We start from the raw sequence: 72089 nt of genomic DNA, 5'->3' as shown, positions 1-72089 counted from the left end.
TGAATAACTGGTTTGCCACAATGTTTATTCATTCGTTCGTTTGTTCTTTCGAGGCTTGGGACAGCTGCTGGAAGGCATTACGCAAAGGTCTGGGTTTGTGAACGCACTTTCATACAGTATATCTAGTCGTTTGGTACTCACCTTGATTGGTATGCAGCTACTGTTCCACCTCCGCACCTCCAACTGGTGGAACCATGGTTCCACGTGCAGGGCTGTGTGTCTCGGCCCTGGGCAGGAAGATTGTGGCAACGCTCTCAAACTTTCTGGAGTTCCTGGTCATTGCTATCCACCTAGCGAGGACTCAAACTGGCACTTGTCTCGGATGTCAAATGTGACTATTTTCCTTTGGGGGGTGGAAAGGGGAGTTAAGGTGAACGTGGCTTGGTTACAGGCACGGGAGGGACTCTTCCCACTTGGCTCCTGTTGACTCTACAAGACAAAGTCGCTGGAAGGCGGGGTGTGTAATTATAACTTAGTCCAAGACACAGGTGTGTTAGTATCTTCTTTATTTTGTCTTTCCCAACTCTCAATAAACCCCCGAAACTACACCCCCCCCTTTGTCACACTCCCGGTGTCCTTTTATACTGCCTCTGATTGGCTCCTCGTCAATTGTCTAATTAATCCCAATTGAGTATTCAGCACAGTGGGCCCAGCCGGACAAGCAACTATTTTGAAGACCTTCCACCAAAGATTTTAAGCATAATTTTTATGCATATTATACTCACACACTCACATCGACCAAAGTCCAGATTTACTATCTGGAAAGCTCACCTGGTCTAACCTAACTAACCAGCCCAATTTGCCTGAGTGAGACTTTGTACAAACTGGTTTGACATTAACAGTGCCTGTTGCCAAGATGTCACAATGACAGTGCAGGATCATTGAGAATTGAATTTCTGCAGTACAAGAAAATACTCAGTAACTCTCTGTCACACAAAACGGTTTGGTATTACTTTACACCTGAAGTTTGAATTTCCTGTTTTGATCACACGGATATTTCCCCCGTTGAGGCCGATTAAAGGTGCCACTGTTCTCACTCACACCTCAGCTCAGACCTCGATCGAACATTATCAGCTACCTGAACACCTGTGTGACCTGTCAGCTCGGCTATTACTGCCCTGTCAATGCGTTTTAACTCTACATCTACCTGCTGGTGACAGCCGAGCCCAGTGTGGCTCATCGGCAGGACCTGGAAGGGCAGACCTGTCACTGGGGGCAGGGAATCCTCCTACTGAGCTCCTGTTAACCCTGTAAGCCAAAGTCCTAACGAGTAGGGTGGTCCTAGCTGGACAAGCAGCGGGAAAGCTTGTCAGATAGCAATACCAATGGCAAGCTATGTGGTTTTAGCTGGTTAGCTTGGCTCCCCCTCAAGCCTTGGCTCTTGCCAACCTGCACCTAATACTTGACGGAATTAGGTAAGCAGGAGGTGTCCCTCCAGGGAGAGAGAGAGTGAGAATGAAAGTAAATAATGAATCTTTACAGAGGGGGAATTAAAGACATTTCACGTACTAGATTTAATATCGTAACACAATGGTAATGTGCAGCGTATGCAATAAATGTGATCACGAGGAGATTGTAGCATAATCATAAAGCAGATTCTATCAGTAATGAAGTTCAAACATTGAAAGAGTAAGATGAGGGGAGCCATCAACATCTACAAACATTTAATTGGATCGTAAGTCATGCGTTCTGAAATCCACCATTTTTATGTTGCCTTTTTTCTTCCATGAGAGCTTCAAGTTAACAATAGGTTCCCAAAAAGTAAGTCAACCTGTGAAAATTTTCCTTTTACATGATATGAAATCTTCATCTCTTTAAGCGCAGATATGAAGCGAATTAACTGTATATTTTATGGGCGAAACACGGCAGCCAATTGTGAACAGCAGACTGCCACAAACAGTCGTGGATTGAGTGACCAATTATTATTATATAAAAATAGTTTTTTTTTGAACGGGTTATTGCCCCCGGAAAAGTGATCCGACAATCAACTAAGAACCAGGTTCCTACTTCCTGCTGGATAAACAGAGGCATGTGTGTGGAGTTAGGAAACTTGCCCAACGTTTCACCCTGTGGGGGAATCGAACCCAGGTCCTCTCGCTTGCGAGGCGAGTGCTCTAACCATTGAGCTACAGGACTCCACATAGTCTTTGATCTGCTCCTCAATCGCACATTATGTGATCCTTCATCGGGGCTTTTAAAGCCTCTCAAAACATCAGCACAACGAGCCATAAAACATTTATTTGTTCAAAAAAAGAGAGAAATTCCACAACACTGTTGTCCCGAAGCAGTGAATTACACAATTTCCATCTTTTTGTTCCACTCGTACATGAAAGGGGGATGGTGGTGAAAGAAAATGAAATGGAGACTGAAAACATAGAGCGTTGCTCAAAAACATTGTGTTAAAACATCAAATGAATACAGAATGAAATCAATATGGAAATACATTGAATGAACAGGAGGAAAAAAAATGTATAAGCTCACTGTCTCAAGGGTGAACTAGTCTCCAGGTGTCTCCCAGCTCCACTTCCTCCTCAAGCCATAACACTATATTGCGCTGTTTTGCATAATACACAGACTCGCTCATGAAAGAATCCAGAATGGTATTTAAATAACCATTGACTGTTCGTGGGAGTCAGCAACAGGAACAGAAGGAGAATCAATCCTTCTCAAAGCAAGTCACTGCAAGACACTGTAATACCATTTGGAGCTTGCACACGCACACATAATTGTAAAATCATCTCTTCCCAAGCCGTAGTCTTCCATTAACCATCATAAATCTGCCTGGGAGGGCAGGGTGCCACCTGATGCTGTAATTGAACAGATTTTTTTTTATTGAAGGGGATTGCAGTGCCCCTGTATCAACCGAGAGGCAAAAACTGGCCTGTGTCAAACAATCTCATTGACTTTGGAGATTCAGCTCAATGAAAAGGATCCCTTGCAGCATTTTTCATTTCCACTTTGGAAAGTAGCAAAGCAGTGGAGAGATATATATATATATATCCATACATACATATATATATTTAAAAGGTCTACATGCATTGACGCCTCGTTTTAATGAACCAACGCCTCTCAACTTGAATTAAACTATCATCGAGCAGATAATCAGCGGAGAAAAGGCACTGTTGCTTTTTTATATTTCGCCCACAAAACACACAGTCCCTCCACTTTACTGTGTATCCTGTGAAGCGCTTTGAGACGTCTCGAAGACGTGATGAGGCGCTATATCAAATGCAAGGATTATTATTTATTACTATTACTACTTGTAATTCCAGTCAAATAAAGCTTGACTTGTAACCGCAGAGGGGAATGAATATTGAAATTGTCAGATCAGATGTTCCCCATTTCTCTCTCCGGAAGAAAAGCACCATCTCCAAATCATCCAAAATAAACAGCAATATCACTCCCCTCAACCACAAGTTAAGGCGTATCAAAACGCATTATGTTGGGGAGCAGAACAGTGGAAGCTTTACTCTACATCTGGCCCTGTGATAGCAAATAGTGAGGAGATACTGGGCACCAAATAGGGACAAATGTCTCTTCATTCTCTGGGATAAAATCCCTTGAAGGACATACCAATTGACCATTGAAACGTTTTTTTTAAAAAATCGTTCACAAAGCTGATAGGGGAAGGTCTCGATGACAGACAGTGTTCGTTGAGTTCACATTTAAAAAAAAAAGCCGGCAGATGTTCATCAGTAATCTATCTCAACAAAGGGCATCCACATGTCGTGCATCCGTTATCCTACACTGACACATGTGGAGATGGTCTGGCTCCAGATTGATCAGGAACCATCTTCTGCTTTTCAACTCTGTCCCTCTCTAACTGGAAACGTCCCTGAAGTTTCTTCTCGTTTGGGTTTCCTCTCTTTCATCCATTCCTTTCTGCGATTGCCTGGCAAGACCCCGGCTCAGCTGAGTCATTGCTTTTCGTTTCTGTCATTTTTTTTTGTTTCTTTCCTGCGATGCAACACATACAGTATGTCTGGCCTTAATCCAGGTCCAGCTTGTTTGGGAAGCGAGTTAATTACCCCTCAAATGACCACGCTTGCTAATAGTAATAATATTAATAATACCAATAATCCTTGTATTTGATACAGCGCCTTATCACATCTTCGAGACTTCGCAAAGCGCTTCGCAGAATATATTGTAAAGTGCAGTGACTGCGTAGTTTGTGGGTGAAACACGGCAGCCAATTGCTCACAGCAGCGTCAATCGACTAAAAACACCATCAGGCCTTGCATGTATGTATATCTCATCCCCCCACCCCCACCACCCCCCTCCCCCCCCCCTCTCTCTCTCTCTCTCTCTCTCTCTCTCCTCTCGCCCGGGGCAGGTTTCCGTGCTGCTCTGTGCAAGGTCAGGCAGTCGGTAACCTTGTCACTTTCTGAGCGGAAGTTCATGTCTGTGGAAGGTCTGTGTGGGCTTGAAGCCAGCTCTGTAACTGGGATCCTCAAGCCCTCGTACCAATTGTCTCTGCTTGGAAAAACAATCCCCTCCCCCTCACGTGCCATGTGGCACGTTCCATACCATCAATAAATAGGCTTTGAAACACGGATTCGGGGAGATTTCAACCTGAATCAGGTACTTTCATTGCATGAAACTTGAAAGTCTCTCCAGTGTTTCTGTTTTGCTGGCTGGAAACTGCTGCCGGCAGAGAAAAAAACACACAGTGAGATGTTACCACATTAATGTCACCAGATGGTCATCTGGTTGATATTGATGCTTGGGGAACAGATGCTTTTTTTATGGTCAAAATATTGCTGAAGAGTCTGCGTTTGTTACAGCAGCTTCCAGTATGAAATCATCCTGCACCAGGTTACTAAAATAACCCACGTACGGTTTATAATCATAATAGAAATACTAATAATATTATCAGGAGGACTTGGAGGAGACACGTAATAATCCTTGCGTTTGATACAGCTCCTTATCACGTCTTCGAGACGTCTCAAAGCGCTTCGCAGAACATACTGTGAAGTGGATTGACTGTGTATCTTGTGGGCGAACCGCGGGGGCCAATTGCGCACGGCAGCGTCCCACAAACAGTCATGGGGGATTTTTAAAATCACAAATTGTCTTTAAATTCATAAACCTATTGAAAAGGGAATTAATTGGGTAAGGGCGGCTGGAAGAAAAACAATATGAAGGGTAGTAGCAGTAAAGAGAAGATAATTGGAATAAGGGTATCTAACTCCAGTGGTGAAGTCAGCATCCTTATTAGTTCAATGGACCAAAAGGTTGCAATTTCTCTCCATGTCCACACGTGCGTGCGTGTGTGTGTGTGCGTGTGTGTGTGTGCGTGTGTGTGGGTGGGGGGGAGGGGGGGGCACTTTGTGAACACAGGTTTCAATTAGTGACATGACTTCCTACCACAATCACATCAGATCACCACCGCGGGAGAATTAATTAGTTGCTTCAAAATAATTTAATTCCCATGGTTTCGGATTACCGTTAAGTGTGGGGACTTCGTAATTTTACAAGTTCCGCATTGAACCACAGGGTAAAATGTACTCTGCACTTTTCATTACCATAAAGGTGGATTGTACCATTTGGATAGAAAGGCCAAGAACTGATAATAATAATGGCGCTGTTGAGACGTCTCAAAGCGCTTCACAGAACATAACGTAAAGCGAATTCACTTCAATCGATTTCTATTTTTTCTTAAATAAAATTTTGATCAGCCCATGTGTCTGCCAATGAACCAGACCTGCATCGAAGAGAGATCTTGATTTTGTTTGGAACATTATTTTTCAATTGAAGATCCTCATGCCGTGTACGCACGAACGGTGCATCGGCTCACACAACCAATGGCATTAGGAACATGATATTGGGAGTCAGCAATGATCATAATAATCCTTGCATTTCATATAACACCTTCACATTGCGAGGGGTCTGTGAGTCTGACTGAGCCAGGAGGTCACCTAAGACCATAGAAACAGGCGCTTATTATATTATTATGTCACCATTGTAGCCGGTGTGACGATCGAACCTTGACACTGCGCTCTTGGCAACTGAGCTAACCAGCCTCATAGTCAACATATAAGCACAAGAGAATACTTAGTGCGGTGGAGAATTGAGGAATTGAAGATAAAGTCAACGGTTCACTCACATCATGGATTCCCATTTGCCTCGAAGAGTAATAGTTAGAGCCTGGTTTACGTTTACATTTGTTTCTTTATTCTTTATTTCTTTATTTTTTTGTTTCATGGTTTGTTTGTTTGTTTGTTTGTTTATTTATTAATAATCCTGGCATTTGATATAGCGCCTCATCACATCTTCGAGACGTCTCAAAGCGCTTCACAGGATATACTGTCAAGTGAATTGACTGTAAATTGTACGGATTTAAATGTATGTTTACTTGTTCAATGTTATTTGTGCTTCAACCCCACTCAGCACTTTCTGCACTCATTTGCTTTGAAACTCTACTCTTAAGTGATTTGCTAATGAATGGCCTCCCTTGTTGAGGCCTCACAGACATACCAGGAAGAACGACGGGAAGAATTTCCGTAAGTGGTTGCGTGCGGAGGGATTGGGAATGATGGAAACATGGAGCGGAGTGAAAAAAATAAAAATATTTGGATATATGCAAGCGGATTATGTAAATATTAGCCAGACAGTTTACCAGGCTCTGCACCTATGCACTTTGAGACGCTGCTCTTTTAAATAATATTATTTTTAATAAAAGCCGAAGTGTAAAACTGCCTGACTTGTACATTGCCATTCACATAAAACCAAAGAGAAAAAGCAATCCAAAGTCATCCTTATGTACCAGCTTTGCATTCGCCAAATCCAACACTAACTGAACCAACTTCGGAATCAGTTGGATTTATGAACTAGCATTGGGTTTACAGAATATAAATTTACTTTTATATAGCGCCTTTCAAGTCAGGACGACCCAAGATGCTGCCCGTAATCTATCATAATACTGTATCTAGCAAGAAGTTAAATGCCTGTAAAGCACTGTCCAAAAGAATCTTGTTACATTGCCTCATTACTCACAATACATATGCAGATGATTCACTTTACAGTGTATCCTGTGAAGCGCTTTGAGACGTCTCGAAAACGTGATAAGGCGCTATATCAGAAGCAAGGGTTATTATTATTATTATTATATCAGAAGCAAGGGTTATTATCATTTTACCATTGGTAATGGTATTGTCCCCTTCAAGAAAAGAACTACACAAAGCGTTCCTCTAAGAGTTTGGTGTTGCATGAGCTGCAGCAGCTGTGGGGACATTAATAATAATAATTATAATATAACGAAAATCCTTGCATTTGCACACAGCGCCTTATCACGTCGTTGAAACGTCTCAAAGCGCTTCACAGGATATACTGCAAAATGAATTGATTGTGTATTTTGCGGGCGAAACGTGGCGTTTTTTTTAACTTACAGAGGCGCGTGTGTGTGTGTGTGTGTGTGTGTGTGTGTGTGTGTGGAGTAAGAAACTTGCCTGAGGTTTCACCCTGCCCGGGAATCAAACCCGGGTCTCTCGCTTGCGAGGCGAGTGCTCTAGACACTGAGCTACCGGACTCCACAGTTGGAGAAAATACTACTCAACAGCGGACAGTGGGCTGGCTACCTCTGGCCTTTCTCCCCACCAATATTTTTTCCTTCCCCGCCACCTCCCCCCTTTTCTTTCTGCAGCAGTTTTGACTGTGATCAGGCCGCAGTGATTTACTGTCCAGTCAGTGGCTGTTGCTTGTGGCTGTTGGATCCTATTATCTCTGTGCTGTGACTTTCCCTACGCGGAGATGTCAAGCAGACAAAGACGGGCACACAGTGAATTTCACTTGGGGACATTTTGCCTGTGCTTTTGTACAGTTCAGTGAATCCTGGTTGCAAGCCCTGCTGCAAATACCCTCACAAATTGATTTTTTAGATATCAACATCCATTGCACTGTCAGAAAGGATTTCTTGCTTGGGATGGTTATTCTGTTAGGCTACATTACCTAACGTTAGCTAGGGCGGCATGGCCCAGCCTTTCACTGTCACTTCCCACACTGCGCGCGGATGACAGAATCGAAACGACAAACCTGCCCGCTTCATTCTCTCCACATCTACCGCCTCGCAGTTAGTTCCGGGCCAAAAATAACCAGGGAGAAGGAGGTGGAAAAGCAGGTCAGGTCAGTCAGAAATCTCGTCCTTGTTAACGCTGTAAGGGATCGAACCCAGGTCCTCTCGCTTACCAGGGGAGTGCTCTCACCAATACACGACAGGACTCTCTACATTACTATTCACAGAGGATAACATGGACAAGCCGTCAGTTGGGTCACACTCAAGATACAATGTAAATTACTATAATATTACTAGAGCTTTTTTTAGCCTGGTTTAATGTTATGCATCGATTACGAGGACTAAAATGGCGAAAACAAAATAAATACAAGAAAAAAAACCCACAGGAAGAAAATCAAGGCCGATAGAATACAGTATCGGCTTTTAACCCTCTCATTTCCCATAATTCGAGGTCCACTGTTGAGCGTGCAGAATGTAGCGCAAGTGAATACATCGTCGAACCTTTAAGTAGACTGTCGTGTTATTTCGGTGGAAAATCAGACAATATGCCACTGACAACGGCCTTGTGGTAGATCCCATTCAAAAATAAGACCATAGAAAATCCAATTTAACAGTGAGATTTGCTGTATCAAGCCTTTGAGGGATACATGCTCTTGTGTTTATTTCATCCAAGTGGAAAACCCGGTAAACAGAACAGAACGCTGGATCTTCAGGGGAGAATTAACAGTGAGGGGCCTGGGTGCGTTCAACACCACACAACAATAAGCAGATACACAATGTACAAAACTAGTGAGACTGATAATGGAGTGGAACTCACTGCCTGAAAGGGCGGTGGAAGCAGATTCGATAATCAGCTTTCGAAAGGGAATTGGATCAGTACTTAAAAAGGAAAGCAGAGCTATTAGGTAAGAGCGAGGGAGTGGGACTAGTTGGGAGCTTTTTCATAGAGCCGGCACAGGCACGATGGGCTGAATGGCCTCCTTCTGTGCTGTAAGATTCTACGAGAAGGCAGCCCACACAGTTTGGGCAACACCACTCCCTCCACTTACTTGCAGCTTCATTGTTTTAATCAACGCTAAAGTAATAAAGAAAAGCAATCCACCGCAGTCGGACACGTCTATGTAATAATAATAATAATAATAATCCTTGGCGTTTGATAACCCACGGCCTCCTCTCTGGCTTTGCGTACAACTCCCCCACCGTACTGTGCTCTGAGACGCTGAGTGAAGACCGCTGTACAAATGCAAGTTGTTTGGTACGAGTGTGCTAGCGCATTATGAACAGAGAGATGTCTATTTTATTTTATTTTATTTTATTTTATTTTATTTTATTTTATTTTATTTTATTTTATTTTATTTTATTTTATTTTATTTTATTTTACCCAGCCTTACGCTGGGTAAAATAATTATCAGTCGTTGGTTGGTCTGCACACTTAGGCAGAGATGCAAATATTCCCACAGTCAAACCAGGTGTATTGCACACACACCAATCCACACGTGGGGTTATCAGATTGGAAGCTAACAACACCTTATTCACTTCCACCTCATCGTTTGCAGCTCGACAACCTGATGTGCGTGTGTGGCCAATGGCTGGTTTTATCTGTAATACAAACATTCCTTGTGGAACGCAAAGTAAATACTACAGCGCTGCAATGAACGGATTGTGGCACAGCGCTTCCAGGGGTCTTGAAAGCGTGATAAGGCGCTGTATCGAATGCAAAATTATTATTATTATTATTACAAATGAGCAAAGGCTGAATAACTTTCTTGGCTTTCATGGATTATTATTATTATGAACATGCACTGTAAGGGCTGGAAAGCCCACATGGGAGCGAGCGGGATAGATTTTTACTTCCATTTAATCCAAAATCAACACATTATACTGTCTGTATACACGTTGGGAGAGTTTCCACAATCGGCTGGTTGGAAGGGGGAGCGCTCTAACTTAATGATACCCAACCAAACAGTGTCTTAGTCTGTCTTTAAAGGTCTAGATTAGAGTTTGTTGTGGTTTTCGTTCAGAGACGGAAACCAGACCACATCTAAAAGTTCGCTGCGGATATTAATTACCCAGCGTTCGCTGCTGCTTCCTTCAGTAACGGTCTGGCCAGCATCAGGAGCTTTAAGGCCACAGCCATTATCGCAATGTCTTTCAGACTTTTCTTTAACTCTCTGGGCACTGGCTTGTCCAAGGACGTCAGCATTGCAGAAGATCTAACATGGGGAATGCATCGGCTTCAGTTCATTTAGTTAACATAAATAAATAAATAAATAAATTGGTCACTCAAACCACGGCTCTTGGGGCTGCCGAGTTACGCCCACAAGATACACAATCAATTCACTTTACAGTGTGTCCCGTGAAGCGCTTTGAGACGTCTCAATGATGTGTTAAGGCGCTATGTCAAATGCAAGGATAACCCCACGTGTGGATTGGTGTGTGTGCAATACACCTGGTTTGACTGTGGGGATATTTGCATCTCTGCTTAAGCGTGCAGACCGACCAACGGCTGGTAATTATTTTACCCAGAGTAAGGCTAGTGATTAGACATCTCTCTTGTTCATAATGCGCTAGCACACTCGTACCAAACAACTTGCGCTATTATTATTATTATTATTTTATTATTATCAATACATCCTGGTGTCTGTCCCACAGTCCCTTCACCATGAAGCAGCAAAGCGAAGTGACTGTGGGCTCCAAATCAACGATTGTTCCTCCGTATAAACGAACGTGTGGCCACATGTGATAGTCCCCAAAATGAATTCCAGATGTGTTGGGGGGCGGCTCGAGCAGAGGTTGTGCTCACTGCCCATGGAACAAAACAGCTGGCTGCGTTTTATTTGTGCCAAGGCAGCTCAGAGCGTACTTTGATAGACCACAGCATCGAGCAGCAATTTTATCTTGGCTGGCAGCTCTCGGTACACGTTCCTGACTATTACTCGTATTAACAGCGCATTTCAAATGCGTTTCTGCCGTTGGTGGCGTGAGACCTGACAGGGGTGGAAAATTGCTCTGCATGGCAGAGAATGTTTTAGAGTGCCACTTCCTTCCCAATCACAGTTCATAAACAAAAACACAAAATAAAATCATGCAGCGCCAATGATATGCCACCTGGGGCTCAGCGGAAATGATTTACCCAGGGAAAGAAAAAGAATAAAAAGTAATGTGATCTGCCGTTTACTCTGGTACGCTGATACCATTCACTCACTGTCTTGTCTCTTCAATACAACGGGGCCTAGAAGATAATCCGGGCGTCTGATCCAGATAATAGGGGCATAACACTGACCCCACTTTGCAGTGAATCCTGTGAAGTGTTCCCCCTGAGCTGAGCCGACCTGATGCGGACTGTATCAATTGCAAGGATTACTATTATTTTTAGCATCAGCTTCAGCCTCGATTTTCCCGCTCTTGACTCTTTTGCGTCGGATTTTTTGTTCCGAGGCCGGGTAGGTGTCTCGAGGCGCTTCGCGGGGCTTTACTGGAAAGCGGAGTTGACTGCGTATTTTCATGGCCAAACACGACGGCCGATTTGTGCGCGAACAGACACGGGTAAGCGATTATACTGGAAGCCAAGAAAACACCTGGAGAAACTCCCTTCCCTTTTTGAACAGAATTTTAAGTCGCTAGCAAAGCTTTACATGTCTTTCCTGGGTGTGTGTGTGTGTGTGTATGTGTGTGTGTGTGCGTGTGGTGGTGGGGGGGAATATCATTAAGCACCAGCGTATCTGTGCCTTTGGATCTGGCGTGATGTCAGGCCAACAAGCACATCTGCAAATTATTTTAATTTGTTTTCCAAAGTTGTTTTTGTTTGCCTCTGCCAGATTGTGTTGAGGGATTCCCGATCTGCAAATGCAGTTTGTCTGCACAACTGGATAGGAGGCGTTCCCATGAAACTTCCAGGTCTGTCGGCGACGCAAGGTTATTTCCTCGCTCGCATCCAGCAGTCACTCGGGGAATTTTGACACCATGACATTAAAGCCACATTCACACTTGAGAATGACACTGTCATTATACATCAGGTCACCGAGTTGACTTAGTTTCCTTTTGCACCATGGCGCTAAGATTCACACTTTGCAAAATCTGCAGCGTGCGACTTAAAATGAAACCTTCAGCCCTGCTTAAACGCACGTAATGTTTCTTGTTTGTTGGCGGGACGTCACTCTCCCAGTGTGCTGGACAATAATTCCCCCAAATAAAATTGGCCGTTGGTTTCCTGGCTGTTTGTGGGGCATTGCTGCGTGCAATTGCGCTGCCGCATTGCCTACAAATACACAGTCACTCCACTTTCACAGTAAATCCTCCCACAAAACACACAGGCGATTCACTTTACTGTCTATCCTGTGAAGCACTCTGAGAAGTCTTGGACGACATGATCAGCTGCTACAATAAATGCAAGAATTATTATGATGATGATGATGATGATGATGATGATGATGATGAGGCAGGGCCTATCAGGAGGCAGGGATGTGCGGTGGGAAACGGATCTCGCTCCATTCGAGTCTCCGGGTTCAAACGCAGTCCAGACAGACGGGATGAAAGGTCACCACTATCTGATGGCTCCATAAAAAAGAGGGTTAGAAAGGGAATCTGCACATCAGTAGTCTTTAAACCCACAGAGAGAGAGACACAGAGAGAGAGAAAACAGCTCAAAACTTAACAATGAACTTGTAGCATCCTTTTGTTTTGATGCTTTATTTATAGAATAGAATATAAACTATGTGGAAGTGGTTAGGGGGAGTGACTGTGTCTTATAGTGGGAGGGAGTGGAATGTGCAGAGAACTGGGGGGCTCCCCGGGTTAAGGACCATTTCTAAGATGTTAATTTAGTGCCCCCCCCCCCCCCTCCCCTCCCCCCGGCTTCACTCAGCAATCCACCCCTTCCCTCCCAACCAATTCTTCTTATTTCTCCATCTTCAGTCAGGAGTGAAATCAGAAGCAGTTTTTCATCCAAAAGGGGAGTTAGTGGAAATCTGGGGCTCTCTCTCTCTCTCCCCCCCCCCCCCCAAAAGGCTGTGGATTACGGCTGGATCCATTCACATCTTCACGACCGAGGTGGATAGACATTTGTTAGGTCAGGGTACTGCCACCCTTTGCAGGACCCGGTTACAAGTGGGGTCTTGTACCCCCACCCCCCCTCCTTATCCCCCCCTTTATAGGCGGTGCAGACAGATTAACAGCACGCAGGAGGTCTTTTTCTTTAAACTGCCCCAATCGATGATGCTCCAACAGCCACTCCTGGCCTATCATTCTGTGCCCTGGCGTCCTTCTGGAAATGGAAAGCGCAAGGGAGGAGCGGGCCAGCGAGCGAGCAAACGAACAATCGAGCTGACTCCGCGGCGGTTTCAGACAGACGGTTGCAGACATCAAAGAGTTACACTGAAGATTAGGATCAGACAAAGGAAATGAATAAATGCATTTGGCAGAAGGACAGGAGCAGAGATCCGATCTAATGTTACAGTAACATTACAGTCAATGGGTTTTGGGGGGGACTTTGATATTTTCTCCTGTGTCTGGGTCTCTCTCACACACGCAGGCGCACACACACGCACACACACACACACACGCACCATTGCTTTCCATCACCAACCGGTCATTAGGACCGGATACTCTGTGCGGTTGATGTATCCATTACTCTGTGCTTCTCCATTGGGAGGAGTCTTCTCTAAGCTTAGCCAAGTTTCCTTACTCCACAGACACGCCTCTGTTTACCTAGCAGTAAGTAGGCACTCAGTTGTTAAATCAGTTGGCGGATTGGTTTTCCGGGGGTAATAATCCCTTAAAAATAATATTTGTTTTAAGTAGTGATTCGGTCACTCAATCCACGGCTGTTTGAGGGGACGCTGCTGTGCGCAATTGGCTGCCCACAAAATATACACTCAATTCGCTTTACAGTCTGTCCTGTGAGGAGTTTTGAGAGATGTCTTGAAGACGTGATAAGTCTCTACGTCAAATGCAAGGATTATGATTGTTATGATATGATGCTGCTTTTATGCAATCCCAAATAACAGGCGTTGTACCTCTCACACGTATTTCTGGGTCTGTTAGGGCCACAGGTCAGGGAACCTTTATGGTGACCTCTCCCAAGTCTGTTTGGAGGGGGTCAGCATTGAGTTGGTGGCTCTAAGAAATTTCCTGCTCCATGTTTAACGATCCCCCTGTAGTAATCTCAGTTATCTGTAGAACGTCAAGGCAACCTTCAACCACCAAAACCACACTGCTGTTGTCTCCACGTAAGTTATCCATCCAATGGTGTCCCACTAAGTGGCAGCCAGGGTTTACCAGGATGGTCGTCAAGATGCTGAACACATTTAATAGACACCTTGATCGTTTAATGGGAAGATGGGAGGATGGATGGATGAGTATTCTGGAAGGATGAGATCAAATGGATTCTTCCTCGTTCTTCTTCATTCAAAACCACTCTTGTGATCTTGTGGTCTCTCTCTCTCTCTCTCGTGTTGCATTTGCTTTTATAACTCAGGCCAAATCTGCTATTGAGAGGTTAGGGTTGATCTTGCCCTGGACCCTGTTACTGTGGTGAGGATTTTTTTATTTGCTGCTGTTGCAGCTGTTAGGGTCCTGATAGATAGCTGGTGGTGAAGATTTGCAAATAACCTACTTCTGAAGACAGCTTGTCTGAAAGTGTGTTTATTGGTCCCTGTTCTGCCAGACTAGAAGCCAAAGACACTTCACACTGTTGTAATGTGTTACAGCAGTGGTTTTTAATCTGTGGAAAAACTGCAGGGGATCCTCAAGGTGCCATTATATTTTATGTAGGATTATAACATCTTGTTAAATTATGCTCGAGGGAGTCCCTGTCTTAATGTTTATAGCCAGAAGGGATCTGAGACTTAGAAAAGGTTCCCTCCTCTTTGATTTGTATTGTATTCTATTGTATTGTGTTGTATTGTATTGAATTGTTGGGAGACCTGTAGTGTAGTTGTTGGAGCACTCGCCTCGCAAGCGAGAGGACCTGGGTTTGATTCCCGGGCACAGGGTGAAAAGTTACTCCACACACACGCCTCTGTTTACTTAGTAGTAAGTAGGAACTCAGTTGTTAGTTGATTGGCGGAACACCTTTCCGGGAGTAATGACCTCTTAAAAAAAATTATTTGGTCACTCAATCTACGACTGTTTGTGGGACGCTGCTGTGCACAATTGGCTGTCGTGTTTCGCCCACAAAATATACAGTCAATTCACTTTATTATTAGGTGTGTGGAGTAAGGAAACTTGCCCAAGGTTTCGCCCTGCCGGGAATCGAACCCAGGTCTCTCTCTTGAGGTGAGTGCTCTAACCACTGAGATATAGGACTCCGAATGGATTATATCAAATGCAAGGATTATTATTATTATTATTATTATTATTATTATTATTATTATTATTATTATTATTATTATTATTATTATTATACGTCCAGTGAACCATTCCCTCAGTGCTGTAGTGCTCATATCCTGTTCCTTCCGGCCTTTGCAATGCTTTATATAGGTGCTGAAACATTATGAGTCCTTCTAGCAGATTTATTGCGTTTGTACTTCACAACTAGAAAGGAAACTTAAAGCCCATGAAGTACTTGAAGACCCATGCTTAAAATGAAAAGATTTCTATTTCCTTCCCTCTCAGTTGGTTCCCGAGTCACAGCAGCTGTAATTTGGCAGAGATCCAACAAACATCTGATTTTTTTTATTGAGTCTTTTTTTTTCAGTGGAATAAAAGTCTGCCCCTTGGAACGTAGACTTCATGTTTGGCATCTCTCAATGTCCTGACATTATCTAGTTAGATTTAAGCTCGATCTGGAACCCCCTTTCCTCCCTTTTCTCACCTGATAAAAGTGACTTCTGTGGTCTGAAAAGTCAACAGAACTGGCACGACATTAAACAAAATTACTCTAACATGCTTGGGTAATGTTTTTGGTCGCGGAGTAACTCTCTAACATCTCGTTATTCATTCGAGAAATTCAGTAGCATTCTCTGCACCGTGAAATTTTGTAAAAAAAAAAATTCATGACAATAATATGAAGGCTACGAATCGAGTGACTTTACTCAGCGCGTTAATTATATCCATGATTTTTTTTAAAAAAATCATTTTACACACCGAGCTATTTCTAGAGCCCGAATACGATCGAAAGTGCGTGTAATTTGAAATCGACAAAGGAGCAATGGCGCATTGAAAGGATTCAATTCCGCCGCCTGTACTGAGAGACGAAAGATCATTTTTTATGAATTACGCTGTTTTGCGAGGCAGCTTTGTTACGCCGTTCACCTCTGGCTAAACAGAAATTAGAATTATGCAAAGGTGAGGTGTGTCGCTGGCTGTTTGATAGCACACTTTATTCGGAAAATGTCACCTAAAGCACTTTCACATTGGATGTCCAGAGGGACATTAAATGACATCATTAGACTCCGTGCATTTGAAAATGTGATATTTTGGGATTATCCACTTTTGCTTTTCTCCCATTTACATACGTTAAAGGTTTTTTTGCGCTGAGACACTCGTACATTGGGTTGAGTTTGATTTCATTCCTTAAGGGTGCTTGGGCAATAAGTGTGGGCACAGGTTCCTTCTGCTGTTCAGTGGGGCTTTTTTTTGTTCGCTGTTGCATAAATAAATATTGAAAAGGTTAGTTTAAGTGGATTTCGCCTGAGCGTTCTTGTCACAGCTTGAAGTTAAGGAACAACACTGGACAGTGCTGCAGCGCTTTTCCCCAGTGACTGAAATGGAGAATTGTACGTCGGCCGATGATAATAATCCTCGCATCATCTGAAACAGCGCCTTATCATGTCGTTGGGACATCTCAAAGCACTTCACAGGATATACTGTAAAGTGAATATTTTGTGGGCGAAATTTGCCATTATTATCATTATTCTTATTCTTATTTGAGAGCTGCACTATCATAGAATCATAGGATTATACGGCACAGAAGGTTGGCCATTCGACCCAGCAAGTCTGTGCCGACTCTTTGAAAGAGCTATCCAAATTAATCCCATTCCCCCACAGCCCTGAAAAATCTCTCCACTAAACTGTTACAGTCACAGTTTTCAGGCGATTGCTATGAATGCCTTTGATGGTTCATATTTGATGTGGGAATTTGTGCATTTGTCAAAATCCAAACACTTGTCGATTCCTTGCCCGCGCCATGTTATTCAATCGTTTTACATATGTTGAAGGGTGAGAAGAAAACCCACACAAATTATTTATTAGAAACAACAAATAGCTGGCAGTGAGTATAACACAGTAACTCGCTGCTGATTGAATTACTGCCGTGTTGCCCGCTGCCAGACATTTATCTTCTTAGATGTGTTTTGCGACGAGTCTTTAAATTGTGCTTTTTGCATTCTGTTTCGCACAAACTTGTATTACTTGGTGGCAAACAAATGAAAGGAGGCTGAAATTCAGTTACCGTTGTTTATCTTTCTCGTGGACGTTAAATGATTTATGTCGGGCGACAGACATCCACAGAGCCAAGCCGTTCTTCCCGCTATGCTTTGTCACGTCACTTTTGGGCACGTTTCTCCCGCACAATGCACGGTCCCAACACTTTACAGCATATCCTGTGAAGCGCTTTGAGACGTCTTGACGACGTGATGAGGCGCTGGGGGCAGTTGCACTCGGAGGCAGCTTCAGTAAACGAGCAGCAAACATATGGAGCAGGCTCCAGTATCGCCACGGGAATTATACCAGCTCTTAATTTGAAGAGGAAATTGTTCCTTTACTACGTGTCGTTACAAGAACAGGAGCAAAGCCTCACAGACTGAAGACTGTCCAGTGAACAGGATATAAAACAAAGGGTAAGTGCTGGTAACTGTACAGAATAATGCGACACCAAATAATATCTGAGAAAGAACGTTTCCTGAGCTTTCATCATCCGCGTTCCCCCTCAGGAAGAAAGTGATCAATTTTTTCTAACCTTCGTGTCCGGGGGAGTTTGCGAGACGGAGTTTGTGAAGCGAGTGCTTTAGTCATTCTCATGTTTGTCCCGTGTTGTTTGGTTGGATCATTAGAATGTACCTTTGACTTCGGGGTGTTGATGCCGTGCCGTTCGCTGTGGCCCCACAGCTAACCCATTGGTGGGCTTTTCGGGAAGAACGCACTTTAAGAGCGCTTTATTTGATCATTTGAGGTTTGAGGAAGAATGCATGAACTGACCCCTTTGTGACCTGGTTCAGGAATCAGTGACTGACTGTCCGCTCACTTCAATGACCAAGTCGTGAATATGACTTGACAGCCACAATAATATAATAACATAAATAATCCCTCGCATTCCATATATGTCGCCTTATCGTGTCATCAAAGCATCTCAAAGGGTTTCGGCAGGATTTACTGTCAAGTATAGTGACTGTGTGTTTGTAGGCGAATGTGGCAGACAATTTACGCGCAGCAAAAGTTCTTTTTTCTTTCACTTGAACTCAAACTGTTATTCCTTTGGAATTCAAGGTGAGGAAATGGCAGATCAACGGTACAAATCACCTCCACCGAAACGTCAACATAAAAATCAATCAATTAATCAGTCAATCAATCAGCAAATAAATAAATAATTCTTTTGTCACCGCTGTGCACAATCTTCTGTCGCGTTTGACCCACAAAATAGACAGTCAACTCGCTTTACGGTGTATGCTTTGAAGCACTTTGCAACGCCTCAACGAGGTGATAAGGCGCTGTGACAAATGCAAGGATTCTTCTTTGTACTATTATTAATATTATTACATCCGTCTTTTTACTATCGGTAATAACTTCCGCGCAGATGAGCACATGTTTGTGGGTGCTGAATGTGCAGCATGCAGCCGGCGGCAATTTTTTTGGAGCATTGAATGAGTTAAATATGATTGTTCCCAGTCTGTTTTGAAGGCTGGGTTCTGCATGATACAGCTTGAACCCAAGGCTATTCCAGCTCAGTAGATGAGACTTTTCTGGCTTTGCTGATAGTTGCAGATAGTTTTCATATGCAGAGACACTGACTGGACAGTTAAACACCAGGAAACAGGAGTTTCTGCTGGTCACCGAATATCTGTGCCAGGAAACACGGTAGTACAGCTATCTTTCCCTGGAGCAGGTGTGCTTAGGCAATTGCTCACTAGACATTGAAAGGTTGTCCTAGCTGGACAAGCAGCAGGAAAGCTTGCCAGACAGCAATATCGATGGCAAGCTATGTGTGTGTGTGTTTTTTTTTTGCCGGTTAGACTCCAGCAGTTACCACCGCCGCCGCCACAACCAACAACTTGCATTTATATAGCCCAGTTCGCTCCAGGACTGTATTGCGTTGAAAGTGATGCCTTTTCCAGGTGAAGGTTGCGAAATCACGGAGGCAACGAAACAGTCCGTGGCCAGCAGTGAGAGGGTTAAGATGAGGTTTAAGGGGTTGGTTGGTTGATTACACAGCCCTGTGCCCATTCTATACAGCAGATATTTACTAATGCTCTCTGATACAGAAAATATTATCTGGCAGGAAGATCAGATAGCAGATACTCACCGGAACAAAAGCTTAATGCAGCCGTGCCTGCAGGCATTATTAGGCAGGAGATTTATGAACAAAAATATAGGAGCTAATGGTCGACAGCATTCGAATACAGCCAATAATCCTGTCGCATTAAACATTAGTGAATTACACGGGATAACTAAAGAGGCTGCCTTCTCCCTTCACTCATGCTATGTATATAGAATCTCCAGCACAGTATTGTTGGTGTTCAGTTCAACACAAACAGTATTTTTCCCTCTGCAGTCCAGCTGAACACTGATAAACACACAGCGGAGTCCTATAGCTCAGTGGTTAGAGTGCTCGCCTCTCAAGCGAGAGGACCTGGGTTTGATTCCATTGCAGGGTGAAATCTTAGGCAAGTTTCCTGACTCCACACGCTTTCGATTACCTAGCAGTAAGTAGGAACCTGGTTGTTGGTCGATTGGCGGATCGCTGTTCCAGGCTAATAATCCCTTAAAAAAATAATAACTTTGTCACTCAATCCACAACTGTTTGTGGGACGCTGCTGTGTGCAATTCGCCCACAAAATATACGGTTATTCACATTACAGTGTATATAATAATAATAATAATAATAATAATAATTCTGTTGAAAGCGCTTTTCACGTCGGGAGGACGTCCGCGCTTCACAGAAACATGTAAAGGCGCAATGTAAACTACAAGAGGATTGGTTATATCAACTACAAGGATTGTTATAAATTATAAATAGAAAGTCAAGAAATGTTGCACTTGTTTCTTGCTATTGCGATTAGATCAGGGTTTCCCATCAACTGCAAATAAAGAATAAGCTCACAAATCTTTTGTAAGAGAAATCCCTTTAATGGCTCAGTCAGTGATTCAGACCAGCGACCATTTCACACGGCTGTTCTCAAACAAAAGTGATTAACCTTTTGAGGACGACAGTAATATTTTTGGCTACAGGAATCTTGGATTTGGATTTGGAACGGTGTGATATTTCAAAGGAAATATTCAATGATTTCTTAATTTCTAGTTTATGGTGTTGAGTCATTTAAAATTCGCAAAGGTAGAAGCCAGGTGTCTTAAAGCGCTTCACAGAATAATAATACTAATCCTTGCATTTGATACAGCACCTTATCACGTCGTTGAGACGTCTCAAAGTGCTTCACAGAATATATTGTAAAGCGAATTGACTGTATATTTTGTGGGCGAAACACGGCAGCCAATTGCGCACAGCAGCGTCCCACAAATAGCCGTTGATTGAGTACCAAATTATTATTATTTGGATGGATTATTAGCTCCGGAGAAGCAATCCGCCAGTCGACTAACTTACTGCTAGGTAAACAGGCGTTATGTGTGTGGAGTAAGGAAACTTGCCCAACGTTTCACCCCCCGCACCCGGGAATTGAACCCAGGTCCTCTCGCTTGCGAGGTGAGTGCTGTGAATATCCTAAAATGTAGTGACTGTGTGGTTTGTCAGTGGGTACGGTAGCTAATTTGTGTCCAGCAGAATCCCATTGATGCGTTACAAGTCGAGCTCCATGCATTTGCACCGACTGAAGGGAGTAAAGTTTCTGGGTGAAAATAAAAAAAAGACATAAAAACACTCAAAAGAGTCAAAACTCCCCAAACTGGGCTGCTGTGTCTTGTTGACATTTGCCAGTGAGACTGACCACAGAGAGAGAGAGAGAGGAGAGTGTGCTGCCCTTTGGAGGAACGCAATTAAGATAATTGCAGAACATTGTGTGCTCGGATCAGGAATTTTACCTAACTGGAAGGAATGAAAAGTAATCTGATAGAATGGCCTTCTCTGCCTGGGTCAGCAAGTGCTTACACCCAGATTGATGTGGAGTGGACTGTATTATAATAATAATAATCCTTGCATTTGCTACAGCGCTTTTCACGTCTTCCAGACGTGCTCAAAGTGCTTCACAGTATATACTGTAAAGTGTAGTGACTGTGTATTTTGTGGGTGAAACTTAGCAGCCAAATGTGCACAGCAGCGTCCCCACAAACAGTCGTGGGCTGAGTGAGTACATTTTTGGGGGAGAAGGTATTAACCACTGGGGTTCATGAGAAGCTCATAAAAAAAACGTTCATCTCTTCACACCAGCCTCCGCCAGAAAAGCTTCAGAATCCGTTCAAAATAAAACAAAACAGAACAAAACAAAACAAAATGAAATAAAATGAAATAAAATAAAACGTTCCATTTCCCCCAGACCTTGTACAGCAGAGCTCGCGGAGTCTGCTGTTGTTTTGAGACAGGATTTTTATTGATAATACGCTCAGTACTTTCGGCTTTGATAGCTCCTGTGAGGAACGCAATCAATCTCAGATCTGTTGTGGGTCTTGTAAGAAGAACCTTCGTTTTCAATAAGAAATGCCGGGAGGGTTTCAGGGATGGCTGCCTAATGCGTAGGGAAGGTTCTGAGGCTGTTAACCTCTTCGCCAGCAGAAACATACTGTAGATGGAAGTCTGCACAAAATGCCTGCTGGATGGAATTAACCTATATTTCTGTTCACATCGCTGTCTTCTCTGGGGTTTTTTTGTGCAGCAATAAAAAAATAACAAACCGAAATACTCGTTCACGTGGTTCGGGGACTCTGGGAAAGAAAATCATGTCAAACGGTTGATTTGCCCCCAGAATACACAGCCGCTACATTTTACGGTATATTCTGTGAAGCGCTTTGAGACGTCTGTTGTAGATGTGATAAGGCGCTGTATCAAATGCAAGGATTATTATTATTTCCTGGGGCTGTTTTTACACTGAACAAGATAGAAGTATCAGCACTAATACTAATCCCCCCTATTTTTATTTGCTCCTGTTTAAACCCTGCGTAAATTAAAATCCTGATGCTGCTTTTGATGTGCACAGATATCTGCTAATTCAATGCATGATGTGTTTCGTTGAAATATAATAATAATAATCCTTGCATTTGATATACTTATCACGTCTTCGAGACATCTCAAAGCGCTTCACAACAAAGTGACTGTATATTTTGTGGGCGAAACTTGCGTGAAACATTATTAAGTACTTGAGGCTTCTTGGATGAGACATCAAAACAGATAGAAACAAGTCAGAACTCGACGAACAAACTGCAGAAGGGAGACTTGTGTTCAGCAACACATCAGTCATGTTGGCAATGAACATATACAGGCAAATATAATGCTGCCAAACCGAAGCCTCGAAATTCCACATAATCGTGGGACGACTGACTATTTGTGGGGACGCTGCTGTGCGCAATTGGCTGCCGCGTTTCACCCGCAAAATACACAGTCACTACAATTTGCAGTATATTCTGTGAAGCGCTTTGAGACGTCTCAACGAGATGAGATGGTGCTATATCAAATGCAAGGATTATTATTAGTAGTAGTAGTATTATTCATCGTAACCAACTTGTCTTAATATTCAAGATCACACTGCATTGTGGACGTGTGTTCAATTCAGTCTTAGTCTGAAAGCTGGTTCTTTAAAATAACTGATAATAAACAATAATAATAGCAATAATAATAATAATGATGAATCTTGCATTCGGTGTAACATCTTATCATGTTGTGGAAACGCAAGACTGAATTGAAGGATTTTGCACAAGTCTGTGCAGACAAAATGGGCTCACATTTTAAGGCTGAGAGTAAGTGGAATTTGAGGCTGTACAATTTAACAAATGGACGTATTTAAAACAGGGGCTTCGCTGAATGGTTAAGGACATTAGAGATGAGTAAAGTGGATTGACAGATGCTTACTCACTGTAATGGTTATAGAGCCAGCCCTGATGGTCAGTGAAGTGGATTGAGAGACATTATTGTTTATGAGTGCTGTGTGTGTGATGGAAGATTTTGAATCAGTGTAAAGCCAGGTAAAGCTTGCCAACGAAAGGAGTAAGGAACTGAAGGTTGCTGCCCCGATCAGGGAGTGTGTAGCTGAGAAACAAAGAGTCAGCTCTGGATCCAACGTGAAACAAAGCAGTTCAATGAATGCTTTGAATTCTATAAGGTATGTATTGACCTTAGTTAGCCCTTAGTCCCCAGTGATGGGAGCTCAGAAATTGATTGACGTTTCTTTGTTGACACTTGATTAAGAGTGTATCACTGATTAATCAGCATGTTGTTACCAATACTGTTGAACCAAAGGCATTGGTGACGGGTCTGGGCAAGAGAGTGTGGCAGGAGCTGGAAGATAGGTTATTAATCATTCAATCACTCGCACGTAATAGCACATCATCCCATTCCCGCCCCATTCCACTGCACAAAGATCCAGGCCCAGCTGAGTGAGATGATGCCACAACCAAAAGTTATAGGTTTAAATCAAACTGACAGAATCAAACTAAATGTGGATCCATAAATCCATGGATAGCGGCAAGATTTCAGCCCAAGCCCCAACGAAAAGACATTTTTGAGTAAAAACGAAATGTGCTCCTGAACTGATTACCATTTAATAATAATAATAATAATAATAATAATCCTTGCATTTGTTATTGGTCTTTCTCTGTCTATCCAATTTGATCATCTGACCAGATAACGTCAAATCCAAAACACTTTACAGTATATTCTGGGATGTCTTGAAGACGTGATAATGCACTATGTCAAATGCAAGGATGATTATTATTATTATTATTATTATTGCAGACGGGGATCAGAACCTACCATGTCTGTTTGTGGTGCTCAGTGGCTTTCCCACTATAGTATAACATCATCGGGGAGAGGGAATGCTCTCTAGCCTTCTCCATGTGACAGCACGGCTCAATGTGTCAGCCTTTTCCCTGCAAGACAAACCATCTCCTTGTGCGGATGCCAGTTTCTCTAATTCTGTCCTAATTCTGCTTTAGAATTACAAACTAATTCCCTTATTATTCCCTCCCATACAGTGTGCAAGAGCATTATTCCACAGTGAGTTCCTCACAATAGCCCCTCACAAGTCTCAGTCACCGTCACTTCAGTTTTTGCTTACAATAGTTGTCATTTAGCATCGTTTCTGTTTTATTGACTATATAATGTATGTTCCAGAGGAGTTATTGATAGCAGCCAGGAATTGTACAGGTTATTTAATGGTGGTGGTTGGGGTGGGGAGAGGAACAGACAATATCCATCAACTAACAAGCTTCTTTCTTCCGCTGGTGACTTTGATTGTCCTCTGAATGGCTCAAGGAATCCCGTGTAGCTCACAGGTTACAGCTCTCGCCTCGCAAAGCAAGAGGACCTGGGTTTGATTCCCGGGCAGGAGAGGGCGAAAACTTAGGCAAGTTTCCTTACTCCACACACACACACGGCTCTGTTTACCTCGCAGTAAGTAGGAACTCGTTTGTTAGTCGATTGGCGGATCGCTTTTCCGGGGCTAATAAACCCTTAAAAATAGTAAATAAATACTAATTTGGTCACTCAATCCACGGCTGCTTGTGGGACACTGCTGTGTGTAATTGGCTGCCACGTTTTGCCCACAAAACAAATACAATCAATTCACTTTACAGTATATTCTGTGAAGCGCTTTGAGACGTCTCGAAGAGGTGATTAGACGCAATATCAAATGCAAGGATTACTATTATTATAAGGAAGTTGCTGTGATTAGCTTCTTCTCTGTAACTCTCACGGTTTTTACACCAGGATCTCTTTAGGGGGTGAGATTCTCACCGTGCCTCCCTCCTCTGTGGGTCAGAACAATACAAAAGTCTTTCTAATCAGTGGACATTATTGGGGCTTTGTTCCCCGGCAGCTCCTGCAAAGGCAGCGAGATGTCCGATTAGCATCTCCCCTCTCTCAGTCGGTGAGGACTGCTAACGTTCAGAGGAGAGAGGGTCTGAGACAAAAAAAAAAAAGAAAAACCTTCCTCGGATCCCACAATAAATTATTATCCTCATTTTCCCCATCTCTAGCTGTCTCCAAGGTCCTGCTTGTGTGAGGGATGGTATTAGCTGTATTCGCCTCCCAGGCTTGCAGCTTTGGCTCGGTTGCTATCAGCAGGCCTGATGCAGGCTGGAGTGCCTGAGGTAAAGCAGACACAATCCTCCTGAGAAGGTTATCAAACCAGGTTTTTGTGCCTCTGAGCGGCAAGTGCTTACTCTATTGGGAACCTCCTTTGCCTAAACCACAGCTTAGAACAGTCAGATTAACTCTCTTCGGTATCAACACCAAACATACTAACTCATCCCCTTCAGCAAAAGCACTGCCTTTTTTTTTCTCTTTGTGAATTTTAAAAAATAAAAAGTTTTTTTTCCTCCCTCCCCCCTCCCCACCCCCCAACACAACCCTCCCCCCTTCCCCCCGCCTCCCCTCCCCTCTCCCTCTCTCCTCCCTCCCTTCCCTACTATTAATGCTGTAGATAACCAGAGCTTTGCTTGGAGTAGACCATTGGTTAGCAAACAATGGTTGTTTTAAGTGAAAACCGAGCCTCGGTGTGGCATTGATATGACGGATCAAACTTTAAATCACTCGGTCCATCCAAACTCAATAATAATAATAATAATAATCCTGGTATTCGATACAGCTCCTCATCACGTCTTCGAGACGTCTCAAAGAGCTTCACAGAATATACTGTAAAATGGAGTGACTGTATGTTTTGCGGGCGAAAGACGGCAGCTAATTGTGCACAGCAGCGTCCCCACAAACAGCCATGAATTGAGTGACCAAATTATTATCATTTTTTTAAAGGGATTATTAATCCCGGAAAAGCGATCCGCCAATCGACTAACAACCGGGTTCCTACTTACTGCTGGGTAACCAGAGGCACGTGTGTGTGTGTGTGTGTGTTTGTGAAGTAAGGAAACTTGCCTAAGGTTTCGCCCTGACCCGGCCGGGAATCAAACCTGGGTCCCCTTATTTGTGAGGCGAGCGCTCTGACCACTGAGCTACAGGGTTCCCACTTTAAATCCGTCCTTCTAAATCCGATGGGCGATTCAAACGGTTTACAACCTCTGACAGACGGAGCATCGCGGGGACGGATTCTTTCTCAGCCTAACCCTCTCTCACTCTCTCTCTCTCTGTGTCTCTCCCTCTCCCTGACCTGAGGCTGGTAACCTTGTCCCCGAGGGGGAAGCTCGCTGCAGCTGTCAGTCAGACGGAGACATGAACTCAGGTTACGATTAGTACTTCAAACCTGAGAGCTACCAAGTCACCACTGCCCACCCACCAGCCTCCCCCCCCCCCCCCACCACCACTGAGAGCGAGACCTTAGCGAGTTCCCGATCCAACAATGATAATTTGATAATAATAATAATCCTTACATTTGATATAGCGTCTTCCTCCCGACGTGAAAGGTGCTATAAAATGTAATGTTGTCATTTTCGTTATCATGTCTTTGAGAACAACTCAAAAGTGCTTCACAGGATATAGTGTGAAGTTTGACGGTGTATTTTGTGAGTGAAACGCAGCAGCCAATTGAGCACAACCCACGAAAACTCGTGGTTTGAGTGACCAAATTCTTCTTATTTTTTTGAAGGGATTATTACCCCCCGGAAAGTGATCTGCCAATCGACTAACAACCAACCGGGTTCCTACTGACTGCTGGTAAACAGAGGCGCGCGTGTGTGGAGTAAGGAAACTTGCCTAAGGTTTTGCTCTGCCTGGGAATCGAACCCGGGTCCACTCGCTTGCGAGGCGAGCGCTCTAACCACTGCGGGTAAGTCTTGACGTGGGGCCTAAACTCTCAATCTTCTGACCCAGAGGCGAGAGTGCTGCAAACTGTGGCAAACTGACAATGAAATCTTTAGGTTATTATCATTTTTGACATTACTGAGATTAATTCTGAGGGGTTTGTCATTACATTGATATATGTAATGGTAATATGCCAATGATAGCATGTAATTAAGATTGAGCAATTATGTAAATAAGCCATTATGTGTTTAATGAATAATATTCGGTGCATAGCAGGCAATAGTGAAAATTATAGGGCCAGCGATTTGAATAATAAGGTGCATTTGTTATTCAACGTTTACCTTTAGTATATTGACAGGCTGTATCCTTGGACACCTTTCGACAGAACCTAATTAGTATGGTAAAGGTCTGTCTGTCAATGGCGTGTGCGGCTTGAAGTCTGCACTGCAGTTATAAGGTCCGCCTCACAAAACCCCGAAGGAAACAAATCCGTCGCTTTCACTGCTCCGACCGGGGAAAGATGACGCTACACAGGGCCACCTCCATACAACCCAGCGGGTCTGGCTCCACGCACTCCAAGCCCTGCCCTCCTCGAACGGAGCGCGGGGAAATCGCCGCCGATGCCATTTCCCGCGCATTGTGTCCGTACGAAAGCACGCAGGAAGTGACATCGGAGGTTTGATCGGGTTTGAGCCCGACTTGCAAGAAACGCCCTCGGCCGCGACCTGTCCAGAAGGCGGCCATTCTCGTTTTTGTGCGCGAGACCCGGGGATTGCGTTTGCGAGGACGCTGCTCTTGCGCAATCGGCTGCCGCGTTTCGTCCGCAAAGTACACAGTCGATCCACTTTACAGTCTATTCCCGTGAAGCGCTCTGAGACGTGTCGACGACGCTGTATATCAACTGCAAGGACTATTACTGTCGTCGATATTACGAACAGCCGTAAAGTGAATGACCAATTTCGTCTGGAGGACGGTTGGCCGGGGCGACACTAATTGACAGCGGGCACGAGAGAGAGATACAAAGGATCTCTGAAACAGACGCACAAACTCGAGCCGATGCGAGAGAGAAACTTAATTCCGTCCACGTAACTGACATCCGGATTCCACACCACAAGCGCGAGCATTGTATAAGGAGCTCAGAGTTACAGGCGCTCGCAAGTTCACAACGGGATATTTACTGCTAGGTTTTGTGCTGGAATCGATTAGCCCGATCGTGACTACGACAAGTATACACACTTCCTACTCTCCTTTGTGTCGGCGGGAATTTCTTCCCCCATGACACAGGAAATTCCCGATGGATATAGATGGATTTTAGTCAGGTTTCCCTGTAAGGACAGTTCGATGAACTCCCATGAACTGCTCCGAGGGTTGCTTTAGGTGGCAACGCCACTAGATGGTGTAAGAGGCACAGCCTGAGGGTTTATCACCAAGAGGCCGATGGACCTGCAAGTGTTTCAGATTCTCACCCTTGTGACTGGAGGAGAGCATCCTTTGAGCATCCTTTGAGCATCAAGATCAGCTTTGCGTAGGGAACTCTTAACGACCGCGAATTTTTTTTTTTTTTTTCTTAATGCAATTATCCCTACCTTCCAATACCTTCCAAGCCCTGTGTGAAATCAGGAATTTCCCACTTGTAAGCCAGAAATTATAAAACCTGTTAAACGGTGGTGATTTATCGTGCCGCTGCTGGTGGTGGTCAGGTCAGGTCAGGTCAGGTCAGTCGGGGATACGGAAGGTTTGTGGAAGCACAGAGGTCTCAAATCTGTCCCCAAATGGCCTTTACCTGTGACTTGTATCCGACAACGACAAACAACAACTTGCATTTATCTAGCGCCCTTCACGCGGGTTAGTGTCCTGGCGCGATTCGCGGTAGCGGAGTCTGACAGGGGGAGAGGGAAGGGGGTCCTTAACTGGTCCTGTGTTTGAAGCTGTCCCAATTACAAAGTGCGCCAAATGGAATTTTTCTCCCCAGATCAGGTTGAGCGATGGAAACTGCTCCCCAAAGCACACACGCACTTTGACCATGTGGTTTGCGCGCGGCTTCTGGCATTACATCCACGGATACAACTAGTTTGTGGCCTTTGAAAGAGCTCGTGAAAGTTGGGATACCTGGAATGGACAAATGGCACTTGTGTTAACTGTGTCATTTTGGATTGTCTCAGGGAAAAGGAGCTTTATCTTATCTGTGTCTCAAGACCCTCCTCTTCAACTGCACCTTCGGTCACCCTCCTACCCCCACCCTCCCTGGCCTCTACCCCTCCTGATCCCAAACCCCAATCGTAAGTCCAAATCCCTGACTGTCCAGCGCCTTGGGACGTTCTCCTAACCTGAAAGGCGCTGAGTAAATGTAATGCGTTTTTTTTGTTGTTGTTGTTGTTGTGTTGGCTTGTGTACTTTTGTTTCTTGTTATCATCTCATGTCAGTGAGTTATAAAGCTGCTCAAATACGAGGATGCATCTCAAGGCTATTTGTTTAGCTACAAAGTCAACTCAAGTTATTCTAACCTTGTGTGAGTTATTTGTGAGACCACATCTGCAATTTCATCTGGAGTTTTCAATAATGCCCATTTCAGAAAAGGCCACTGATGCGTTGGAGGGTTTTCAGTGCGAGAGAGATGAAGGGTGATTCCATTACTTAGGACTCGTACATTGTGAGGAGAGGCTGCAGAGTACTTTGGGGGAAAAGAAGATAGGAAGATTAAAGTTTTTAACATGTTAGGAGGAATAGATAATGCCGACATGACCCACTTATCTTACTTACTGCAAACACAACTGAGTGACCCGTGGGTTACAGCTGTAGATAAAATAATGAAATGCCTCTATTAGTATTCATATCAATATTAATAATCAATAATATTATTAATACGATTAGTTAATATTCTTAATTATTATAATAATCGTACATTTGGTATAACATCTTTCAAGTTGGAAGGACATCCCAAAGTGCTTCACGGCATATACTGTAAAGTACAGCGACTGTGTGTTTTGTGGGCAAAATGTGAAATGTTTAGAACAGATGAACAAACTGGACAGACATGTGGTCGGGAACACAATAAAGGTTGGTAAAGAGATATTCAAGTACCTCGTGGAAAACGGTCCCGGAGTTATTGGAACCATGGGAACGTCATGCAAAGGACAACAACAAACGGGACTTGATGGGGAAATGGATCGGCATTAACCCAAATGGCAGAGTTAATTGCATTCCAGGGTTGATTATTTTCTGTAAGTCACGTTTTCCAGCCTCACTCCCCCTCACTCACCAGCTCAGTGGAAAATGTGCTGTATGTAACATAGACAAAAACAAAAAATAATAATATGGTCACTTCAATCCACGGCTGTTTGTGGGGACGCTGCTGTGCGCAATTGGCTGCCACGTTTCGTACACAAAATACACAACCAACTCAGTGTGGAACGATGAGCCATCACTTTGGGGTAAATCTACAGAAAACATCTATTCCCTGCGCCGGACATGCAAAGAATTAGCTCAGCTGGCAATGATCCCCAATGTCAAACCAGCTCAGCCAGGCTTACACATTCGTAATAAGGGACATTTTGGTGAAGCAACAAAATATGTGTTAGGTTGAAACTCAGGGGGAGAGAGAGAGACAGAGAGAGAGGGGGGGAGCGCAGAAACCACACATAGAAGCTGTGATATCTACCCACAATGGCACCCACCGGTTCTAGCTCATGTTTTATCTCGTCTGAATCCAGCGAGTTGAGTGTCTGAGCGACTCCCTGTATAATCATCTTCGAAAAAACACAGACCCAGAGTCTTGAGATCACTTTCTCTTCTCTTCGCAGTTTAAAAACAAAAGAGGGCGAAAGGGCCCATTTTCAAAACATTTGACAGATTTCAGCCGCGTTCAGTTAATCTCTCTGTGACCTGAGGCAAAGTCACCTTTGGGTCAGTGCTCAGGTGTCTGTCCCTAATGCCCCATCTGCCTAAATCAAGGGTTCAAACCCACTCTTATTTCCAATGCCCGCAGGAGACTGTGGAAAGGCAACCAAGTTAGTGCTCTAACCTGGGACAAATGGCTATTATTCTGACTTGCTGAGCTAAATCATACTTCAACCCCGACACAAAATCCTCTCCGAGGACTCTTTAGTTATTACGCCTTCAAATCAAAATGCCATATATGTGACTATTTACTGCGCTTAGTGAAGAACGCTCTATTACTCAGGGAGGCAGGGGTTGTTTAACCCTATAAAGACCGCAAACCACATCTACCTGACCCGGCCTTTTAGTTAATGAACTTTCCAACAAATACTGAAAGCTGACAGAAAGGCACGCTTGTCTCAGTGAGAGCCGTTATTTATTTCTCTCCAACTGGATTGGATTGAATTGAATTGAATGATACAGAGTGCTGTGGAGATGCTGCATCTCCTGGGAACAATAACAGTCGCTGCTAATTGCTGGTACAAATGAAGAGATGAAGTTCTGCAGCTTTTAATGATCGGACACAAGGCCTTCTGTGTATGTATGCATGTGCGTGTGTGTGTGTGTATGCGTGTGTGTACATGTGTATGTCAGCCTGACCACATCCAACTTCCGAGACCGTCAGTTATTGTCGGGTTGCGAGAGAGAGACAGATTGGGGGTTTATTATATACACCTGGTTCTTAATGCCAGCAAACTGCTCTACGTCCTCAAAGGCATTGCCCCAAATACGATAAAATAGGTTTCCTCACATCCCAATAGGGCATGTTTGAAGCACTCTGGGACGCTATCCTGCAGGAGGAGCGCTGTATGAATGCAAGCTGTGCGCAATTAGCTGCTGCGTTTCGCCCACAAAATATACAGTCAATTGACTTTGCAATATATTCTGGGAAGCGCTTTGAGGCATCTCAACAATGTGATGAGGCACTGTATCAAATGCAAGGACTATTATTATTGTTATTATTATTATTATTATTATTACATTATTGTCGGTACGAAACTCCCGAGATTATACAGTGAACGGAAATGCTGAAAGTTGCAATTCAAATATATTTATTTCTGCTTCACCTTGAGTTTTAAATAAAATATATAAATAATAATGTGACTCTTGTAGTATTGGACCACATAGCGTGTCTGAACATTACATTGATGGTACATCCACCTCCGTGACCTGCTGATGGACAGCCTGACTATTGTAATTGAGTAGAGGTTCCTACCCTAAGGCTGTGTCTCTTACACCATCTAGTGGCACTAGTGCCTCAGGAACCCACCCCCCCCCAACCACCGCCGCGCAAAGCCAGCGGTCTGGCTTATGTTTATCAGCGACAATGCTTCACAAAGATCCTCAGGTGAACTTTCCCCCATCGCACATTAAGCTACGCAGAAATGTTCAATTCTTCCCGTTTGAGTCAAAGTCTGGACGTTTCCAAAATGCAGCAAATTCGTGATTTCAACGGCCAGAAAAAAAGTCTGCGTGTCCACAGGTCGAACTGTTAAATAATAATAATATTACTGTTAAATGATAATAAATAATCCTTGCATTTGGTATAGCGCTATATATGTATCTGTGTATACTGTATATATATCACACACAAAATACATAGTCAATTCACTTTACAGTATATTATGTGAAGCGCTTTAAGACGTCTCGAAGACATGATAAGGCGCTATATCAAATGCAAGGATTATTATTGTTATTATCACTGAGATATTCAGTCCTGCTCTGACCCTACACCGCATGAGACTCTGAATACGACTCCCATCTGTTTAACAAAAGAGGCAAAGACTGGATTCGGGAATGCTCTGTCTCTCTCTAAGTGCTTTAGAGAGCCACGGGCAGAAAGTGCAGACGCTGTGAAGAGAAGGGAAGAGAAAAAAAACAAAGGTCTTTGAACGATTTAGAGATATCGTCCCCAAAGCTCAAAAATGCTGTTCCCCAGACGTTCAAAATATCAGCCCCGTCTGCACCTCTCTCAGACAGAAGACGTCCACAGGACTGACTGGTGGGAATGACAATGGGTCTGACCTGGAGCACTAACCGATGTGACCCTTCATTGCTCTGTGTAATCGCAGCCCACCTGCCCACAGATACCATCAGTCATTGGCCCCCATTGTCACCAGAAAAGAGGCCTTTGAAATGCTAGAAGGTGAGGAAAGGCGATTGCTTGTTTTTCTCTCCACCCTCTGCTATTTTTCTCACTTACTTCCCCCTCTCACTTCCCTCCTCATCCCGAAGGCATTCCGCTCCTTGTGTTTAAACACCTTTTATTGTCCTGACGTGCTCCGTTGTTCCCGTGTGAGCTTCGGCGCTGAGTGTTTGCCGGCTATTTTGACCACACGTGGTGTTACCAGCGCAGACCGTCCCGATTCTCTCACCTGACGCCCACACTCGGCTGTCTTCCAGCGGAACCGCTAGATAGCAACGTGGAGCGGGACCCACCGGCTCATTTTCCCTTCATACCAAAGCCAAAGCCCTAACGGGGTCTTAGCTGGACAAGGACAAGCGGCGGGAAAGCTGGCCAGACAGCCAGTGCTATCGGTGTGTGGTTTTAGCTGGTTAGAATCCAGCGGTTAGCCCCACCTCCCCCCCCAATGACGGAGCGAGCAGGAAGAGTGGGGTAGGAGAAGGTCAGAGAGATAGGCAGGTGCCCGGGTGAGGAGGGATTAATGGGTGAGCTGGGGCTTGTGAATTCCATTGGGGATTATAGAAGACCCCAGTGAAATGCGAATCACTCTGACTAGCAGGTCAGGCTCATTAGCTACGTGCAGAGCGACAAAGTTACAAGTCACTGCACAACATGAGTTATTGGCTTTGATTTCTCTCTGGAGGTGCATTGCCTGGGACACTGGTCAGACAGCTGCATCGCCTTAAAACACATCACAAATGGTACCGAGTTAACACCGAGTTGGTAGAGATTCTGGCCTCTCGACTCTCCCCTCTGCTCCGACTGTACGTCACTACTTCACAGAAGGACCTTCACAGCTGACAAGACACCGACATTCCCTTCGCCTCGCTCCTTCCCTTGCCTCCTTGAAGGCACGTGCCAAGATCCTCATCTTCAACCGTGCCTTTGACCACCCTCTTACTCCTACCCTCCCTGATTCCCAACACACCCCGCCCTCCCCCCGCCACTTCCCTGCTCGGGTCCAAATCCCTGACTGTCCAGCACCTTGGGATGTCCTCCTGATGTGAAAGGCGCCGGGGTAAATGTCATTTTGTGTTTGTATTTTGGAATTCATCCCCTCAGCCTGAGCTGATTGTGAGCGGGTCTCAGAGGTGAAAGGACATTTGGCTGTTTCACCCACAAAATATACAGTCGATTCACTTTACAGTGTATCCTGTGAAGCGCTTTGAGATGTGTCGACGACATGATAAAGGATTATTATTATTATAATTATTATTAAGGGTATCGAGCTCCTATGCAGTGCTGAGGCCACACTGCACCCACTGACCATCTCACCATATCCTCTTCAGACCACATTTGCATGTAGGAGTAGTTTGGGTGAATTCTCCAGACGATTGCGGATATGAAGGGATTAAGGAGACTGTCTCTGTTAAAGGGCAGGACGGAAATACTTGGGAAAGGAAGGAATAATATCAAATACAGGCAGCTGGACAAAGAATGTCTTGGCAGATCCTAAGAGTAAATTCTTTCGCCAAACAGCAACACATGCTGAATGTGAGTGTGGGCACAGCGTTTACAAAGAATGTGGTTATTTTTCCCCTTTTGATCTCTTACCTGCTCTTACGGATTGGATTGCTGAAGGTTTTTGAGGGTCCCAACAATTCCTATTCATATTTCACCACAAAATATACAGTCAATTCACTTTACGTTGTATTCTGTGAAGCACTTTGAGACAACGCACTCAAAGATGTAATAAGGCGCTGTATTAAATGCAAAGATTATTATTATTAGATTAGATACGTGTTACACGGATTTAAGAGAGAAGACCTGGGTTTGATTCCCGGGCAGAGCAAAACCTTAGGCAAGTTCCTTTCCTCCACACACCTCTGTTTACCGAGCAGTAAGCAGGAACCCGGTTGTTAGTCGATTGGCAGATTGTTTTCTGGTGGTAATAAATCCCTTAAAAAACATTTTAAAAAATTAATAATTTGCTCACTCAATCCATGACTGTTTGTGGGGACGCTGCTGTGCGCAATTGGCTGCCGCGTTTCGCCCAGAAAAATATACAGTCAATTCGCTTTACAGTATATTTTGTGAAATGCTTTGAGACGTCTCAACAATGTGAAAAGGCGCTGTATCAAATACAAGGATTATTATTATTATTATCAATAAGGATCGGGTTGTCTCCCTTTAGCATTGCTGGTGGGTGCCAATGACAATATTGGTCCCTCCACTAAATATCAACCCTGCCCCGAAGGAGCTTGCCTTCACAGTCGTTCTCCTTCAGTCTTTGGCCTGGGAGGGGGGCACTGTCTGTGACAGATTGTCACCGAGACCCACGTCTGTCATGTCAGAAGGGATTTGTCTTCGTTCATCGCTGCCAGGAGAGATCGCAGAAGTTGCACGTAAACAATGACCGACTGAAGTTGAATAACTATTGATTGGCGAGCGAGAGTTATTATTGAGATCCACGTCCTGGGGGAATCATTCCATTCATTTCTCCCATAAAATACACAGTCAGTTCACTTTACAGTATATCCTGTGAAGCGCTTTGAGACGTCTCGAAGATGTGATCAGTCGCTGTATCAAATGCCAGGTTTATTATTATTATTATTATTATTATTATTATTATTAGTTGCAGATTTCTGTTATTTGTAAACTACTTGGTATCTGCAGCTGGTGCTCAGTGCATATTGTCTCTGCTGAAGCAACAACTTTCTCAACGTTAGTTATTCCTGAGAGGGTTGCGGATTCTCGTGTGATTGTGCCTGTATGTAATTATTTGGATAACTGCGCAGTGTTGTTGATGTACCCAGCTTTCTCCCCCTCGATCTGGTCTGGGAGGAAACCTGCTTTGCCTGGTTGCAACCGGGAGGGATTTAATTACCTCTGAATCCTGAACACAGCAAATTGGTTAAGTGAGTAACAGCAGACTGCCTCCTGGAAACGCAGAGCTGAGCTCCAGTGCACAATGATGCGCAGCTACAGTTGTGACATCTTGTCGTATCACAATCATTTCCACGTTGTCAGCTCTTACAGACCATATTCTGTTCAGGCAAATATTTGGACATCTCCGGCTTGCTGAGGTGTGTGTGTGTGTGCGTGTGTGTACACTCGAGTGCACATAATCCAGCACGTGGGAATTTAGCTGATTCTCTGACAAATGTGATCAAATGGCTTTCGGGCACTTCAACGCGACCTGATTGATCACCAAATGTTGTGCGCAATTGGCTGCCGCGTTTCGCCCACAAAATACAGTCAATCCCACTTTACAGGGTATTCTGTGAAGTGCTTTGAGATGCCTCGACGACGTGATAAGGCGCTTTATTAAATCAGGATTATTATTATTTTTTACTCTAATGTAGATTTTGATTGTGCTTTCATATTGATGATGATTGCTAATACCAGCTCCCTTGATGGCCTTCCTACTTACTGCTTGGTAAACAGAGGCACGCGCGTGTGTGTGTGTGTGTGTGTGTGTGTGTGTGTGTGTGTGTGTGTGGAGTCAGGAAACTTGCCAAAGGTTTCGCCCGGCCTGAGAATCAAACCCGGTTGACTCCACTTGTCTCTGACAGTTAAAGCCTATCTCTAGCTCCCCTTTCCCTGAACGTGCCAGTGTCTGGAAGGTCTAGTGGTCCGTGGGGAGGAGGTTAGGACCTTTGCGATGAGAATCATGACTTGCCATTTATTCTCAAGCTTCCCGAAGAGGCCACATGGTTGCCGAGCAACTGTGCTCCTGCTGCCGTCAAGCCTTCCACTTACTTACCCGTCACGTGTTCTCCAGATGAAAGCCACTCTATACATCAGACAGTCAATAGGAGGTCAGAATCCATGGCTACATCCTCAACACTGGCTCCCCTCGTGTGCGAGTTGCGATGGCACCCAATCCCCTAGCGGAGAACCGGCTTCACAAGGTGACCTGGGCAGGTCAAGGGGTACCTGCGTTCACATATGCTTTGATCAGTCCTGGTTACCCTCCCTTCCCTAGTGCCACCACCCTCCACCAAGGAGCTTTGGCCATTCTGGGGAACACTTGACATCTACTAATAATAATAATAAGGATTGCATTTGATACAGCGCCTTATTATGTATTCGAGATGTCTCAAAGAGCTTCACAGAATATACCGTATACTGTGTATCTCGTGGGCAGCCAATTGCGCACAGCAACATCCCACAAACAGTCGTGGATTGAGTAACCAAATTATTATTATTATTTTGAAAACTTTTTTTATTTTTGAAGGGATTATTACCGCGGGAAAAGCAATCCGCCAATCGACTAACAACTGGGCTTCTACTCACTGCTCGGTAAACAGAGGCATGTGAAGTAAGGAAAACTGCTCAACGTTTCGCCCCTTCCGGGAATCGAACCCGGGTCTTCCGGCTTGCGAGGCGAGCGCATTAAGCACTACGCTACAGGACTCCACAAATTCTTACTCTGTTTCAAAGAAAAGCCCAACAGTGTAGAAAGCTCCTCAGCTGAATTGCCAATGACAGCATTCGGCGTCTGTAGCCAAAATCTCTACTGCTGTGTCCATTATTCCCAAATGGACCTTTATTGCTTGACAGGAATTAGACAGCGGCTGGAACTCTGTCCTGCAATAAAACGTTGTGTGTAAAACCTCTTTAACCACAGGCGGTTCAAACTTAATTCACGGAGAATTGATTCTTTTTGGTTTCAGATCAAAACCTCAGCTATTATTCCATCTGAGATTTGCTTATCTTTATGATATTCTGGGTTTATGATATTCCACACTGTGATTTTACTATATTTATATATGTGATTTTATTTTAACAGCTCTTACATAATAATCCGTATATTTTCAATCCTGTGAGGCGCATTCTCTGTTGTAAGATTGCCACTGTGATACAAGGCGCGAGCTCTCTATCACAGGAAGACTCACAAATAACCTATCGTAGAGTTTAACAGCAAGAGACGGTAGCATGATAGGTTAAAGGACATTTTCCCTTACGTGAGTTTACTTGTTGCAGTTTTTGTCCTTGATTTCAAGTTCATATTTAATTTTAAGGTAAATTAATTAGTTGCATTGGCCATATAATATTAGATGTGGTCCACTGCATTATCTATATTATTGCCCTGAACTCTAATGTCTTCCCTGTCGTATCAGCACGTTTTTTTTTCTAACAGTATGGGCTTCTCAACTCGTTAGCCACATAACCCCAACGTGTGATCCCCAGAGATAGATTGTTGGAATGGAATGCGTTCGTTCTCTCTCCCTGGAGAGTCACATCCTGTTTACCTAATTCCAGAAAGTATGAGGCGCAGGTTGTGCAAGATCCAAAGCTTGGGGGGAGCCCAGAGTGTGCGTTGGGGTAACTATTGGAGTCTTACCAGCTAAAACCGCACAGCTTGGCCATCGAGAGGCCCACCTGGCAAGCTTTCCCGCTGACTTGTCCAGCTAGGACCACCCTATTCGTTAGGGCTTTGGTCTGCAGGGTTAACAGGAGCCGAGTGAGCTTCCGAAACTTCAAAATATCCTTCAAATGGACCCAACGCAGTCAAAACCATTTCAAATGTGGAAAAAACTTTAACCTACCATTAGAAAGGCATTGGTTTCAATCAGTGCACTGTGTGTAGATAGGAGCAGACTCTCAGAATCTAATTCCTTTTATGTAAAAATCAGTTTGAGCTTGTGGTTTTCTGCAGTTTTTATTGAAATTAAATTTGCAGACTGAATGACTAAATGGTACAAAAATCTACAAATTCTCTCCAACAAAATCCTAATCCAAGCATAGCTTTTCTTGGCAGACCAGTTATGTGCATTTCATTGAACGGTCTGTACTCTCTCGCGCTCTCTCTCTCTCTCCAGTAACTGACTTTCAGCTCAGTAAACAACATGGTTTAAATGCTTCATTATTCGCCCTATTGCATGTCTGGTTTATGAAGTCTCTCTTTCTTTCCCCCTCCCCACCCCAGAAATATGATAACTATTGTAAATGGGTTATAAATATTTAATCTCCGCCGTGTTTACAATGTTTCTATTGTGACAGCAGCTGTGCTGTTTATTTGTCATAAGATGCCTTATGACTTTCAGCTACACAGTATGTGGTTAGTGGGTTCAATCCGTATCATCGCATCCACACACAAAGACTGCCTAGTTTTGCATCTGATGTACACCGCTCACCATTTTGCCTTTGCGTAACAAATGATATTAAAGTGGATCAATTCTTCGAGGCTCGAGGTACAGAGGAAAGTTCTTTCGAGTCTGCGCAGCTTTTATGGATCATCAAAAAGCACGGAATGGGAAAATAAGAATAATAATGATCCTTGCATTCGATTCAGCGCATTATCAGCCTTCGAGACGTCTCAAAGCGCTTCATGGGGTATACTGTAAAGTGTAGTGACTGTATATTTTGTGAGCGGGACTAACAGGCAATTGCGCACAGCAGTGACCCACAGTTGTGGGCGGAGTGACCAAATGATTATTATTGTTTTTATTAATATTTTTGAAGGAATAATTACCTCCAGAAAAGCGACCTTGAATATAAACTTGGAAAGCCTCATTGACCTGTTTGGACCATTGATTGAACCACGGCTGTGCACGATTCTGCTGCTTGTCCTTGCTGACAGAAAGATGAAGCTTAGCAGCTACTGGGGTGGAAAGAGAGGGAAAATCTGAATAAAACTTTTACAAGCATTAGCGCACATGATAAAAAGATCAATATCGTCAGCTTGTCTCTAAAACGGTTTGGCTGGCAATGTTTAAAGGTACTTTAAATCAAGACATTATATAATCTACCTCTTTTGTTCAAATAAAGTGCAGAAATTATTGAATATTCATGATCATTATTAACTTTGTTTCACAGGGGGCACGGACAGACAGAAGGCTTCACTTTTAAACTGTTTAATGTAGATGATGCACCAAATTTAACACCAAATTAATTTTGACAGCTGCTCCCATTCTATTAAACCTTACTCATACAGACATTTATTCTTGATCAGTCTCAGTCCCAGACACAGACAGAGTATTTGCTCTCAGATGTCATGGGAGACACTTGAACCAAATGTGAACAGAAACAATTTATTTTAAATACTGCCAAATCTGACCAAATACATTTGACAGCAACTAAATTTACTAAAGTCACTAACGTAACTAAATTTACCAAAGCTTACTCGTTGTGAATTCTAGCCATGGAAAGGGTTTAAGGGTTTGTATCCCTGATCGAGAAACACAAACATGGAGTAATGTTGCTGATTTGTACACCTAATGTCGACAAGTACTAATAATCGCAATATCAGATCATATTTGTGAAAAAAACTTTCAGAATTACACTTCCACAAAATTCACCAATATATATATATATATATATGTGTGTGTGTGAGAGCTGAAATCACTGGAATGTGGTGGGTACCTATTTCACAACAGAATTATCATGTGGGCTGATCTACAGTAAATATATATACACGAGCAAACCCTGCAGTAAAAGGTCATCTCGTTCCCAGTCTGAATGGCACCAGGACAGCTCAATTATTCAATCTTTCTTTGTGTTTCACTTTTCTGTCCGTAATGAGGTCGATTCGGTCTTGTGAATGAGTCAGTGTTCGGCCTCAAATGCCTTGCAAAAACTCAATGCTCGCTTCACAGAGATCCACTGTTTCATGTCGTGTCATCTGCTGTACAGAACGCTCAGCTGTCCCGTGGAATGTGCTACTTGGTCAATACAGGTTCATCTGTACACCTGAGCTGTGCGCATCCTAAAGAGTGCCTTGGGACGTCCTCGCGGTGTGAAAGGCGCTCTACAAGTGTAATTTTGTATGGTATTTTGCACTGCATCCTCCACGCACGACTGCACACACTACCCATTGAACAACGTACCCGAAAAGACACCCGATACATCTCGGTAGTTCCAGAGTGTGTTTTTTTAATATACTAATGTTAACTTTTCTATTTAAAGGTCTATTACAACACATACAGTTTTTCACAGAGCTTTGCTTGGTTGCTGATCACACACTTTAAGACATGCAAGTGCACTAGTTTTGCAAACAGAAACTTTTAACCTTTGGCAGATTCCATTCCCACATCAAATTAAAGAAACTGAACAATAATATTCCATGTATTTGATGTAACGCCTTATCACATCTTCGAGACATTTCACAGTGCTTCACAGAATACAACGTAAAGTGAATTGACTGTATAATTTGTGCCGCAAAACATCTTTGTACTTTTCGAAACAAGGAATGTGTATCAAGTGCTTAAAGGGCTAAATAAGATCTTAATTGTGCAAAATCATGTGAACCAAAGATTGCATAGAGAGAAAAAAAAGCTGGATAAATAACAGGGTCTGGCACACATCAATAATAATAATAATTCTAGATATCTCAAAGTGCTTCACAGAATATACTGTAAAGTATAGCGACTGTATATTTATGGGTGAAACGCGGCAGCCAATTGCGCACAGCAGAGTCCCACAAACAGTCGTGGATTGAGTGACCACATTATTATTGATTTTTTTTTCTTGAGGGATTATTATCAGGTGTGCGGAGTAAGGAAACTTGCCCAAGGTTTCAGCCTGCCGGGAATCGAACCCAGGTCTCTCGCTTGCTATTTGGGAGACGTCCATGGCCTAAGTAAGCAATATTTTTGTGTTTCTCTTCCAGAAACGTAACACAACATTTACGGGTTAGGGAGTGAGCGGTTGGGCCAGATGAAATGGGGGGGAGGGGGGGCAAATGTGGCCCGCGGTAATCTCTACATTTGTGTCGACGGCTACTAATAATAACAGTAATCCTTTCATTTTCATATAGGGCCTTATCGTGTTGTTGAGACGTCTCAATAAAGCGCATCACGGGATATATCTATTGCCATTCTTTTATTTTACACACACATATGTCTCAACAGCCAAACATTTCATTGCGTTCGCTGTGTCTTAGCCGACTTGCTGCTAGATGACACCCTGTTTGATGAATTTGAGCAGTTCTTTGCGATTGCTTAGGATGGTGTCGTAGCTCTCCTGCAGGCGGCTTTGGTGGTCGACTACTTTCTGTTGGAGGTTACGGATCCAACGCAACAGAGCCAGCCTTCGGTACATGATGACCTGGGTCTGGTGCTTCTCTCTCTCTTGTTCCTTGAACCTCTGCTTCTCTTGAAGGTTCTGCACTGCCTCAAGCAGCAAAGGCAAGAAGGAGCCCGAGGCGGTTAGAGACCCCGGGACTTTCTCGACGCTGACGTCCTCGTTCTGCTGCCAGGCGGTGAAGTCATCTCTCTGCACAGTCTCAGCCACCTCCCAAATGCTTCCATCAACACTGTCTGGGCTTTCGATGCTCAAGCAGCTGCTGGAGTAGCCATTGTCATCCGAAGGGGAGACCGCAAACTCTTCGTAATCCTTGGCCGCGTTGGGCTTGTTGCCGTGACCCGTTCCGGTCACTCCCGGTGACATCCGCACGTTTTCAACGGAGAGTGGCTTGAGTCGACCCGATTCCAAACCCGGAGAATCGGCGGCAGCGACAAAGCAGGCGGCATCTCTCCCCAATTGGACGTCGGGCTCGCACTTTGCCTGGACGCCGTTGTCAAGTTGACTGACCATCTCTCGGAGGGCAGTTCCGCCCGCCTGACACTGGCCAACGTTCTCGTTCTTGTCGCAGGACTCCTCCACAAAGTTGAAGTTCTTGTCTTGTTTGAGTTCTGCGCCTCCCGTCGCCTTGTTTCTCATTTGAGCATTGACTTTTCCGTCACTAAACACAGGGCTTGAAGGAACCTCACGTGGCTTCACATGTTGGACAGTTAACATGCTGACTGCCTTTGTGAAGCTGAAAAATTGCAGCAGGTTTTAAGAGAGGCTTATAAAAACAGGCACATCCACAATGATGATAATCTGTCTGTAAGGTTTCAATGAATGATTTGATTTTTCGTTAACTATCGTGGAAACGATTGGTAAATAAAGTCAATAATCTTCGCATTTGATAAAGCGCTTTATCAGATCATAAGTCCTCAAAATATTTGAGATATTGAGTTACTTTACAGGAAGGTTGCTGTAATGGGCCTTTTTTTTTTGGTCGAACCGGGTGTCTGGCACACGTGGAAGCTCATCACCTTGCTTAAGAGTATATCAAAAACACACTGAGGATTCCATCCCGGGAAAATCCTGATTCACAATGTTAAAATAAACTACCAGTGGTAATCTTTCCTGACCAAAATAGGTCACTCACTCCAAAGCTGTTTGTAGGACACTATTGGGTGCAATCGGCTGCCGCATTTCGCCCACAAGATACACAGTCAATCCACTTCACAGTATATCCTGTGAAGCGCTTTGAGACGTCTCGACGACGTGATACAGCGCTATATCAAAGTGCGAGGATTATCATTATTGAAAAAATAAAACACCGATAGCCTAACAGCTAATTTTCCATGTAAGCTTTCCTGCCCAACTTCACATTGAGTTCTCTGCAAAATGGTGATTAATAAATGGGAAGGTGCTGAAATGTTGGACAGCGACAGACACACACTGACTGGGAGTCCGGGTTACAGTCAAGATCAAGAAATAAATATTTTTGTGTCAATTTCCCCTTTACGTTTTTCCACGAGTCCATCTCTTAAAAATTCCCAGACTGTCTCCTCTTTGTTAGAAGTCCTGCCCCCTGGACCATCGCACTAGGTTTCATTACTGGATTGGCCGATCGCTTTCCGGGGGCAATAATCCCTCCCCACCACCCCACACCACCCCCCCAAAAAAATTTTGTAGCCACTCAATCCACGACTGTTTATGGGACGTTTCTATGTGCAATTGGCTGCCGGGTTTTGCCCGCAAGGTATCCAGTTTACGGTCTATTCTGTGAAGCGCTTTGAGACGTCTCGAAAGCATAATAAGGCGCCAAATCAAACCCAAGGCTTATTATTATTAGCATTTCATTCTCAGCGTTCATTTTCAGGTTGTTCTTTTTCATTTCTTTCTCATTCTGTCTCTCCCCCCCTTCCCTAAACCCCCTCCCCCTCCCTCTCCCCCCACCAGCCATGATTAATGACCCCTTGCCACTCCATCCATCCATCCATCATCCATCCATCCATCACTGCTCAACCAGTCTTTCACACACATTCATCGAAACCGCGATGGGTTTTTTTTTTAAGGGAAGAAAAAAAAAATCAAATAAAACAAATCAGGTTGTTGAAAAAAAACGTGATTTGTTTCTATAAAAAAAATTAATGAATGAATGAATTTAAAAAACAGAATGACTCTGAGATGAGATGAGGCTCTTTAACAATACAAGAGAGAGAGAGAGACAGAGAGAGAGATCTGAACACAACCTCAAGGAAATAACCCAACTGAGATATATACATACACATGTTATTAAATTATACAATAAACCTCAGTCCCTCTCGTTCGCATTAAACCATGAGCATCGCATAATATTAATACAGTCTCCTCCCTTTCCCTTTAAACACCCTTGAGACACCCATCCACTGCAGCCACCCATCCCAGAGCCACAAGCTCTGGGGGAATTCATCCTATCTTCTAAGGGGCTTTATTTTCAAGGCAAAGGGGGAAAAAGGTAAGAGCTTACCAGGGTTGGAATGAAGGTGTGCTTTGTTTTTTAGCTGTGGAATTGTTTTCCCTTCTCAGGTCCTCTCCCCAAAGCCTGGTTTGCTGTCAATGAACGGAAATGCATCACTGGAGAGCGAGTGCTGGTGCAGTGTGTGTGTGTGTCTCACACCCAGAAACAAGCAGAGAAGGCAACCACTGACACAGCACCAGTCACTCACTCACTCACTCCTCTCTCACTGCTCACAGCTTTGGTCTCAAATGTCCTTTGATCTCATGTTCTGGGATAATCATTTATCAACTGTGTTCATTACAGGCACCAGAGTTAAGAGCTTCAGTCCCTGGCTGTCTGTCTTCAAGGCATTATTATTGATAATGGCAATAATAATAATAATAATAATAATGCTCCTTGCATTTGATGCAGCGCCTTAGCACGTACTTTGAGACGTCTCACAGCGCTTCAACAACAACAACTTGGATGTATATAGCGCCCTCCACCCCGGACGGCGTCTCAGAGGGCTTTACAGTAACGGATCCCAGGACTGAGCCGAGGGGAGGGGAAGGAGCCGGGGGGAGGGGGAGTGGGGGGGAAGGTGACCAAAGGTGCGGTCGAAAAGAAAGGTCTTCAGCAGAGACCTGAAAATGGGAAGGGAGGAAGTGAGACGAAGGGAGTGAGGAAGGCAGTTCCAGAGCCTCGGGGCATAGTGGCTGAAGGCACGGCCGCCGAGGGTGGAGCGGAGGACTCGAGGGGCGAGGAGGAGGCCAGACCCGGAGGAACGAAGGCAACGGGTACTGTTTTGAGGAGAGAGGAGGTCAGAGAGGTCGGGGGGTGCAGAGGTGAATACGAGGGTGAGGATCTTGAAATCGATCCTCTCTGGGACAGGGAGCCGGTGCAGTTTGTAAAGTGTATAGACTGTGTATTTTGTGGGAGAATAGTAATAATAATAATAATTCTGAGGTGCAATTATTTCACCCGCAAAAATACACAGTCAATTCACTTTACAGTGTAATCTGGGAAGCGCTTTGAGACGTCTCAATAAAGTGATAAAACGCTGGCTTATTATTATTATAATAATTTATTATAATAATTTAAGGGGGTAACGATCCCTTCTCACCCACAAAATAATAAATAAATAATAATTTGGTCACTCAATCCCCCAGTGACTGTTTGTGGGGACGCTGCTGTGCGCAATTGACTGCCGCGTTTCATCCACAAAACACGGGCACTCACTCCACTTTACAGTATATTCTGTGAAGCGCTTTGAGACTTCTCAATGATGTGATAAGGTGCTATATCAAATAGAAAGGCATATTATGATTATTATTGGAGCAACCGCAAAGAGATACCACGGCCTGAAAGGGTGGTGGAAGCAGATTCGATAGTAGCTTTCAAGAGGGAATTGGATAGGTACTTAAAAGACGGAGGTAGATAGATATTTGTTAGGTCAGGGTATTAAGGGATATGGGGCAAGAGCAGGTAATTGGACTTGAGGTACAGCTCGAGGGGCTGAATAACCTACTCCTGTTTCTATGTTTGTATGTTTCTGAAAAGGAAACATTCGCAGGGCTGTGGGGTAGGGGTAAGAACGGGGGGAGTGGGACTAGTTGGTAGCTTTCAAAGAGTCAGCCCAGGGCCTTGGATGGGCCTAATGGCCTCCTTGTGTAATGTAAGATTATATGATTCTATGTTATCATGTGAAAGTCAAGAGTCCTGTCAGCTCCACAGTCTTGTGATCTTTGCACCTTATCAATGTGTAATGTAAAAAACACCCCGCCCGTCTCCCCCAACAATAAACAAGATGTTTTTTCTGTCCAACAAACATGAATGGCCTTCTTTTAATTTATCTGAAATAAACACGTTGTCTTTTAAACACCCAAAGACGTCAAACGTATCAAAATATTTTTAGATTTAAGGAGCGGCACATCACATGAATCAGCATTGCTGTTTTGCATCCCCAAAAAAACAGATCACTCAATCCACGGCTGTTTGTGGGGACGCTGCTGTGCGCAATTGGCTGCCGCGTTTCGCCCACAAAATACACAGTCACTACACTTTACAGTATATCCTGTGAAGCGCTTTGAGACGTGATAAGGAGCTATATCAAATGCAAAGATTATTATTATTATTATTATCCACTTGGAATTTGAGACCATCAGTGGTAGCTATCATGGGCACATGCCTGTTAATCAACGTAATTAAGTTACTTGTTTTCATTAATATCCTCGTTCGTGTTTAGAAAATGGTTAAAAAAGTTGAATTTGCATGTCCCAGAAATAAGCCTTTTCTAGACTGAGAAGACCTCTTGAATTAGGTGGGGTTTACTTGCAGTATCCAACGTTACTGAGCCATTCACTAATTACTGCTGTACATTACTATTCAAGACAATCCAATCGTTTCTAGTATTCAAATGACTACATTCCATTAAAATTTGCTTGAACAAAATAAATCACATTGATGAATGCACCAATTAAGACAATTACGGGGAGGACTTTATCTCAGAAATCCCTTTAATATGAGGGCTCTGAAAATATGCCAACCCAGTTGAAGGAAGCCTACAGTTTCTTTCCTCCCCGTGTCTCAGTGACACTTAGAGTCAGACAGCTGCCAAATAATGTTCCAATGAGAGACGTTAAACTGTAAGACTTCAGCCTTACTCACAACGATCTAATGATCTAATATCTTATACAGGGTCTATCGCCCACAAAATACACAGTCAATTCACTTTACAATATATTCTGTGAAGTGCTTTGAGGTGTCTCGAAGACGCGATAAAACGCTGCATCAAATGCAAGGATTATTATTATTATTATAGTCACTTCGCGAGGAAATACTGGCTATAATCTCCGCTCACCCATAAGATCAGAGAGGGCCAGTGCAGGGAAAAGTGAATGTAAATAAGTACGATTTATCATAAAAAAAATCAAAGCCATTCATCAATAAAAACTGCGAGAATTCCACTGATCCACGTATCCAAACGCCTTTGATTTGTGCCTTGGTTCTTTCCTCAGAAGCAATAGATTTGATTCCATCAATATCTTACAAATGGTTAGATGTAAGAGAGCACAAGTTAGCAAATACTATTTAAATATAAAAGATGTTTACGTTGTACTGGGATGCGTTCCAGGAGAGTGGGACAGAACGTTCTGAAAACCCGTGCTTCTCTTTTTTTTTCACTTAAACCGCAAAAGAAAGGAGAAAATTGTTGAGGAATTTCAGTCAATGTTGGAGACTTAGAATTCAGCCTTAGAGCAGGATCTCCCAGTGGTCTTTGGGAAGTGTCAACTTCCTGTGTAAGCAGCACTAATGATGGAGAGATGAAAGTAAAACCTCGATTCTGTAAATCTCAGGAGGGACGGCCGACACTTTGAGAGTTGCAATCAAAAGGAGCTCATTCGGAGATCAAAGCTGCACAGGCATTGATGTTACACCATCGGGGGAGTTTTCTGTCAGACTCCTCATTCTACCCTACAGACCACAGAGTGTTTGGTCCTCTCCTTCCCCCACACGATCTTCTTCAACCCGTCTATCTTTGATCGGAATTGCAAATAATAATAATAATGATAATAATAATCCTGGCATTTGATACAGCATCTTATCATGTCTTCTCGACGTCTCAAAGTGCTTCACAGGATAGACTGTAAAGTGAATTGACTGTATATTTTGTGGACGAAACGTGGCGGCCAATTGGGCACAGCAGCGTCCCCACAAACAGCCGTGGATTGAGTGACCAAATTATTATTATTATTTGTTTTTGAAGGAATTATTACCTCCGGAAAAGCGATCCGCCAATCGACTAACAACACTGCTGCTGGGGAAACAGAGGCGTGTGGAGTAAGGAAACTTGCCCAATATTTCGCCCTTCCGGGAATCGAACCCTGGTCCTCTCGCGTGCGAGGCGAGTGCTCTAACCACTGAGCTACAGGACTCCACATAACATTTCAGCATTGTTTTCGATTGTTCAAGGCCTGAAGATAGGGAGCCCATATTTCATCGCGTGTGTGTCACACACGTGCCAGAGAAATCCTAGTCACTTTCACTTGAGTGAAGACAATGGAGAACATTGACAATGAGATTGCGACTGAGGCCAATCCATGGGTTCAGTCGATATAATTAATCACAAGAATTCAGACCCCAGATTGAAATACTTTCCGTAATCCGACAGGGCTTCATACTCTATGGATTTCACACATTTAAAAGTTCTGTTAGTTTTGTTGGCATTTATACGTTAATATCATAGAAACACAGCAACAGAAGGAGGTATATTCAGCCTATCCAATCATTCTGTCAGTGTGTTAGATCACGTCCCATCTTTTTGGGCTGGGTAGACACGTTTATAAATATTATGGAATTGTTAGGTAAGGGTATAATTGCTAGGTCAGGGTATCAAAGGATATGGGGCAAGGGCGAGTAATTGGAGTTGAGGTGCAGATCAGCCAATATCTTATAGAATGGCGGAATAGGCTTGAGAGGCTGAATGGCCTCTTCTTGTTCCTATGTCCCTATGTTAAATCCCGTGAAGCACTTTGAAATGTTTCTACGATGTGATGAGGGGCTATATCAAACACAAGGATTACTATTTACCCAAACTTACACAAACCAGCCCTGTTAATAAAACAGATTCTGTTTACCTGGTGGGAAAGTAAGGTCGTTGATATCAAATATGAAGCTTTAAAATTGTTATTAATAACTTAAAAAACTCCTAATGTGGTGAGTCAGAGGACACACCTACCGCTGAAATGAGAGATGGAATTAATTAATCGTGTTAATTGTCACATTTTCTAAACTCATATAAAATCAAATCAAGAATAAATTTTGCAATAACTCATATCATAATTTCTCTACTTAGCAAATTCAGAGAGAGTTATTATTGCATCGAAGAGCAATAATACATATATGAATTATGCTGAAGGATTTACTTATTCAAATTCCAAAACAGATTTCCTCTACAACTCCAAACCTGTGAATATGAGCTTTATAAAACTATGAAACATCTTCATTATGCCATTTGGGGTAACATTAATTAACTGTGCTAATTTCATCCATTTGCATATGCTGATTCAATTAATTGCCAAATAGAGCGACGTGACACAGACAAACACTGTTAATCCTATCGTTATGTTTGCAGCGTGTTTTTCTATTTTATTTCCAACGTTCGATTATTTCGGTTTTTCTGGGAGGAATCTGCCATCAAGTCCGTCCTCAATGACTCTACTACAGGCTGGAGCTGATTTGATTGAGGAGCTAAAAATAATGAAAGGCATTGACAGGTTAGGGAGTAGATGTGTCTTCCTACTGGCAAAGGGATCCATTTCAGGGGTCATCGCCTTAAAATCATGACAGCCCTGTGGGATCCTGTAGTGTAGTGGTTAGCAAGTTGGCTTCGCAAGCGAGAGGATCCGGGTTCGATTCCAGGCCGGGGAGAAACCTTAGGCAAGTTTCCTTACTCCTCACACACACACACACACACACCTGTTTACCCAGCAGTAAGTAGGAACCCGGTCGTTAGTCGATTGGCGGATTGCTTTTCCGGGGGTAATAATCCCTTCACAGTAAAAAAATAATAAGTTGGTCACTCAATCCATGACTGTTTGTGAGACAGACACCGCTGTGCGCAATTGGCCGCTGCGTTTTGCCCACAAAATATACAGTCAATTCACTTGACGGTATATATCCTGCGAAGGGCTTTGAGACGTCTTGAAGACCAGTGTAAAAATCTATTCAGTACAAGCAATATCTTACGATTTTCCTAAACTCTTCCAAACAAACTTTGGACAGACAGACAGACGTTTCCGAATTAACCTGCAGTATTTTATTTTATTTTATTTTATTGTCTCGTTTATCTGTGCTTCCATTGAGCAGACACCTTAGTAGCTGATAGAAATGTGGCAAATCGGTCTCGCACTTAGTAGAGAGTGCATTCATCAGTGCTGTGACTAGACATTTTTCACTGGTTTCTCATTCTCTCTCTCCGTCTCTCGCTTTCTCTCTTTCTCTCTCTCTCTCTCTCTCTCCATCTCCCACCTTTCTCATTGTCTCTCTCGTTCTCTCTCCCTCGTCTTGCAGGGAGTCAAAGGCCAAGCTCTTAAATGTTTCATAATTTTTCAACATTACTAATGACGCCCAAATTCAAATCAGCGCAAAGTATCGGAATAAAAAGTCAGTGTCTTTTACTCATAGGTCAATGGACGCCAGGAGGCTTAGGGGGAATGTGGCCTCGTAGCTCTCCCCACATTTCTCACACGTCTGCCCTTTAAGACTGAAGCCTTATTAATGTCGGATCATATCGGTTGCCCTCATTTTCGGTGAATTATTGTAATTGTGGGTGTTAGAAATGTGTTGTAATCACTATACATCAAACGGAATCACAGACTGATGCTAATTGATCTAACGAGAGCTGGCTCTTTAAAGGCATGTCTCCTGCTCGGCTCGCAATCCGACGGCAGATGAGGCGAAGAAATAGATTGCGCGGTCCGTTTCCACGGAAACCGGAGTCATCTGATGTCTTGTTAGAGAGAGGAGAAGTTCTGTCACTATCCCCACAGGGCTCATTAATAAAAGGCCTAAAGTGACCAAACATCATTGAAAAACACTTACAGAGAGCGAGAGGGATTGCGTCTCCCAGTCAGGACCCTCCAACGTGTCCTTTTTTTTTTTACCAGCTTTCTACCTGATTTGTGAGCAGTCATTTATTCCACCCCTCGGGCGAGCAAATCTAGTAGATATCAAGCTTTGAAAAATGTAACATTGCAAGTGTGTAAAAAAAAAGGAGAGGCCGAGTTCATCCTCCTGGACCGCACCGTGCAACAGCTAATAAAATAAGAATCACTGGCGCGGAAACCACACCACCCGGAAGGAGATCTGAATATTTACTAAACCAGAGCCGGAGTGTGAAACACAATACGCGGTTTCAAGATTTGCAACTAATTCGCACGGGCAAGAATTTTTGGAAAGAACTCACAAAACTATTTAAACGCTTTCCCCCCCCACCCCACCCCACCCCCCCCCCCCCCCGCGCGCCCCACCCCACATCTCGCCACCGCGCAGGCCTGTAAAGTTATACTAAAAGTAATAATAATGATAGTAATCCTGGCATTCGATACAGCGCCTTATCGCGGCTTCCAGACGTCTCAAAGCGCCTCACAGGATACACTGTAAAGTGAATTGACTGTATATTTTGTGGGCGAAACACGGCAGCCGATTGCACACAGCAGCGTCTGTCCCACAAACAGTCGTGGATTGAGTGACCAAATTATTATCATTGTTATTTTTTAAAAAAGGCAATCCGCCAAACGACTGACAACCGGGTTCTTACTTACTGCAAAGTAAACAGAGGTGTGCGTGGAGTAAGGAAACGCCCAGAGTTTTGCCCTGACCCGCTCGGGAATCAAACCCGGGTCCTCCCGCTTGCGAGGCGAGTGCTCTTAACCGCTGAGCTACGGGACTCCACGTAGCTCCTTCAGGAATGTTTCATCTCTTTGGATAGTACTTCAGACGTGTTTTGTTGGATTACAGCCCACAGTCCCAAAGCAAGAATTGATTTTCCACCACTTCTTACACTGATCCAGGAGGGTATTAAATGCTCGCAGCTTTGGCAGCCAAGTCCTGCTCTGTTACCACTTGCTCTGACTTTTGGTAGATTTCGATGTAACGATAATAACCAGGAAATCTGCGTGAAGGGAAATATTGCAAACATGAATTGGATTCTTTTCAAAGTCGGAATCATTCCGAGACATGAAGCGTTTATGTTTCTGGTGGAGATTCAGAGTTATATATTTGTGTGAGTGAAATGTTACCTCGCTCTTACCAGTCATCAGCCACACCCTAGCCTCCTTCAAGGCCTGTCTCAAGACCTTCCTCTTTGGCCAAGTCACCCTCCCACTCCCCACCCCCTCGCCCTCCACACCTCGATTCCAACCCCCAGCTCAGTGCGAGTCCACCATCTTGGGACGTCCTCCCGACATGAAAGGCGCTGGATAAATACAATCTGTTGATGTTGGACACCAATATATGCTCACTGTGCCCCAACAGTAGTCCTTTGAGTTCAAGTTTTAATCTAGTCTGTTCGTACTTAGTCTTTTTAAATATCTTGAATAATAATCATTAGGAAGAGACCTACTGATCACCTTATTGCAATAATTACATTATCTGAAAACAGACTTCACTAATTAATGAGTTTGCAGCTAATGGTGTCTGTCATTACGGGACAGACGATTTCAAATGGCATATTTCACCGCAGCATTTTAGCACTAAGCCCATAATCTGGCTGTACATGTTCCGTTGAGGTTGACAATGAAATCCTGTGGTATGTCTCCCAGGAGAATGTTAAGCATCAAGATGCAGGCAACTTCCTGGACACCTCATTACAGCTGGGATATCTGCGATTAGCACTAGAGAATTAACAAGACAGTCAAAGGAGAAAGACGTCTGATAACCCTGAGAAAAGGAGATCAGTGGATAGTTATTCGATCTCTTAGTTGGTAAAGTATTTACTCTTTTCCCTCCTTCACCTCACCTCCCTGTGCCATTCACCAAACCAGTAGAGAATGGGTCTAACCAGCCATGGAATAATTGAGGTCTGTCTTACTCTCATCATCAACATCAGTGATTGTTTTCACAGTGAGATTTCCTCTCTTAAAGACTCAACACAATCCTAAATCCTCACCTTAGTGACCCAAAGGGTGACACGTAACCGTGATTGAGTTTGACTCAAAAACAAATATGCCTCAAAGCGCTTCCTGTAATTATTGTCAAGTCTAGTGACTGTGTCTTTGTAGGGAGAGCGCAGCAGATAGATGGACAGTAAAATCCCGTTAACCACTTTATCTGGAGGATTGTTCACCGGGTTCACAGTTGAGAAGAGAATCTTCCTTCTGTTTTCAAACGATGACTTGAGATCTTTAACTTCAACCTGACAATGTAGCCGGGATATCAGTTTAAGGTATAAAAACAGAAGTTGCTGGGAACGCTCTCTCCATAGATGCTGCCAGACCTGCTGAAGTGTTCCCAGCGAATTCTGTTTCTATTTCAGGCTGCCAGCCTCGGCAGTAATTTTGTCTTTTATCAGTTTAAGGTGCCTGGAAGGATGTCACCTCTGCTCCCCCGGTATTGCCCTTAAGTGTCAGCCTAGACTGTGAGATATAAAGAGTTGCTGGTAATTAGATACTGGCATCTTTTCAGCACACAAAGGAAAAAAACTTCTCTGAGCCTAGAACTCTAGACGTTTCTGGAGAAGTCTAGAGAAGGCACCTGCTTCATATTTACACCAGGAATATTAAACAGCATGCAACGATCTAATAAGGCAAATGGCTTATTCCATCCCTTCTAGGCTTATTCAGTAATATTTTTAGACTCTGTGAGTGATGATATCCAGAGTGGCAATGCTTCTTTGCCCGCTTCCCTGTTGCCCAATCTGGGAGCTTCTGACGGGAAGTTCTCAGGGTAGGTAAACACTGTTGACCGGTGAGATGAAATAGTTGACCCGTTTGGGCTACTGGCTTGAACTCGGCCTGTTGTAAAATGTCCCCTCTATCCTGTTCGCCCGACCTGCCTAGGTGTGGGCTAAACGTGGGATAATGGATCGGCTGCCAGCGAGCTTCAAGGCAGTAATTCAACTGAGCAGCTGCGATGATGCCCTGAACTGCGAGAGTGAAGCTCGATCAGTTTATAAACGTCAGCAGGGCAGTTACAGCTGAATTACTGCCTCCAACTCCCTGCCAGAACCTCTCGTCGTGCTCTTTATATTATCCAGCCTCTAGTATATTTTTGAAAAAGGGTACATTTTTTTTTTGGGGGGGAGGTCTTCTTTTCACCGCCTTCACGTCCAGCGAGTGAAACTTCTCTTTCTTTTTCTCTTTCGTGTAGCGGCCTGCGATTTTTAACGTTCACCCGAACAAGTGGACTGCCAGGAACTCGGTTTGACCTCTCACCCGAAGGGCAACACCTCAGAAAATGCAGCGTTTCCCCTACACTGTGTTGACCTGGACCGTGAGCTCGAAGTCCCAACGTGAAGCTTGAACCCGCAACCTCTTGACTCGGAGACAAGAGTGAGCTCTCTGAGCCCGGCTGACACGTGCAAAATACACTGTATGATCTCTTACGTGTGGTACATATACAAGCTACTGTGTATGTAATAATAATTGAAGGGTAACAATCCCTACAAAAAATAATAATAATAATAATTTGGTCACTCAATCCACGGCTGTTCGTGGGGACGCTGCTGTGCGCAATTGGCTGCCGCGTTTCTCCCGCAAAATACACAGTCAGTTCACTTTACAGCGTATCCTGTGGAGCGCTTTGAGACGTCTCGAAGACGTGATCAGGCGCTGTGTCAAATGCCGGGATTATTATCGTTATTATTGTTGTGATATCAGATCGCCACATTTGTTGGAAAACCTTTGCTGAATTCTGGTGGAGAACGAAGACGTTTCGGCTTTAAACTTTTTTGTAGATTTTTTTTTTGGTACAGAATTCCAAGAAGCTCCGAGACATGTGTGGACAACGTACGGATGTGTTCCCAGGCCTCCACACAAATAACACGCTGATTTTTTTTAACCCCTTTGTGGCTAACCCGCCGGCAGAGAATCGACACCCTTTGATAATTTGTTTTTATTGGAAATCCATTGGAAAACAGGGTTGGGAACAATTTTCAGCCGGTGCGTTTGTACGACAAGCAGATGTTTCTTTGGAATAAAGTACCTATGGAATAATGGATAGCAGCCAGCGAACTGAAAGCCCGTAATCTAATCGAGGGGTTCACATGATGTCATAAACCACGCGAGCCAAGCTTTCGATTCGATTACGGACTGGAAATCATTGCCTTTTATCTGTTCTTCTTTAGAATTTATGCTGGACATTTTTTCGGTGGTTGATCGCATTACTTTTGATGGCTGCATTTTTTCGGCCCCACAGAGCAGTCTCCAGTCAGGTTATCGAGTGCCCTGAACATGTCCCGTAAATAGTAATAACCCTTGTCCCTTTGACGCAGAGCATCATCCACGTCTTTGAGACGCCTCAAAGCGCTTCACGGGATAAACCGTAAAGTGCAGTGACTGTGTATTTTATGGGCGAAACGTGGGTTTCAATGACGCGATAAGGCACGATATCAAATGCAAGCATTATTATTATATTATTATTATAAGTACACTAGGAGTTGATGTGGAGTTTTAGTTTTAGTTTATTCAGAAAGCTATTGCTCCCTCCCTGTTCTATGATTTGAACGGCGCTGGGCGGGCGGGGGGAGGGAAAGGGGTGGCGGAACAGAGGCCGAGCAGTTAATGTGAGTGTGAACTTCCATTCCCAATCGATCACTGTGTCTCTTCTTTATTTCAGTGGCCACCATTAGTTTTTATTGACTGGCACATTCTATCAATAGCAGCCCTCTGAAAAGGGAGCCTTTTGTATTTATGAACCTCTCTGTGCTGTGTGGCTATCGCACTCTATCATCCGAATGGCCTTTCCGGCCCCCAAGACGGACGGCCACTCTGTCAATGCTTTCAATCCGGCCTTTAAAACCAATTACTTTCTTATTAAAACCGGCGTGGGTCCTACAGGCAGGGCTGAGTCAGGAGCACAGACCCCTGATGGCAAGCATCTGTCACCAGGGAACCAGATAAGTCGTTCGATGTGTCAGGGTTAATAGAAATTTAGCGCCCAGGGGCAGGTCCAAACAAAGGCACTGTTGTGGCTGCACTATCAGTGTGAGCGATTTATACACATTCTTTACTTGTATTTCCACAGCGGCTAACAACTGCTTACAATCCTCCGTTCTATCAGAAAGCCTCCATCGTGGACCGGCATTATATTATATTATATTATATCGTATTATACATAGATTTTAAAGGAACACTTCGATAGATGTCCATTAAGATATTAATTATTCCAAAACCGTTTTGAGGTTTAATCGATTTTCGCTCGATGGATGGATGAACCGTAAAGCCTTTGCCTGTCAATATGTTTAAAGCTTTGCGCTTCTGATTCTGAAAGAAGGCCGAGTATGTACTTACAGTGTTTTTATTATTTTAATATAAAATCAATCGCCTTCCCACACAGGCCCCTTCCTCCCTTCCTCACCTGAATTTCTAGGTTGCGCAAGAGAATTCATGGAGGGCATTGTCGATGTGCTTAAAGAGCTGTGTCCCAGAGAGACTGGGGCGGGGGGTGGGGAGATGGGGAGGCAGGGGAAAGAGCCACACGATGTTGGTAACTTGTCAACTGTGCGCAATTGGCTGCCGCGTGTCAAAATAATGCACCTAATACTTTCTGGAACTAGGTAAGCAGGATGTGTGTCCCTCCAGGGAGATACAGAGAGAGAGAGCGAGAGCGAGAGAACGCATTCCAGTCCAACAATCTATCCCTGGGATTTCCTTGTGCAAACGGGATGCGTGAAATCTCAGCTTGGTTTGGAGACTCTGAAGCAATGGTGACGGGTTTCCCCGCGTGCGTCTGACCCACTCCCCCCACCCCTCCCCTCCCCTTCCCCCCACCCCCACCCCACCCCCCAACAAAAAACCTACGAGCTTGTGATGCGAGCGCAACGGTCAGTGAGCGAGCTGCTGGCACAGTGTTTTGAGAGCTCTCTCTGCTTCCCAATGTTAGGGTCGGATTTTTTCATTTCTTTACGAGAAGGTAAGAAAGCCCCAGGTGAAGAAAGTAAAAAAAAAAGAAGAGAGAGAAAAATCCAATTAAAATGCTGCACAATGGCGCTGCTTTGGTGGAAAAAAACAGCAATAATTCCAGTTGGAAGAAAAAAAATCTAGAAAGGAAAGATCAAAGGGGCCGAAACACATCAAAGCTATTTCGATCTGAACTATTCCCTTGTAGAAAATAATAAACAAAGACGCTTCAAAGATAGCCTTCCAGAAGCTACCAGGCTTGATGCTTTCCCCCCGTACCCACTTACGATAGTGAGATTGATCAGCATCAACTTGTTTATGTCATGAGATTGTTTCTCCTGTCTTCAGCTGCAGCTTTTGGTCCTCGAGATGATTTGTGTTTTTTATTTTAATGATCCTTTTTTTGTTTTCTGTGTTGGGGACGACTTCAGAACACCCAGAGACCTTGCACGTTCCGTGTTCAGGCAGATAAAACTGGCTTCCTGTTTGGTAACAAGTCTGTGCGTGNCCCCCTTGCTCGCTGCAAGGAACCGCAGTCGCTCTCAGTAGAATCCACCTTAAGCTTTGATTTTGTTTTCATTCAGATCATTGGCACCAACGCAAATAGCCTCAGGAACCTGGAATCCTGCAGGGTTTTTTTTTTCAGCTTTGCAGTGAATAATAAATAATAATCCTGGCATTTGATACAGCGCCTTATCACGTCTTCGAGACGTCTCAAAGCGCTTCACGGGACACGCTGTAAAGTGAATTGACTGTGTATTTTGTGGGCGAAACACGACAGCCAATTGCGCCCAGGAATGTCCCACACACAGTCGTGGATTGCGTGACCGAATTATTATTATTGTTTGTGTGAAGGGATTATTACCGGCGGAAAAGCGATCCGCCAATGGACTAACGACCGATTAGTCAGTTGAGGTTGATCACGTGGTGACTGTAGTGAGCTGGTCACCGAGAAGCCATAATAAGTGATTCACAAACAGCTACAGCTAAAGGCTATACCAATGGTTCAATGGTTCTGTAAGTACATTGATCCAAAGTGAAGAAGGAGAAATTAAACAGATTGAAGACGCAATTGAATAGCAATAATAGAGTTGCATGTGTGCTGTCTTGTCAAATTGAGAGTAACTTCGATGACTGAGACTTAACCTTTTGCTCTCGTCCTTCAGTTGTTCAAGCGATCCTCGGCTTGGCAAGCCGCTCCATGTGCGTCCATTAATACTTAATTCATTCTGACACTTAATCGGCCCCATTTACAGTTACATCCTCCAACCACCAATTCACAGTTTGCTTTGAATTCCACCCGCAGTTTCAGTGCAAAACAGGGTGAGTGAGTGAGACACCATTTGACCCACGCGAAATGTACAAACGTCAGATTTCAAAGAGCAGAGATACTTCCTCTTCTTTGCATTTGATCCAGCGCTTTTCACGCTGGAAGAATGCCTCAAACGCTTCTGGGAATGGATTGTGTAGTGTAGTGACCATGTGTATTTTGCAAGCCAATGTGACAGCCAATTAGGAAGTTCCCAACCAATAGCCATGACGTGAATGACCAATTTTCTGTGGGGAGATGGTTGGTCGGGACTCCAGGGCGGGAGAGAGAAACTCCTTTCTCTTTTCCAATCGCACCGTGGGATCTTTAACGTCCACCCGGACAGGCAGACGGGACCTTGGCTCTAAATTGGCTGCTTCTCCATGGTCACATAACCTGGCATCCATAAGCAATTGTTGTCAATCGGCCTCTGTCAGTCATTCAAATATCTGAACCACATCCGACCTCGAAACTCACTCGTTCCGGCTTTTTCATCTGATTTTAATGAAAGCGGAATGAACCAAAGCTCAGAGGAATTAAAGTAAACAGACATTTAGCCTCTGACCCTTCCACTACTTACCATCCGAGTTCAAGACGGTGTCATTCAGTCGCATGCAGGTTTGGCATTTCTGGTGAAGTGTAAACACAGTCTGTGACTCATTTGACTTCATGGGAATCAGCTGCAAGAGACAGAACAGCACAATGGAGTATATAAGTCAGTGGAGGTGTTGCCAATTCACTTTACAGTGTATCCTGTGAAGCGCTTTGAGACGTCTCGAAGACATGATAAGGCGCTGTATCAGAGGAAAACAACAAGAGGAGGCAATTCAGCCCTTCGAGCCTTTTCCACCAGTCTAGTAGAATTTTTAATCCCAGTGCTGCCCATCCTTCACCATATTTGGTTAATACATCTACAACTCAAATATCTGTCCATCTCTCTTTTAAACACTCCGAATGATTCCACCTTTATAGCTTTGCCAACAAGAGAAACTCCTTTATCCTTTTGGATTCAGCACTGCAAGACCCTGTGTGAAGGATGCTATATAATATATATAAATATATATATATATAAACGCTGTTGTTGTGTGCAGTCGAATTGGGTTTGCCTACAAATACACAGTCACTACACTTTGCAGTAACATCCTGTGAAGCGCTTTGAGAACGTCCTCCAGAAGGAAAAGGTTCAGTGTCAAATGTAAAGATTATTATCTATTATACCATTATTAATCAATGTGAGGATTATTTCATGTAATACCATGGAATGGTAATTTGGATAAACAACTTATGCAATGAAAGAATGTTTCATTCCACTTGTTTTCTGAAAGTTAGCTTTGAGGTTTGGCACGAGGCAATATTTCATATATCTGAGATGAGTTAATGGTTTTCCATGGAAAGAAATTCCCACCCATAGATCTCAGCAGCAATTAATTACATTTGTGAAATAAGGTCACATAAAACCCTTTAATCATAATAGTAATAATAATCCTTGCATTTGATATCATGCCTTTATTGCCACAAACTCTCTACTGCCATTTCCAATTGCAAATGTTTCAGACTTCAACCTGCATGAGAAAACTCTCTGTCGGTTAAACACATTCCCGACATGATTCACTTATCACCAGACGGTTGAAACAGCAGGTAGGTCTATGTTGAGTCAGACATGACATGAACATTGCCTGTAAAACAGGTCTCCAGTGCAACCGTTTTAATCAATTTCCTTCAGTTCGGCCATTAAAACTAACCCCAAGCTCTATTCTAAATTCTTAATGACAAATATTTGAAATTCCAGTAAGTACTGAATACCTTATTAAAATTCGGCAGTGATATTGCACTGTCTGTGGTGACATAGACAGCCTGCGCTTCTAATGGAATGATCTGCTGTGCGCAATCGGCTGCCGTGTTTCACCCACAAAATACGCAGTCAATTCGCTTGACGGTACAGCCTGTGAAGCACTTTGAGACGACTCGAAGACGTGATGAGGCGCTGAATCAAATGCGAGGATTATTATTGTTATCGTCTTCTTGTAACGTGTCTTCTCCACTTGACCAGGGAAATGATATCGAGAGCCTGACTGTTAGTGAACTTTGCTCCTGAACCTCAGAGAGATTCAAGCTCAGGTCCTCGGAGAAGACAGCAACAAATTACACTTACGCAGCGCCTTTCACATCGGGGAGGACGTCCCAAGGCACTGGGCTGGACAGTCAGGGATGGGGGTTGAGATCAGGAGGGTGGAGGGCGGGGAGGGTGGGGGTAGGAGGGTGGCCGAAGGCGCAGTCGAAGGGGAGGGTCTTGCGACGTGTCTTGAAGGAGGTGAGGGAGGGAGCGAGGGGAAGGGACTGTGGGATGGAGTTCCAAAGGGTGGGGGGCAGAGAGGCTGAACTACAAGTCTTTTGCCGTGATACAGAGCACAGGCTCTGCCTCTGATTCGGAGGGTTACGGGCTGATTTCCGGTCATGGCTCAAACTTTATTTGAACCTTGTGTTTGACATCTGTTGTTTTTTTTTATATGAATTCTGACAGGAAATAAGCATGCTTTTTAGTTAAAATAATAATAATATAAAAAAGGACAACAGAAGCGAAATCTAGAATAATACATCTCGTTCCATCATTAATTATATATAAAGAAAAGTGCAACCAGTTGTCAAGGTAACCCTGAGATGTCAGAGATGCCTATGGCTAGATTGTTCAGCTAATGCCATCTCCTGGTACATCCCCACTGTTGGCGCAGACCTTATACACTGATCTGAGCACCAGCCTCCACCATCAGAGCAAAGGCAAAATATTTAAACCTCTTTATAATGTCTCAAATTTCCTCCATCTGTCTAAATCGCTAATTGTTTCCAGGCTGCGCTAAAGTGTCGGCAAGAACTGTTCTTACAGGGCTCTCTCCAGACTCCTGCTAGTTCCTCTCTCTCTTCTTCGTGTCAAATTAGCGAGGACTGGAGTGGAGTGAGAACGACGCAGTGTTTGATGATTGCTGTCTCGATGTCAATTGACAAAACGATCCGTTTGCTTCTGATGTGGCGCCCCACGAGTCACGTCAAAACATCTCCGTGGGCTTCGCGGAGTTTTCCGTCGAGCCTGCTCGCGACTGCGTGTATTCCTAGGCGGGGGCGGCAGCCGGTTTTGCCCTGGGCAAGGCCCCCGCAAAGCAGCCGCGGAGCGAGTGAATGACCGTGTTCGTGACTGACGATCGGTACGGAGAATTATACTTAGGTTTGCGCTCGCAAGCCGCCTATTCTGCTCGGTCACAAGTTAGCCTGACAGATTTGGGATTGCACCAGATAACACGCCATCAGATGAGAGCGGCTTTATTCACACGGCAGTAAAATGTTTGGTTTGGCAGCTCTGAATAGTGCAGGCTGTTGCTAAGGCGTCCATTGCAAACGAAAGGTACACCCACTCACTGGAAGGACAATCGATAAGAGGTTCAGTCAGAATAGTCGATTACCCAATTGCTACATGACGCTGCACTCACAACGCCGTATGAAATAACGGCACTGATTTGATAAAATGTGTTGTCCGTTTACCAACCGTTCCCCTTTCTTTTCCAAGATTCGCTTCTCCGATTCTCTGATCCTTGTTTCTCGCTGTCAGAACGGACAGCGGAAGACTGCAGTTTTTTTATGTTACAGAAATGCAATAATAACGACGATAATAATCCTTGCAATTGATATCATCACGATGATATTATCACGTCTCTGCAGGAAGTCTCAAAGCGCTTCACGGGATATACTACTGTATATTTTGTGGGCGAAATATATGTAGTAAGGATTTACCTTTAGATTTCTGATTGAATTAAACTCTCGCTCAGCAGAAATGTGTTTTTGACTAATGTGACAGGGTCTAAATTCCGCTGGATTTATCTGGGTGATTGTTGGCCAGGAAACGGAGAGAGAGAAAAGCTCCCTTCTCTTTCACAGTGATGACAGGAGATCTTTAAGGTCCACCTGAACAGGGTGTGGGTTCACACACAAAAAAAGACAGTAGAAACCCAGCGCAAGAAAGCAACAAGAACTCGGTGACTTGGAGCAAGCCAGGAACGGGAATGCTGGAGTCACTCTAGGAAGATAATGTGGCCCTAATGCACTTTACATCCAACAAGTTTATAGCAATTGTAATTGAGTTAGTGCTCTTGCAGTCTGAGGCAGGGACATCAATGCCTTTGTGGTCTTGTCCCACACACTACTTCTCATGAGATTACACTGCACAGGGGTACGTACTGACATTAGGAACTTAAGAGTTCTGGATGTGGTTAAGCCAATCATGTCTATCGTCTTTCATTCCAGTTTCCAACAGGGAGTGGGAAGGGAGTGTGGGAAGGCCAGATGTGGGAGGAAATGGTTAAAAAGTCTCTTTTTTTAAAAAAAAATTGCCCGTTGCCAACTAATACATTCATTAGTGCTGGCGGTAATTTGCTCCCTTATCTTGATGCGGATTCGGTGCAAACGCAGCAACTAATGTTTACATTTCCTGTGCTTTAATTAGCCACCTCTGTGTTCTTTCTTTGTTTCCCTGTGTGTCTGTGGCTCCCATGCCTCTCCAGACAAATTGGCTTGGTTGAGGACAAAATTCTTCACTTGTGCAATTATATTTCATCTGTACAGATGTGTTTGGCTGGATTGTGGTTAAGGAGCCCAGGTTAGTGGGTTTCCTACTTGGATTCTATCCACACAAGCCTTTTACTCACTCGAGTTCACTTGCTGTGCTCTTTCCCAGTCATCCTGTGTTTAAACCCAAGGCAAGGAGGTGAGGTCAGAACGCTTTGGTGGGACAAGAGGTCAGTCTATAACATTGGCTGTAAGGACACATTGTATAATACTCATCAGCAAACACTCCAATATGACAGATCTAAAGAGGTTCTTCTCTCCTCTGAGACCTGGTGAAATATGAATCTGCTGTAATTTACTTCACTTTGTTCTTTCGATTAGTTTCTATTTTTCACTGATTTCAACACAAACCCTGAAGCAATATATATCCCCAATAGAGGTCTCGGGAATTGTAACTCAGCTCTGCGATCAATCAATGGCAGAGGGGTTTCATGTGGGGGCAAGATGGCATCTCCCAGTCTATTCCTTTCGCCCTTGAGGTGCAGTCGTCCACCGTGGTGAGATATTTCACCTGGAGCCCAAACCAAAACCTGAGCCAACTCATCCCGGCTGTGCTTGATGGATTAAACTGTCAAGGACTCCTGTAGCTGGAACCTCCAAACATCTGTTCGTGATGGGATTGTTCCTGAATCCATTCCTCACCATTTCTCAAGCCTCACTCGAGGCAAATGGATAGGAACATAGGAACAGGAGGAGGCCATTCAGCACCTCAAGACTGTTCTGTCCTTCTATAAGTTCATGGTTGATCTGTACCTCAACTCCAATTACCCGCCTTTGCCCCGTACCCCTTGACACCCTGACCTAACAAACATCTATCCCTGGCCACATTAACCATTGTCACTCGCTGTTAATGATCCACAAGTGGTTCATTTGTTTTGGTGACAGGTTGGAGGAGTGTTCAACATACTAAGCTACATAACACTAATATATTGTTGTATTTGATATAGTGCCTCATCACTTGAGGAAGACCCTTCGCGGGATTTAGTGTTAAGTGGAGTTACCGTGTTTATTTTTTGCAAGTCAACATAGTTTGCAAAGTCAGTTCAAGATCTCCTCCTCCTTCTCCGAGTCATTAAAGCCCTTCGAGTCAGTCACTCTACATGAAAGGCACCGTGTGAAAGGTGTTGGTATTGTTAGACTCCCGCGCCCCCAGGAGTACTGAAATGATAATAATAAATTGGTCACTTTAATCCACGACTGTTTGTGCGCAATCGACTGCTGCGTTTGGTCCACAGAATATACAGTCAATTTAATTTACAGTCTATCCTGTGAAGCGCTTTGAGACGTCTCGAAGACGTGATAAGGCGCTAAATCAAAGGCAAGGATTATTATTATTACTATTATTACTGTCAGCACTGCTTCACCTTGTGGCTGTCGAGGGTATGGTTCCACTGTAGAAAATAACATTCCATTCAGGACTTGACAAAAGATTCCTGACCTCACTTGACTGAGGTGGACGCAGTTCAATGACAAGTAGCTTTCAGTGTGGCTTCTGGTCAGGAATCATTGCCTCCCACCAATGCGTCACCTCACGCACCACAAACCTATCGGAGGAAATGCCCCCAAAAGAGAGGTCAGTACGTTGGGTGTGTGCCTAACATATGGGTTGGTTGAAGGTAGGAGGAAACAGCAGCTGTACACAGCAGGTGTAAACTCAGAGGGCCAGACCTATTATCACCTGTATGCCCTCAATCGGCAAGCATCTGTCTCTACTCCTTGTTCACACACATAGAAAACAGTTTAACTCTGTGTACATTCGCACCGTCACAGGCAAGAAGGTGCCTTTAATTGAGTGGAATTGACAGTCACGCACAGACGGCATATTTCATTTCAGGTCATAGGGGGCCTTTAAAGATAACGTTTGATGCTATGTATTTATATTTGATTCACCTATCACGTCAGGTCCAGTTCTCAAACCGCTTCACGGGATTCACTGCCAAGTGTGCTGGCGGTGTATATTTGTAGGTGAAGGTGGCAGCCAATTTGTATAGAGCAAAAGTGGAGGACAAGACAATCTACACCGCAGATTTCTCCAGGATCAGAGGTCCCTGTTTTGTGATTGACTCAAAGGATGCAGGGGTTAAGCACAGAGAGAGAGAGGGGGGAAGAGGGAAAGTGGTACCGTCGTGATTCCTCTGAATATTGAACACTATCTGGTGGCCAACCTGAAATGTACCATATTCACATATTTTAGTGTAAGTGTCAGGCTCAAAATGTTTCTAGGAACGTAGGAACTGGAGGAGGCCATTCAGCCCCTCGAGCCTGTTCCACCATTCTATTAGATCGTGGCTAATCTGTACCTCAACTCCAATCACCCGCCTTTGCCCCGTATCCCTTGATACCCCGACCTGAACTAACAATGAGATGAAGCGAAGAACCAGGGAACAACTAAAATATCACTTGCAGACTAAAAAATGCAACAATAAAAAAAAGCAAGGATTATTATTAATTATTATTAATTAGCCACTAATTCCCCCCATAGACACCAAGAGCCAGGTCGTCTGATCAGTGTGATTCACCACAAACCCAAACAGCTCTGAAACGCAGGCACTGACCTTGGTCAAATGTACCTTCTACCTGAGGAGACACCACCACACCAACCTTCATACCTCTACTCCCTCTATTGTCTACCTCTCTGTGGCCATTTTGTGTTCAGTGAAGGAAAACCTTCCAGCAAGTCACAAGACTGAATTCTATGCTTAGTTTTTTTTTCTTTCCTGTAGCTTGTTATGAGCCAGGATGTGTGCTTGGTTTGGGCTGACAGTCTGATGATGGCGACAATTTAATTTCCAGCCGGCATTCCGAGGGAGAGGTTTCATCTGCTTTGTTTTTCCACTTGAAGTTGTATTGAATGACTCGTTGGGACATGCATTAAGGAAGCAGAATGAATACACACCCACACAGAGAGAACTGAGACCACGAGGAGAAGAGAAGAAAAGAACACAGCTGGGAAAAGGAACTGCGACCATAATCCCCATGAATAATCTCAAGTAACGGAGAGAATTCCCCTTTAATCCCTCTCCCTCTGACTTGCCCCGAGATGCACTTCCTCTTTGAATGGCTTGAAACGTCACTTTCTCCTCGCAGGGGCAGCTTTTGCCGGCGCAGTGTGCTGACTTGCGCACTCTTTCAACCTGACAAATGACATTTTTTTAAAAAAAAACTGGCCTTCGCTCAATCGAGAGCGAAAACGACGACAACAACCTCAACAACTTGCACTTACACGGCACGACTAGGTCTGACACCGAGCCGGGAGGGGGTGGGGGGGGGGGCGGGGGAGAGAGGGAGGGAGGGAGGGGAGGAGGTGACCGTATGCGCGATCAAAAAGGCAGGTGTTTGGGTGGGATTTGAAAATTGGGCGGGAGGGAGGGGGCAAAGCAGAGGGATTAAGGGAGAGAGTTGCACAGTTGGGATCTTAAGGGAGCTGTGCTTGTCACCCTTAAGGTGCCAAACCCACACAGCCCGGGTGACTTGGTATATTTTCCTCGTTGCGTCACCGATTATAAGAGGAAAGAAGAATGAAAGGGACGACTGGGGGAGAAAAAAACACACGCGCGCACACACACACACACACACACACACGAGATAAAAATAGGACGACACAGAGCTCGGGGCCTGTTACATACTGGTTAAAGCCATGGAACAATCTGATAAGAGGAGCACACACACACACACACACACACACACAGCCCTCTTCAACCATCCGTGGCCTCTATCACTGAGTCTTTGTGCGTCTGTGCTTTCTGCAACTTTTCCATCACATTTTGAGCGTGCAGTGTGGACCCGGAGAGTTTGAGGGAGGGAGTGCGTTGTTTTGCATTGTTTGGGGAGCGGTATTTTTGGGGGGGGGGTGTGGGTGGGTGGGTGGGTGGGGAATGAAACTGTACTCCTCACCCACCCTTGCTCCCCCATACCCCAGAAAAAAAGCAAGCAATGAAAATAATTACGACACGTTACTTTGGTTTAAATACATGGTCATTACGCTTTGCAAATAAATGTTTTGATACATCCTGCTGAAATGAAAGGTGCTACATTGAGTGTCGGGGTTACTATTTATTATTATTATTATTATTATTATTATTATTTGCTATGGGACAAGTTACTGGGTCCAAGAGAATGTGCATCTCAAGCCATACCACCTTTGAAAGCAAGTCCTGGAGAATTCATTGAAATTCATGGGACCGAGAAAGAAAAGGCGTTTAAAGTAAACGTCAAATGACGCTAATTTCACTAATTGGCGCAAATTAGTGGCCGTGGGGGTTCGGTACGCAGCACACACCCGCTGACTACACACCTGTGAAGAGGCTTCAAGAAATGCCGACAGTCTGATGGGACGTGAGATAGAATGCGAGAATTATTATTATTATTATTATAATTGTAATTATAGCTCTCGAATCCCGACCCACTGCAAGATTGGGAAATTAAAAGGCCCATCGGTTGAGGTGACAAAGGGAATCGTGGGAAGTTAACCAGGTTGGCTGGAGAGACCGCTCACTCCTGCCTGAAGCACTTATAATGTAACTATATATTAAGAGTTTAAGTGGGGATATGGAATGCAAATGAGTGCACCGAATTATAACAAAAACCTAGTCCTTTTCCCCCCCAAAGTGATATTTTATGCAGAAGCAAATGACAGGAACTCCAACCTCCTGTTAACCAAACCACAAACATTAACAAGACATCACTGTTTTTCTACGTCTCATGTTTTTTAAGTGCTGGTCTGGGCCTGGTTTTGCCCACATCACATGAACAGGCTCGGAAATGCAGAGACCGGCCAGGGGTAAAGGTCTCTCTGGGTAAGGGCAGCATAATGTTCAGCAAACCTTCTGTTAACAAACAGTTTGTGGGCAAACAGGGAGATGGCGGGTGTGCAGATTAACCACAACGGGCTCAAAGTCAGGGTGTTTGGTAACCAACCCTCTCTCCCTCCATCTTGTCCCTTCCTTCCCCATTTTCAGGTCGTGCCTGAAGATCTTCCTATTCGACCGTGCCTACGCTCGCCTCCCCCCCACCCCCGGCTCGTGATGGGGCTGAGATGGGAACGCCACTCTTTCCTCCTTTCCAAATGGAAGAGTTAAAAGCAAATACCATTGCTTAATAATGATAATAATCCTGGCATTTGATACAGCGCCTTATCACGTCTTCGAGACGTCTCAAAGCCCTTCACGGGATATTCTGTAAAGTGTAGTGACTGTGTATTTTGTGGGCTTGCTTCTGAGCCAAGCGGAGAGAGGAACCTTCGTATTATATGTCACCTTTGAGCACAATTTAAGAAAAAGTTACATTGCAGATTTCTCCGTCTCCCTGAAGCACACTCTCATCTATCACTTGACTGCGTTGCAGGCTCACTCCAGGCCTAATTAATTAATTTGTGCAGATGAATCAATGGACCATCACTTTTCTGAAGTGCAGAGAGAGTTGAGTTGTGTGGGAATCATCCAATACATTTCCAAGAGCTGGCCAGAGTCAGACAGAGAGAGTAGGAGAGTAGGAGGGGAGTCTTGTTTCACTCCACTCTCCTCCTCCCGCCCCACCCCTGCCCCCAACTTATTGTTTGGGATTCCAGTCGATCATCAACTCTTTTTGATAACAAAAGAGGCCCCTAATAAGAACCCAGTGTTTCTTCTGAGTTTAATTTTTTTAGCACAAAGAAGTTGCCACATAATATTCAAAAATGTGGTTTATTACGGTCAGGCCTTCAACTCTGGTTCTGCCTCACGGCCCCCAATTACCCACCACATGGCAGCTGGCTACCCGATGGCTAATTAATTAATGGATTAATTCATATTTGCACGAGGTGCAACAGACCATCACAATCACAACCAAACCCCCCTCGCGCCCCCCCCACCCCCCACCAACTGTGAACCTCTCCTCACTCGTCCCCACCCTACCTGAGTCTCCTCTCTCCCCCCCCCCCCCCCGCCTCCTCTCTCCAATAATCTCTTCCATTGCATTGCCGATTGAGCACAGCAGCGTCCCCACAAACAGCCGTGGATTGAGTGACCAAATTATTGAAGGACATGCCTTCAATAGGCAAGCCAGAGAAAGTCCTTGCAAGTTGGGGCCATCTTACCAGAACAAATAGCATGTAATCAATGCTCTGTATTGGAAGGTATTCAGTTACCAAAAGGAACAGTGTGTGTGTGCGTTTTGAAGAAGATTTTTTGGAAAATCGATAGATTACTGCTAATGATGACATACACAGAGATTGAAGTAAAAGCTGAAGACTGACCTCTCACAAGGAACCTAACTTTCTGAACCACTCCTTATATCCGTAGCACCAGCATTCTTAAAGGAATAATCATTAACCGGATAATGAGGCAACACTGCAGGAACTTACTCAATGCTATAATTACCATTTTTATTAGTGGGCCTATAAAATATTTAATTGCACCTTTCGCAACTGACTTTTTAAAAAAATCCAAATTACACGGTAGAGATTTCAAATTATGGAGAAATTCAGAACGGAGAAATCTGGTTCATTAATGGCTTTGCACTGCAGTCGCTATAAATGCCCCAGTGTCGTGTGTGGGGGTGGTGGGGTGCAGTAAGAGGACAAACTATGGCTGACACAGCTGAGATCAGGAACTGGCCCTGTGGGCAGTATTTTGTCCCACTCTATACCATTGGGATTTCCATGTTTCAGGAAGTCAGGGACCTGAAATTCCATCCAGTTTTAGCCTGAAAGGCCGTTTTGTCTTAAGAACATGAGAGCATAAAAATTTACTGGTGAAAGACAACCAAGGTCCATCTAGTTGGCCTTTCATCATCCTGGCAGTCGCTTGATATGTCATGTCCCAAACTATATCCCCGAGATCTTATTTTCTAGCGGAAATCTATCTAATTTGTTCTTGAAACAAACAACATGTTCTGCTTCCACCATCTCCCTAGCGACTTAAGAGGTAAAATTGCGCAGAATTGTGCAAAAGTCATCGAATTAATCTTAAGTGGCCAATAGCTCAATCAATCCCCCCATAATTACCCATGCAGGGCTATCTGTGAAGCGCTTTGAGACGTCTCAACGACGTGATAAGGCGCTATTTCAAATGCAAGGATTATTATTGTTATTAATTATTATTATTAGAAGCAGAGACATGGTCATTCAGAAAGAACTACAAGCAGTAGGAAAAGAAAGTGGGGAGGGAAGGAGAAAGAGAGCTTGGTATAGGTACCACCAGTATGAACCATTCCCACAGCTTCCTTACCTCACACAGCTTCCAGACACGAGACCGTGGCTTAAAACGGTGGGTCTGAAAAAACTTAATGACAAACAAGAGTGGAGGTAATTGGAAATGGGCAAACTAATCTCTGGGTTGGGTTCCAATAATATAACGGGTCCCATAAACCGCTCCATCTTCCCCGATATGATGTGTGAGACCTTGGCTAAGATGGCATCCCTATTCTGTAATCACGACTCGAGCTGGTCAGGATTCGCTGCAGCTGCAAGAGCTTGTTTCATCCGCACTGTGACATTTGGTGAGTGACCTCATTCAGCCCCGGTGCACACTGCGGGTCAGTGTTCCCCCACTGGCCGTGGTCAAGCTACGGTGTGTGACAAGACAGTTCAGGTGGTGATCTCTGGCCCTTGCAGGATGAGATGCGGTGTGCAATGTGCCGAGGGTCTCCAGTTTCCTAGCCTGCAATGGAATTGCCTGAGCGACCACAGCTGGTGCCTTGAGCAGCTCTCTCTCTCCCCTTTGTTACACCTAAGTGTTAAGCACGAGTGCCCCCTTCTGTTCCTTGCTTTCCCATCAGAGCACTGTCACACCACAGCACAGCTCCTTGCAATAACACCACAGGAAGACAACAAGCACTCTACAGCACAGATCAGGGATTAGTCCACAGCCTTCCTCGGTGTTAAACCCAGTTGTAAAACATCCAAGAAACTTCTATATTTCTTGAGGCAGCTCTGGTTGCGAGTGGCAAGGCTTTGTTGTGAAATATAATAAATGTACAAAGACATTGGTGTACCGATTAGAGCACTCGCCTCGCAAGCGAGAGGACCTGGGTTCGATTCCCAGTCAGGGCAAAATGATAGGCAAGTTTCCTTACTCCACGTGCCTCTGGTTACCCAGCAGTAAGTAGGAACCCGGTTGTTAGTTGATTGGCGGATCGCTTGACTGGGGGTAATAATCCCTTCAAAAAAATAAATTAAAACATTTTTAAATAATAACTTGGTCACTCAATCCATGACTGTTTGTGGGGACGGTGCTGTGTGCAATTGGCTGCCGCATTTCGCCCACAAAATATACACAGTCAATTCATTTTACAGCACATTCTGTGAAGCGCTTCGAGACGTCTTGAAGACGTGATAAGGCGCTATGTCAAATGTAAGTATCATTATTATTGGTATTATTTTGTAACAAAACAACGTTTTCCCTGCTTGTATTATGTGAGGTAACAGCATACAACTTCCCGCCCCCCCACCCCCTTTACTTAATGGTTTCAGATCAGAACATAGATCAATCAATAAGCTAATAAATAAAATAATTTTAACATAAGGGGAATCGGACATTCAAGACAATCTGTTACAGATAACAGTTGTATTCAAAATATCGTAATGATGTTATGTTATCCCCCAAACCGCGGCTCTCGCCAACCTGCGCCTAATACTCTCCGCAATTAGGTGAGCAGGATGCGTCACTCCAGGCAGAGAGAGAGAGCGCATTCCATTCCAACAATCTCTCTCTGGGATTTCCATGGGATAGGTGGGATGCAGGGAATTCTCAGCGCTTGATTTGGATGCGCTTAAGGAACGGAGATGGGTCTCTGCGTGTGTCAGACAGACACCCACCCGGCTGACCAAAGAAAAAAGAACAGTCGGAAAATTGGAACAGAAAGGGAACGTTACCAATTTACCAATTGCCCTCCTCACAGTCAGCCCAACAGGGAAGCAAAGCTACTGAAACACTGTTGTACTCCTGTGCACAGGATAGGAACCAACGGGCAACTTTCCCAGCCAAACACTCCTCAAGGTAACTATGTT

The 72089-nt window shown here is 44.1% G+C and overlaps 1 protein-coding gene across 1 annotated transcript; it reads right to left on the bottom strand.

Moving 5' to 3' along the window:
• Positions 1-41892: 41892 nt before the first annotated feature.
• On the bottom strand, positions 41893-57511 carry LOC103188682 (UPF0500 protein C1orf216 homolog). Its single transcript, XM_007908740.2, has 3 exons — positions 57471-57511; positions 44594-44676; positions 41893-42844 (listed from the first exon to the last, which is right to left on the bottom strand). The coding sequence occupies exons 1-3, from the start codon at positions 57489-57491 to the stop codon at positions 41980-41982; spliced, it is 969 nt and encodes a 322-aa protein (XP_007906931.2). The 5' UTR covers positions 57492-57511; the 3' UTR covers positions 41893-41979.
• Positions 57512-72089: the final 14578 nt, after the last annotated feature.

The sequence above is a fragment of the Callorhinchus milii genome, unplaced genomic scaffold, assembly GCF_018977255.1.
Source record: "Callorhinchus milii isolate IMCB2004 unplaced genomic scaffold, IMCB_Cmil_1.0 Scaffold10, whole genome shotgun sequence".
Classification (NCBI taxonomy): Eukaryota; Metazoa; Chordata; class Chondrichthyes; order Chimaeriformes; family Callorhinchidae; genus Callorhinchus; species Callorhinchus milii.
Note: the sequence above shows the minus strand (reverse complement) of the source record. Positions and strands in the feature narration are given on the sequence as shown.

Excerpts from the sequence above, each read along its gene's own strand:
- LOC103188682 (XM_007908740.2), bottom strand. The coding sequence starts at position 57,491 with ATGCTGATCAATCTCACTATC. Across the intron at positions 44,677-57,470 it reads TGCTGATCAATCTCACTATC|CAAACCAGGCTTTGGGGAGA; the intron begins GTAAGTGGGTAC and ends GTTCATTGACAG. Across the intron at positions 42,845-44,593 it reads ACACCTTCATTCCAACCCTG|CTTCACAAAGGCAGTCAGCA; the intron begins GTAAGCTCTTAC and ends GCAATTTTTCAG.